We start from the raw sequence: 72,089 nt of genomic DNA, 5'->3' as shown, positions 1-72,089 counted from the left end.
GGCTGTCCTGTGTGTTGTAGGGTGTTTAGCAGCACCCCTGGCTAGATGTCACTCACTGGATGTCAGTAGCATTCCCCCAGTTGTGATAACCCAAAATGTCTCTAGATTGCCAACTCTCCTCTGGGGGCAAAATCATCCCAGTTGGGAAACACTGCTCCAGAGGCTGACCAATGCCACAGTGGACAAGGCTGCTTACCACCAACTGCAGTGACCACTCTGTTCCGCCTCTTTCGTCAGTGGAGCTTCTCTGGCACCCAGAACCCAAGAGCCTTGGGTTCTTGATATTCTATGCTGCTCAGGATTTCTGCAACCTTATCACACAAATAGGTAATTCCAAGAGCTCTCTGACGCCGGCTCACTCATGACATGAGGGTGTGTTTGTGGATTAGGGATAGGAAGAGAGAAAGGCAGCTGTTCATTGTCACTATAGCAAGAGTCTCATCCAGCACTTATTTAGATAGGTAATTGAGTTCACTACACTTGGGGAGATAATCAGGTATGATTGGTGGGGGACCTTTTTCCTTTATTCTATTTGTCCCCGTCCTCCATGTTACAACACTGCCTACGCTGAATTTGACTCACCTGGGTGTGTTCTGAGGCTGTGCGATCCAGCTCAGGAGCCCTAACAACTAGTCTTGAAGTTCCTAAAACCAATTGCAGACAGGGAGTATGCCCAGGAACCCCGTCACAAGGCAGGACTTAGCAGTGGTGGCTGCTGGCTCCAAGCTAAATTGGATTTTGAGGGCCCGGAGTGCCTGCATTCATCCACCACCATCTCTCCATGGATATTCACTGAACCTTACATATAAGAGCCTAGTTCAATATGCATTTCTAGAATGGTGGCTATTCTTCTAAGGTGAAGGCCACATAACTGAGTTGTTTTAGAGTCAAAACTGAATCTGGTATTTATATTAGGACATTGATTTTGAGGGGACACCCATATTTTTTATTTTTTTAATCAAATCTTACTTCTTTGTAAATTGCCCTTTGGAAGATGCGGGCATGCACAGCTCAAGGGACTCATTTCTTGCAAATTTTTAAAATGGTTTTCCAATTCAGCTGTATGTTGCTTAGTGCTGTCCTTAACAACTGCACTTCTTGATCCTGCTTCCAATGCTTCTGGTTCTTTTTAGTAACTCAGCCCATTTAAACAGACCTATCACAATATCATAGTAGGAGTGTGTGTATATATAGAGAGACAGACAGTGGAGAGTTTGTAAATTATGTGCCAGGGCTTGCTCTGAAGCCAGCTTGGTGCATGGTGGTAGCATTCTTGCTTGACTTGGTCATAGCTGTCGATGCCTTAGAGGAATAGTTTCACACCGAAACTCGTTTTCTCTTAAAAACCTCCCTCAGTTATCTCTCATTTTAGTTTGCTCTGAATCATACAGCTTAGCTAGTTGAAATGGGAACCCTGTGGAGGTGATTTGCTCAGGTTTACTCAAGTCAGTGTCTCAGAATAACTGAAAAGCTTTCTATCCTGGGAAATGTCATTCTTCAAGTCACCTGAGTGGGTCCTGAAGTCCTGTCATTGCTTTGCCAAGTTCTTTCTCCAGCCATTGGTAAACTTGACAGAGAATCAGGTAGAACTATTTTCCCCCTCCTTTCTCCGAACATTTATTGGCTTAGCGTATATGTTCTCCAGTATTGGTCCAGCCCAAAGCCCGGAGAGCTTAGGGAATGGGAATGATAGACAGTTGTTCGGAGGCTCTGTTCTCCCCCTTTCCCCAGAGAGCACTGCTCTTGGCTATGCTTTCTCAATAGCACCTTCCTTCTCCTGAAAACTTTCTGTTCAAACAACATGTATAAACCTGTGCAATCTCACTTCACAGTATCTGTCTGCATCACTCAGGGGTTTAAAAATAGTGCGCCCCAAGCAAGACTTATATTCTCATTGCCTCACATTATCAGACCAAATACAGAATTGGGTTCTGGGAGACACTCTGCAGCTTGGTATTTACTCCTTCAGCCTGAAATTCACAATGGCTATTTTCAAAATCCATTTAGTCAGACTTCTGGGAGGGCCTTTATGAGCAAAGTTATGGCAGAACAACTGAGCCTGAAAAGGAGCCAATAAATTCAGAATGAAATGAACAGTGGAGCTCAGGAAAATACGGTCTCATGAAGTTGAGGACAGAATAAAAACATGGTCTCAGAGTTGTCTCTAGAATAAGGATACTACTGGCTAATGATGACAGAGATAGAAAGTGGGCAATGTTTCCAAATAACTCAGCATGAGGGCCAGATCAGCCCAGCGTTCAGCTGACAAATTTCATGTGGCAGTGACTCCACCCTTTGCAGCTCAGCCCCACTCCTCCTTGCCCAGGCTCCTCCTTGGAATGGCTTCTCTCTGTCACATGTCACCTCGCAGCACCTCACCCAGGCTGGCTTTGGCCTTCTAAATACCCAGCCAAGTCCTAACTTTGCTCTTCATTGCTGTTTGCTTTTATTTGTGTTTTCAAATTAATTTTTCCATGGAGGTAGTTACTGAAGACACTTTATAGAAAAATAATATATAAAATCCCATATGCCACAGGATATTTTGGCGGGTGAGTGAGGGCCCTTCTTCCTTCTCCACTCCTTCTCCTTATCCCCATATCTGTTTTCAACCAGGTATACTTGTGAGACTCCATTCTGTAACTCAAGGCAGAGGAAAGAGATTTTCCGGAATTAGTGGTTGATTGGAAGAGATGGGAATAAGCTCTATGTTTTCTCTAATTCTGAGATGAAGCACAAATGACAGTACTATTTCCTTGTGAGACTTAAGATTCTAGCAATGGGCAACGGTCAGAATTGAGGAGACCTTGTTGGAGCCAGGCATAATAAGCGTAGCAGCCTTGGGGGCCGTGTAAGCCATGTGTCATAGAGTGAAGGATTTGGTGTGTGGCAGGGATTCCGGAACTGGGTGGAGAGTTGGCCTTGACAATTTTTAGGGTCCCTTCTAATTTTATCCCTTGATATTGAATTTTCTTAGTAATTTCATAATTCATGTGATTAAAAACACATTACCATAAGGTAATACTTCCATTACATGTGGGTGTTTTCTTGCAACATTGTCAAATAGATTTTAAATAACAGATCTAAAATGTGGATTGATTTAAGGCAGAATTTAAAAACAATCAATTTACCTGGGACTAGCAACAGAAATTTCTCTCATTTAGAATAACTTCTAGCAAATATGTAGGCAAGTTAGCAAAATGACAGCCAAGAAACTGGCCTGGCACAACAAACACTGACAATAACCATCCCAAGTAGGTGGCATGGTTTACACAGCATAGCTTCCTTTAGATTCCATGTGGTTGCAGTCTCCGTTCTGAGCAAAATGATGGCTTCTTACTGCTCATTGTCAGAGGGCTGGCGCAGCTCTCTAGGAATGGCCATGGAGAATGAGTAAAGAATGTTCTGGTGCCCACGACATGGAGCCTACCACTGCACAGGAAGCTCTGTGCAAATCCTCTGCTGAGATATGTGCTGCAGAGAAATGGTTTCCAAGGCATGACTACGGACTCCGGCAGAGCTAGTCTAACCCATTGACATTCATCTGGGGTAAAATGGCAGTGATATTATTTCTTAGAGTTAATCTGATTACTTTATAAAATTAATTTAATTTGTTCCAATTGCGTTCTTCCCATCTTTAGATGTTCATTGCCCTTTCATTTGAGAAACAATGTAAGAGGCCAGGCGTGGTGGCTCATGCCTGTAATCCCAGCACTCTGGGAGGCCAGGGTGGGCAGATCACGAGGTCAAGAGATTGAGACCATCCTGGCTAACATGGTGAAACCCCATCTCTACGAAAAATGCAAAAAGTAGCCGGGCATGGTGGCATGCGCCTGTAGTTCCAGCTACTTGGGAGGCTGAGGCAGGAGAATCGCTTGAACCCAGGAGGCGGAGGTGGCAGTGAGCTGAGATCGCGCTACTGCACTCCAGCCTGGTGAGAGAGCAAGACTCCGTCTAAAAAAAAAAAAAGAGAGAGAAACAATGTGAGAATAAATGACAGGGTCTGTTGTTCATTTGTTTGTAATGCCCATACTTGACAAAAGAAATCCTGTCATTCTCGAAAGTTTTTATTGTTTGTTTAACTTCCACTAGCCTGGGAATCATTGTAGAGGCAGATGCCAACCAGGCTTTTGGGAAACAAGTCTTAAGGCTCACCATCCTATTGGCCCCAAGCACTGCTGGTCCCTGACAACTTTATCAAGTCCTCCTAAGGCCTTTAATGCTTTGTTAAAAAAAGAAAAAAGAAAAAAATAATAATTGAGTTATGATCACATCTCCTTCTTGTCCCCCAAACATTATTTCTACTTCACTGCATTTTTCAGTGTTTTTCATCCTGGGAAACAAAAAGGCAGGGGGCTCCTCTTGGGCTTATGTAGGGAGCTAAGCTGATAAGAAAAGTGGAGGCCAAGAAACAATTGAAGCAGTGTTGCAGCCCAGAACCACATTCTCAGGGTCCACATAAAATAACTCATAGTTAGGCTGGGTGCAGTGGCTCATGCCTGCAATCCCAGCACTTTGGGAGGCTGAGGCAGGTGGATCACAAGGTCAGGAGTTTGAGACCAGCCTGGCCAACATACTGAAATCTCGTCTCTACTAAAAATACAAAAAATTAGATGGGAGTGGGGGCGGGTGCCTGTAATCCCAGCTACTCAAGAGACTGAGGCAGGAGAATCGCTTGAACCCAGGAGGCGGAGGTTGCAGTGAGCCGAGACCACGGCATTGTACTCCAGCCCTGGCGACAGTGTGAGACTCCATCTCAAAAAAAAAGAAAGAAAGAAAGAAGGAAAGAAAGAAAGAAAGAAAGAAAGACAGACAGACAGACAGACAGACAGAAAGAAAGAAAGAAGGAAGGAAGGAAGGAAGGAAGGAAAGAGAGAGAGAGACAGAGAAAGAAAGAAAGAAAAAGAAAGAAAGAAAGAAAACAAGTAAGTCATGAGTTGGAAGTGTCTGGCACTCATTCCAGATGAAACAAGGAGTGGCTCCTTGGGAGTGGGAACCTGCGGCATCATCTGATGGGCGAGTCGGGCTGAATGAGGTTGGCTCACTCGCCCCAGTGCTGGGAAGTACTGCGTGCACACTACAAGCTTTACCTGTCTGATGGCTCAGAGAGCCGTGGGCAATTGCTAAGGACCTGGGTGTAACCATTGGCACCAAGCCTGCTATGAAAAAACCTGAAAGAAGATCATGCAAAGCCAGAGCAGGAAGAATCAGAATATTACTTTTCTACCATGGTGTGGGAGACTGAGAAATTTAGGTTGCCTCTGTGGGGAGAGTTTTTGGACACTTTCTCTGCAACTTAAAAGGACTTGAGCACTAAAGGTTTTTTGCTTGACACTGCCTTGCCTGAAGGCTTTGGTGTGTGGGGAATATTGGAGTCTGTTAAGTGGCATTGTGTTCTAATGTAATTACCGTAATTATTTAGGCTCAAGGACAAGCCAATGAGGCTGGGTAGTGGTGATTGGCGGGGTGATATGACTTCCCCTTAAGTGAGTGGCATTCTCAATATCTACTGTTTGGAGTGGGTAGGGGTAGGAGGCAAATGGAGAAGAATTTATTCACTCAGCTCTTTTTCCCATTGGTTGCATATTGCTCCTGTGGGATTCATGACATTAATTCTCCAGAATTTTTGGGTTGTGATTACAGGAGTTCCCTGAGAAGTTCTCAGGTGATTTACACCTCAGCATCAACAGGGAAGCCAGGGTAGGTAGCAAAAAGTATGTGGCACTGGCATGAGACAGGTGCTATTGGGTGTGGCTGCAAGAAGTTCTTCAGAGTAAGTGGAAAAAGCCAAAGACCTCAGAGGGGTGAGGCCAAAATGATCTGATGTGGCGCCTAAGGAGTATTTGATGCAGCCCGCCCCTTGCGCCACTCAGATTCAGTTGCACTCTCTAGTGTTTCTAGCACCACAATGAAAATATGGAGCTGCCTTTAAAAATTTTATTTTTATTTTTTATTTTCTTAGAGACAGGGTTTCATTCGGTTGCCCTGGCTGGAGTGCAATGGTGTGATCATGGTTCACTGCAGCCTCAAACTCCTTAGCTCAAGCCATCCTTCCGCCTCACTTCCTGAGTAGCTAGGACTATGGGTGTGCACCACCACGCCCAGTTAATTTTTAAGCCTCCGTTTTTGCTAGAACAAGATAGTCTCACTTATTCCTTAAGAGAAAAAGTGTAAGTTCAATGTCATAGAGTTTATTGCAAGGTGTAGCCAGTCACATCTCTAAGAAGACTAAAGCAAGAAGATCAGTGAAGTAAATTGCAGTTCCTAAAGTTGTAGCTGGTCCTGTGACCGTAATTGATTTTCATCCTCTTTCTGCTACACCATCCATTCTAGAGTTCCCTTTTACTCAGCCATCACTGAACTGGCCTGGAGGATTTGCCTGATGGTTGACTCAAATTCTTATCCTTAAGGTATCCAGGCTTCTAGGTTGCCTTGCTTTTACTGGGCTCTGGTACTTGTTATTGCCCATTTATCATTCTCACTGGGCGTGGAATTCCCAAGAGATGCCCCAGTGTATCTCCTGGATTCTAAACATATTCTTTCCTGCCCCATTGTGTAGGAAAAAAAAAACCGTAGAACTTCATGTGAATCAGGGTGAATTACTTCCATGCTAATATAACTCCTTTCCAAGTTTGCTGGTCCACCGCAAACGACTTGGTAGTAGTTATAGCTCCAAGTTCAATGGAACCCTTATTGTGTCCTTTGGCTGAAGTTTTCCCCAAAGAACTGAGACTTCTAACCTGGCAGTGCCAAAGTTTGCTGGAAGGGAAGCATAGATTCTATAAACAGGACACTGAGAGGGATGGGGAGAAGGTCCATTTCTACTTGCACGACTGGGTTTCGGGTCCCAGGCATTCAAGCTATAGGGGATGTAGTACTCAATATCCATCCATGGTCCAATGTGTCTAGCAGATTCTAGAGGCAAGTATCCCAGAACCATGGGGTTTTGAGCCTAATCTGGCTCCTTACCTAACAGACCATCATTCTGTTAAACCAAATGCCTCTGAATAAGGGGGTGTGTGATAAGAACTGCAGATGCTCTGGTCATGTCATTTTTTGGTACCTCTGTTGCGTTAAAAAGGTTCCTTGATCTAAAGCAATTTTGTACAGGGTACCAAGTCAATAGTTCAGGCATTCTATGAGGCCTTGGTTCATGGTGCTTATAGAGCGGTACTACAGGTGGAGGAGGCAAGTGTATATCAGGAATTGATTGCAATTCTGGTAAAAACTGTTAGGTTTGGAATTAGATTTTACCTTACTTTTGAAGGTAATAAGTTAACCTGTTACTATTTTATGGATTCTGGCAGAAGATATAAGACTCTTAGATCAGAGACAAAGACTTTTACTCCAAGCACAGCAAGCAGCATGATATATGTCAGCTCCCCTGTCTCCAAGTCTCATGGGGGTATGATAGAGGGCACAGATAGATGTAGTAAGTTTGTATCACAACTGAGGAATATTCAGCTTGGGGAACCATTGTTTTATAGAAAGCAATAAACAAACCTTCTCTTTGTCTTGGAGGGAGATATTACTTCATCTCTCAAGGTTGATTACTGCAAACACAACCTTGATAAATGACCTGGCAAGAGCTGTGAGGGCCTTGCATTCTTGTCATACCCAGCAAGAACACGCAGGGAGGCTTAGAGTCTACAGCAGTTGCCTCTCCTAACAAGGACAAATCCTTGCTTCCTCCAGGGCAGAAGGGGCCAATGTTATCAACTTGCCACCAGGTGACTTTATGGTCTCCCTGAGGAATGATTCCATGTTGTGGGTTCAGCATCCATTACTGCTGCTGGAAGGTCAGGCGATGACCAGTATCAATAACTAGATTAGGCTTGGCAAGAGGGAGCCTAAACACTGAGGCAATGCAGTCTCTATCCACGGGCCCATTTTGCAAGCATAATGGTGGCCAAAGAGAGAGGCTGGCTGACATCCATAGGACAAGTCTTCTCCTCCTGCTGGCTGAGTGCCACTCTGCAGTGGATACTCTGTTGAGTGTTTAGGGGAGGGGCAAAGATCCTTGTGGTTTATGTCCATTCACATTGGTCCATCTATATGCCTTTTAGCAAACTGCCAATCTTGCTCCTTCAGAGAAGTTTACTCCTGGTTAAAAACCAATGTGTGAGCTTTCAGGCCTGTCCAGAGGCAATGACAAAGGCTCTAGCTGGCAGGCCTCAGGGGCAAAGCTGCCCTCCCCACCCCAGATGAGATACACAGTCCATGCATAGTGCACAGCCACAGCCTTTGCATGGCAGCCTCTGAAGGGAGATGCAACAGAGGAATGAGGCTCTTCACATGTTTGCATTCCCATACTAGTCCTTCATTCCAGGTCTCTCTATCTGAGGCCTTGGGCACAGACCCTCTTCAGATGCATTATGAGGGAAGAAGGAAAAAACCTTGAAAATGCATACCTTTCCCCGCTGACTCAGCGCCCAGTACTTTTCTACTCCTCACACTCCCCTTGACCCCAGGGTTCATAAACTGCTGAAGCCTTTTGTTCTGAGCTCCCTAGCACTGAGATGATGCTCATATCTGTGCTAATTCAGCTGACCCTTGACCTGCACACCATTCCTTGGCAGAAGATTGCTCAGGGTGGGCGGCACTTTCTCTTCTTGTACTATGGCAGTAAGTGATTAAAGGCCTAGCCCTTTCTGCCTCTCTTGACTCTTTTTGGATTGTTGCTTTAATTGGCTACTCCAATACCCGGTAGCTCAGCTCTTTCTTGGCTCAGCTGAGTCTCCTAACACCCTTGAAGTCAAGCAAGTTTTCCACTGTCCAGGAGGTCATATGTATCCTTACCTTAGGCTGTTTTTTAAATAATTGAAAGCTATAATCCCATAGCACCTACCATCTGTATCAGCAAAGCAAAGAAAACTACTCAAGGTATTTCAAATAGGAAGTTCAATGTCAAGAAAACAGTGGGAAGGGCAGGGGAGTCCAGTCACTCCTGGCTCTCAGGAAATCAGGAATTTCAGGAATTGTGGGCAATCACCACTGACTGTCTCAGGTGGCTGTAACACAAAGGGGGTGATTTCTAGGACTCTGAATAAATCGCAAAACTTCGTATCTGCCGTCTGTCAAAGGCCTGCCTGCCTACTGCAGTTGGAGCAATAATGACCTCCCTTTCTCTCCTACCTCTTGAAGCTCATATGAGTGCCTCTCAGTGGTGGGACTTAAACTGGAATGTTGTTGATAAGACATAATGGAAGTGCAGTTTTCAGGCTTCCGGATCTTGTGTACAGGACAAGTCTAGAAGGGAGCAGGGATGGTATTGTTATACCTAGACAATCTGGCGCAACATATCATATCACAATTGTGTGTCTTTCTCCTGTTAGGAACAGTTTCTCACATCTTTATATCCTTGGTGCCTTATGCATTGACTGGCATGATGTAGACGTTCAGTGGGCTTAGTCCACTAGCTTTCAAGGAGTCACAGCCCTGAAATGTAGCTTTCTCAAATGTTTTAGTAAATAATGAGTAGTTTTAAGACACATTTTTTCCTACTATCTTATTTCTAAGTCTTAAAGCTTAATAATGGTTTCTATAATAATAAAAACTTCCAGTCACTCTCAAACTATCATCCATGGCCCTCGCTTTGCTGCTATTTGTTTCTGTACTAGTCAATAGGAAGGGAATGAAACAGAGTATAGCTCTCTACTGGAAGAAAAAATTATTTGGTCTCATTTCATTCCCCCCAAAATGCATCAAACTATAGTAACTCAAAAGTTACAATAACAATAGGTAAATAAGTAATATTTGCATAATGCTCAAACACTTGTACAAAGACTTTCTCCTTTCTCTCAAACCAACCCTGTGGGGAAGACAATATCGTTTCCACCATTTTATTAACAAAAACTGCCTTAATAAGTTGAGATACCTCTTTCTCTCCTTACTTAACAACTTTTAAAACCATGTTTAAGCATTTCACGATGTTTCTGTCTTACATTAGCAGGTGCATAAACACTAGGTGATAGAAGTGCAAATTATTTACTATTTTTGGCCATGAAATTGAAAAATATTGAACAGATTGGCAATATCAGGTGTTGGGAAAGTGTGGGGAAAAGACTCTCTGGTATACTACTGGTGCTAATAGAAACAGAATTTTGGGTAGTCATTAAAACAAAAATAAAATAACCTTTTCTGTAACATTTGTTCTTTTATGAATCAATTATAGAGAAAACTCTCACTTGTCAGAATGAACATGGAAAAGAAGGTTTCCAGGTGCCCAGTGAAGGGCAGAGCAGCACTCACAGTCTCAGAGAATGGGAAAGTGTCTCTATGGAAAGCAACAGAAAAGTGAGTATTGAAATATGATATTAGCATACTATGTAACGATTAAAAAGAAGAGGTAGATCAATGCATTAATATGGCAAGTCTCGAAGACAAAATGCTGAGTGAAAAATAAGCAATTTGCTGGATAATAGGTAAAATGTTTTATATACATACATACATATATATTTAAAAATCTATAATTTTTCATATATATTTATATAGACATTTATATTTTTATTTAATATATTTACTATATAATACATATTTGTATTCATATATTTATATATTATATGATATATGTCATATATAAGTATATATTGTATGAGATATATAAAATATTATAATATAAATATTATCTGTAAATGTATAAACTATAGATTTGGAGGAATAGCCACACAACTGAAAAAAATGGTTAAATCTATGAAAAAGAATAAGATTAAGAAAGTCAGGAAGAAGGCATTTTATATAGTTTAAATTGTTTGCATTTATGTGTTGACATTTAAAAGTAATTCATATTCTTCACAATGATGCATATTTATATATTACTTGTGAACTTAAAATGACGAGAACTGCCAAGAGATTCTCTTCCTTCATTTGAGAGACTGGAGAGGAGGGATCATTTATGCTGCTCTCTTGGTAACTCTCATCAGTCCTGGTTCCACTGTGGTCAGGTCACCCTGACAGGGCGCTTTAATGTTGGCCCACCTGGCAATGTAACACTAGTTCTCTTGTGCTCCAGCCTCACATGACACTGTCCCCAGGATCTTGAACAGAGTGGCAGAAGTCAGCTTGCTCTTGCTACATACTTCTCAGTAAAGACTAACTTTTGTGGTTAAAAGTACATCCAGCATACGTTCCAGTCTATCCTGGAAACTCTCTCGGAGTCTGTTGATGCGGGTCTTGAAACATCAGGAATGCCAACAGAATTGGCTCCTGCTAGTGAAAGGTGCTGAGTCTCAGCCCTTCTCCTTTTGCCATCTCTTTGGGTTACCAGTGGCATGAGACTAGAGATGTATGACTGCAATAATTTGGATAAGGCTCTAACCCAAATTGTCTTAAATTCTCCTGCTGATGGCCGGGCGCGGTGGCTCATGCCTGTAATCCTAGCACTTTGGGAGGCTGAAGCGGATGGATCACGAGGTCAGGAGATCGAGACCATCCTGGCTAACACGGTGAAAACCCATCTCTACTAAAAATACAAAAAATTAGCCGGGCGTGGTGGCGGGCACCTGTAGTCCCAGCTATTCGGTAGGCTGAGGCAGGAGAATGGCGTGAACCCGGGAGGCGGAGCTTGCAGTGAGCCGAGATCCTGCCACTGCACTCCAGCCTGGGCGACAGAGCAAGACTCCATCTCAAAAAAAAAAAAAAAAAAAAAAAAAAAAAATTCTCCTGCCGATACACTCTCAGGAATCTGCCTGCTAAGTGGCTGGTTTGAAGCTGTGGTAGTTATTGGCAGAGTTTTGATACTATAAAGGTACCCTGAACCATTCTGGGGACTATAGCTCAGTCAAAATTTTCACACAGTTGTTCTTATAAAAATCATATTCATCCTTCAATAATGATGGTTTGTCATTTTTAATGAAAACAGTATCAGGTCTCCTGATAGTTTTACAGCCAATTCTTTTTTATGGGCCATGTCTAAGTGTATTATTGTTAAATGAATCCATGCTGTATAAAGTCAAAACAATGTAATAACTACCTTCTCTAATGATTTCATTTTCCTATAAAAGGCATTCTTTATTGATAAATAATTCATATTAATAGCTTATATTCCTTAGGCAGGTTTTCAAATTATTATTTAAGCATTTAGACACTGGTCAGTTTGGAACCATATAGTACAAATAACAACATTCCAAACTTAGAGTGGAGGTGGGACAATAAATTCCAGGTTATAATGTAGCTGATGGCTCAGTCCATCAGCATCCAATTTTATCTTTCCTGATAGTAGCCTACTCTGTACTTAGCAAAAGAATCTCTCATTGCCTGTGCGGCAACTGAGTCATGAGAAGGTTTGCAAATCCACAGCACATCGCTTGCCACCTCACCAGCTGGCGTCCATGGGGTCATTGCTAGTTGATCTTAGTGCTCTTTCTAACTGAGCTATATATGCCGTCAGAATCCTTCCCAAAAGATACTGTAAGGCAGCCACTAACCATTGGCGTCAGAACATGATGCTCATTTTGTAATAGGTTTATCTTATTATGGATAATATCCCATTGTCCTATTACGTTATGGGCTGAATTGTGTCTCTCACACAAAAATTCAAGTGTCAAAGTCCTAATCCCTAGTACTTTGGAATGTAACTGTATTTGGAAATAGGGCATTTAAGGAGTAATTAAATTAGAGTATGGGCCTTAATCCCATATGATTGGTGCCCTTATAAGAAGAAATCTGGATACAGGCATATAAAGGTGGAATGCTTTATGAAGACACAGGGAGAAGACAGATGTCTATCAGCCAAGGAGGGAGGCATAGAGCAGACCTTTCCTCCATAGCCCTCAGACACCTTGATCTCAGGTTTCCAGCCTCCAGGCTATGAGAAAATAAATTCCTGTTTTTTAAGCCACCCAATCCATGGCACTTTGTTACTACAGCCAAGCAAACTAATGTAAGTCTCATAAACTGGACAAAAGTAGAGGTAAAACTGAAAGTGATTCAGAAACTTCTTGATTTCTATGATAAAAGAAAGAAATCCTTTGCAATTTGTTTATAGGCACACTCTTAAGTTAATATTATTCCTTAGTATTGAACTGTAAGCTATTGGTGATACCCTACTGTTATCTGGCTTGTTGTAAGTTCCACTACCATAGAGTAAAGCTGCTGTAAAAAGGAACATAGTTTCATGCACATTATGGAATACTAGAACAGATCTGGAAGGCAGAAATTGAATTTGTATAGTGAGTCTAAAAATATGAAATGGCTGTGTGGTAGGCAGAATAATGACCTCCAAAGATGCCCATCCTAAACCTCAGAATCTGTGATTATATTACATTACATGGCAAAGAGGAATGAAGGTTGGAGTTGGAATTAAGGTTGCTAATCAGCTGAACTTAAAATAGGGAGATTAACCCAGATTATTGTGGGTGGTTCCAGTGTAATTACAGGGTCCTTTAAAAGTGGAGGAGGTAGGCAGATGAGGAAGTCGAAGTGCTGAACTATGAAAAAGCTCAACTCACTATTGCTGGCTTTAAAGATGGAGGAAGGGTCCATCAGCCACGGAATACAGGTGGCCTCTGGAAGATGGAAAAGGCAACGAAATGGATTTTTTTTCCAGACCCTCTTAATAGGCATGCAGTCCTGCCCAGACCTTGATTTCAGCCCAGTGGAGACCTGTGTCAGCCATCTGACCTAAGATAAAGTTATGCTGTTTTAAGCCACTAAGTTTGAAATAATTTGTTATGGCAACAATAGAAACTAATAAAAGCTCCCATAATTGATTTAATCTTATATTTGCAATGCTAAGGCTAATTTCAGAGAAATTGGGCAGAATCTGATTTGCTCGTGGAATAGTTGCAGCTGTTGTTTTGTTTTAAAAGTAGGTGTGTCCTGGATGATCCTTATTTTATTCTCACCTTTACTCTTCAAACTTTCCCCTTTGTCCTGTATTTCTCATTCTTTCACACCAAAACACCAGCAGAAACCCTTGGTTTCCTTATTTCTTTTTTTTTTTTTTTGAGACGGAGTCTCGCTCTGTCGCCCAGGCTGCAAGCTCCGCCTCCCGGGTTCACGCCATTCTCCTGCCTCAGCCTCCCGAGGAGCCGGGACTACAGGCGCCCGCCACCACGCCCGGCTAATTTTTTTTTGTATTTTTAGTGGAGACGGAGTTTCACCGTGTTAGCCAGGATGGTCTCGATCTCCTGACCTCGTGATCCTCCCGCCTCGGCGTCCCAAAGTGCTGGGATTACAGGCGTGAGCCACCGCGCCCGGCCCTGGTTTCCTTATTTGTTTTGACGATGTTACCTTTATCTAGTCACCTAGACTCAACTCTGAAGGCAACTTCGACTCCTCACTCTGAGAGGGAGTGAGAGAAATGGAGAAAGACACACAGACTGTGAAAACAAATAGGACCGGACTGAGGGGGTCCTGGTCCTGTTTGTTTTCACAGCCTGTGTGTCTTTCTCCATTTCTCTCACTCCTTCCTTTTCCCTGCCATCACCACAGCTCTGCTTTCGACCCTTGATTCCTTTCGCTTGTCCAGATTTCTTAACTGATCGTATGGCCTTCAGTGTCTACACATGCCAATTCCTTTCTCCCCATTTTGCCAGAAAAATCTTAATATACAGAACTAATGATCTCCTTCCACTCAAGGCTGTTTATCAAGGCTTTCTAAAGTGAGGCCCTAATCTCTCTCTCCAGCATCCACATACACATGCCTTAGGCTTTAGACTGGTGGATCTCAACTGTGGTACACAAGAGGTTCATGTGAGTAGCTTTTGAAAAACACTGATTCCCTGGCCCAGTGAATCAGATCTCTGGATGTGGGGCCCAGGAAATTGATACTTAAAAAAAATTTCCTATTTAATAATAATGTCTGACCAGGACTGAGACCCATTGCTCTAGCCAGGTGGTCACATACTGTAGTGTGCATCAGAATCCCCTGGAGGGGTATAGACATGCAGGCTGTAGGGCCCCAGCACCTGGGCTTCCAATTCATGAGAACTCAGGTGAGACATGATAGTTTTCCTTTCTTTTTTTATTTAATTGTGACATAATTCACATACCATAATGGTAACCCTCTCAAAAGGTACAATTTAGTAGTTTGTAGTATATTTACAAGGTTCTGCAACTATTACCACTATCTAATGCTAGAATATTTTCAGCACCCTAAAAGACACCCATAGTAGCCACTTCCCATATCTCCCTGTCCCCAGCCCCCAGAAGCCACTAATCTACTGTTTCTCTCTATATATTAACCTATTCTGACATTTCATATAAAATTAATTACATAATATGTGGTCCTTTGTGGCTGGCTTCTTTCACTTACTACTATGTTTTCAAATTTCATTCATGTTGTAACATGTATCATTATTTCATTCCTTTGTATAGTTGGATCATATTTCACTGTATGGATATACCACATTTTATTTATCCATTCATCAGTTGATGGACAGTTGGGTTGCTACTACTTTCTGACTATTATGAATAATGCTATTATAAAGATTCATGCACAAGTTTTTACACGGGCATAGGTTTTCATCTCTCTTGAAATACATGCCTAAGGGTGCAGTTACTGGGTCAGATGTTGAAACCTGAGAATTTGCATTTCTAACAAGTTCTCAGGTGATGCTGAAGTAGATGCTCTGGGAATCACACTCTGAAAACCACTACTATCCCCAAACTGGACTACTGACCCTGCCCTCAAATACCATGCATTTTTTACATCTGTGCTTTGTTGGTCAGTTGGCTTGAAGTGCTTTCCTTCTCATCTCCACCTTGTGACATCCTATTCATTTTTTAGGCTCATCCCCAAGGCTACCTTCACCATTAAGTCTATGCAACCATTATCTGTGTGTGTATTGTTCATGTTCCCTTGACTGAATTGTAAGCTCCTATGTGCACTGTTGTGTTTGAATCACTTTTATGTGAGAGCCCCGGCCAGGCATGGTGGCTCATGCCTGTAATCCCAGCACTTTGGGAGGCCAAGGCAGGTGGATCACGAGGTCAAGAGATGGAGACAATCCTGGCCAACATGTTGAAACCCTGTCTCCACTAAAACTCCAAAAATTAGCTGGGTGTGGTGGCATGTGCCTGTAGTCCCAGCTACTTGGGAGGCTGAGGCAGGAGAATTGCTTGAATCTGGGAGGCAGAGGTTGCAGTGAGTTGAGATCGTGCCACTGCACTCCAGTCTGGCAACAGAGCGAGACTGCATCTCAAAAGAAAGAAAGCCCTGAAACCTAGCAGAATGTTTGTTGTTGGCACTCATTAATCATATATGTTCAGTTGAACGGAATTCCAGGTCTGTTGACTTTGTAGTCTAACGAGATGACCCTAAAACATGTGACTTTACATTTTTCCATTTTTTAAAAATCGGGTAAATCCCAACAATTTTGTACTTCGAATTTTTTTTTTTTTTTTACAAGTTCCGCCCTAGCTTGTCTCATGATCAGGAACCAGAAGGTCAAATGACAAAGATCCCTTAAGTTTCTATTATTAAAGGTATTTTTATGACTATTTCTTGGACATCAAAGTTACTGTAATCCTACAGCCTAGGTCTCTGTGGAATGTTGGTTTATGACTGGGAAAGCAAAATTTGCCTTTCAATGGATTACTTCAAATGTAGGATGGCACATCTGTTTTGCACACACCTGCCATTTCAAAGTAGTGTGCAAAATGATAGTGCATACCCACTTATGTGTTTACCTTCCCAGTTCCCCAGGCATCCATGCTGTGAGCTGAATCTTTAAAGTGGCTAGGAATTGCCCTCAGTTAGATCAAAATTCCCCTCAGTTAGAGCCCCCTTGTTGGTGGAAATAGTTCCACTATCCTCTCTTGATGGTACTGGAAAGTCTCCATTGTCACATTTGACCTTCTGGAAAGTCAGGAACCACTCACATTTCCTGTTGCCTAATTTCCTCCTAAGGCACATAGCACTGAAGAAAGGCAGTGTGCTAATTTCACCCTCAACCATCATTGAAGACCTCTTCCAAGTCTTTCACTCCTTTTCTCTGCCTCCAGGAGTCACACTTTCTGCCTGCACAAGGGTTCTTGTGAACCTGCTCACTCTAGCCAGCTTCTATCACATCTACCTGTAACAGTCTTTTTCCAATAATATTTTGTTTATATTTATTAATGAGCTAGGAAAGATAGAATTTCATGCTTGATATGACTGTAGTACATCTTTAAAAGAGAGAAAATGAGGGAACATGTTGCTTTTTAAAAAATTAAGCTAAAAAAAGCTAGGCTGATTAAAATTCTAGAAGCCAACACTTAGAAATGGAGTAGAAAATGGTTTGATAATGACATATCCAAACATAAATAAGGTAGTTTAAAAATCAACCAGTGGGAGTGGGGGAGAAAAAATGGCTGACCTAAGTCACACTGGGAAATGGTGCTTTGACGGGAAACTACAAGACTAAGGACAAAAGGAATTGTACATAAATGTTGTATTCTAGTTGGCAAGGTTGTTTCTCATGAGGGTATGAGTTAATTCTGAAACTTCTGTACATGTGTACTGCAATTGAACAAACAAAAAATGGATGGCAGATTATGGGAGCCAGGGCTTTTCACTGTTGGAGAGAAAGGTTACAGCTGAGTGAGGAGAAAGGCCACAATGAACCATGTTGGATTAGATCTGGAGACATCAGAATGAACTAATATCTAGCTTAACATAGACACAGATGAATAGATATAGAACTAGTTACAGATATGCATATATATGTGGGTAGTGTGCATGTATTTTCTAGCTCTGTCTGCTGAGAGGGCCTATCCATGACACCCCAGCAACAGCAAGCACACCTAGCATCCAAATTCTGGTTTCTAATGCCGTTCTCCAATATAAGCAACTAGAGTTCTTGGGAGAAATGACTGATCCTAGGGCCAATGGAAAGAATATACAAGATAAGCCTGGAACATCTTGTCATGCCGGAGTGTAAGGCAGTGCTCAAAAAACAAAACAGCGGGGCTACGTCAAACAATGGGGATGTGCCAAAGAGACACAGGAGCCAACCAAAATAGCTCCCAATAGCCAAAGCCGAACAATTTTACCAACAAAATAAATAACAAAATACTGGATTATAAAGTATAAAATCCATGACCATACTGATAAAATACATGAATTAAGAAATAAATGCAGAAGACACAAATGAAAAAAATCAGTCAACTACAAGTTTCATTCCCATTCGCATATCACCTTGCAATTCCTCTCTTGGCCTCACTCAGTGTCACTCACCTTCCGACTTGTGCTCTCACCCAGTGCTGCCTCCAATACCTTGATCATGTCCCCAGTCTCCTACAACTCTCGAGTTTGTCACATGATGATTATCCTACCTCCTTGCCATAGAGAAAACTTGCTCCTTCTTTCCAGGATATGATGCTTCTTTGTGGTCCTCTCTGGTGTGGACTGTGTACTCACCATTACTCCTCTTACCATTAGGCAAGTCAGAATTTTTCTTGTTTTCCATTCCTGCTTCATGCAAAACCAGTTTCCCTTTGTCATTTTCATGTACCAAATATATGAGTTCCCAGCACAGTTACTGACAATATATTTCTTCATTTATCATATTTCTTTCTAGCTTGTCTCACCATCATTATCTCACCAAATCTACTCAGAGGTAAAGAGGACAAGCTCTCACCAAATCTATCCAGAGGAAAAGAAGTCGTTATATGAAAAAGATACTTGCACACACATGTTTATAGCAGCACAATTCGCAATTGCAAAAATATGGAACCAGCCCAAACACCATCAATCAACAAGTAGATAAAGAAATTGTGGTACATATATACCATGGAATACTGCTCAGCCATAAAAAGGAATAAATTAATGGCATTTGCACCAACCTGGATGGTATTGGAGACTATGATTCTAAGTGAAGTAACTCAGGAATGGAAAACCAAACATCACATGTTCTCACTCATAAATGGGAGCTAAGTTATGAGGATGCAAAAGGCGGTAAGGATGATAAATGGACTTTGGGGACTTGAGGGGAAAAGGGTGGTAAGGGGATGAGGGATAAAAGACTACAAATTGGGTTCAGTGTACACTGCTCAGGTGATGGGTGCACCAAAATCTTACACATCACCACTAAAGAACTTATTCATGTAACCAAATACCACTTGTTCCCCAATAGCCTATGGAAATTAAAAAAAAAAACTACTAGAAAAAGTCTATACCTCATATTTTAAAGACTAGAGTAAGGTGTAAATAAATAAATAAATGTATAAGTATTCAACTCATTTTATATACTAGTTCAATTATTTGTGCTTTTAAAGTCTAACTACATTAACCTTTACTTCATTTTGGTAATGCTGAACCTGATGATTTTTCAGAATTGATCCCTATGTAAAATCTGTAACTACAATTTCCTATTCTTTGACCATAACTTTATCAGTCTCATATTATTTCAGTTTTTTGACTCTCTGAATCCCAAATTCCCAAATACTTGCCTCTTCGACATCATGTCAAACTCCACTTCTATGACCCTTTCATTTTATTTTGACCTATTGTCTATAGGCTTTATGCTCCCCTTTCCAGCCTAGATCCCATAAGCCTCTCTCTTGATTATACTTTTGCCCAAATTCTCAACTTTTTTGCCCCTCTGTCCTTCCATGACACACTGTAGAATATCAGCCCCGAATCAGTCCAGTCCTCTTCCTCCCTTGTTCCTCTGCCCCAGTTCCATCACACAGTTGGATAAAATCACTCAGTCCTTAGACTGGTGTCTCTGCAAATTTTTGGTGTTTATTTCCTTCTCAAACACCAAGAAATCATTCTCTGCTGCTCTAGTTGCCATTTCCTTCCATTCCCCTTGTTGGCACTTACTAGTTGGGTGACATGAATAAATGTCTTAGTTCCATTTTCCTCATATGTAAAATCTCACTAAGAATACTTCAGAAGGCTGTGTCAGGGGCTCAATAAGATAACACACATAAAGGACACATCCACATATTCAGTGCACAACATGTGGTTCTGTGTTTAGCAGCAGTGGTAGTAACAATGGCCTCAACTTTTACTGCTGGCAGATTTTGTTTGCAATTTACCGAGAAAACAAAGCCATCACACAGAACTTTATTTTGTCCCATTTACAAACATGTCTGCACCTGCACCTAATCCGTTCATTTCTCCTCTGTCCCAGAAGGTGACCTGTTCATGCCTGTGCCCAGAGCCACACCCTTTCTACCTATTCAACAACTTGGCTCCATTAATCTTCCATTCTTTCCCCTTCTGGCAGGGGAGCCAAGACTGGCATTAAGCATTCCTCCCTGTGGAAACTAAGGAGAATCCTTGCCAAAGTTTGAGTTCTTTTTTAGTATCTTGTCTCAAAATTTCTCTGGTGTAACTAAGAGATTATAATACTGTGCCTTATTGAAGCCATGCAGAAAGAAATCTTAAAAGCTCTAAAAGTTAAGAATATCTTTTATTCTTCTTTATAAGTCTGACCTTTGAGAATTAATGTTTGCCTTGGGAGATGTGTGAACCTGGGCTCACAGATGTGGGAAAGCCAATCAGGAGATCTGATATGGAGAAGGTTCAGGCCCAATCCTGGCCATGCCTGCTCCCGCTCTTCCCAGACCACACACTTGAGCACAGCTTTTTGTTTCCTTCTATACAGTACAATTTCCACTTTATTTCTCCAGTCTTTCAAGATAGAATGGCATATACATCCACGTCGTCAGGTGTGGAGCTGCCAGAAGGAAGGAAGAAAGGAAGAAAGGAAAGGAGGGAGGGGAAATTCTGGAATAAGGAATGGTGAGTTTAGGGTCATCCAGGCCTGGGGATCTGTTATGCAGCTGGGGAAAGAGATCATAAGCATACATTCTGGAAGAACAAATATCACTAGTACTATTTGAATCTATGGCTTTTACAAAGAAAAGAAGGCTGAGATCTTAATTCTCCTTTGGAAGACCAAAGAGGCAGGGTGGAAGTTGTGGTTCCCCTCTAGTCTTGCAGAAGGAGGAGATGGGCAGAAGAGGCTGTGTCTAGGAGCTACTGGCAGGGGCTCATGATGGACTCTGGAGGAATGGGGAGGAGCCCAGGACATAGAGGAGCAGTTCCATGAGGATGCTCAGTTAGATGTGAGAGTTAAAGTCATGCTCAAAAGGGTGGAGACCTGCAGATGGGCCCCATAAATGAGTTCTATTAATTCTTGACTGTGCATCTCCTCTGTCTCTCTCCTTTCCTATGGAGTCTGGCTTACTGAAGGGATAATCCACACATGATCATCAGCTCATTACTGTCTGACATCCTCTGACTAAGCTTTCTCATCTACATCACCAATACCTTTCTTCTATACTACAAACATAGCAAGCATTTCGGCCTATATTTTTCTCTTTGTACTCTTTGGCTTCTATGACATATTACTTCCTGGTTCTTCTCTTGCTACTTGGATCACACCTACTTGGCCCCCTTCCAGGAAATCTCATTCTCTGGCCTCCACTTAAATGTTGGTGTTGCCCAGAACTCTGTTCTCAGCCTTCTTTTCTTTGTAAAAGCCATAGATGCAAATAGTACTAGTGATATTTATTGTTCTGAAATGTATGTTTACAATCTCTTTCCTCAGCTGCATATAATGGACACCCCAGCCTGGATGTCCTTAAACTCAGCATTCCTTATTCCAGAATTTCTTCCTTCTTTCTTTTTTTGAGATATGGTGTCAATCTGTCACCCAGGCTGAAGTGCAGTGGTGCAATCTCAGCCCACTGCAACCTCTGCTTCCCAGGGGCTTAAGGAATCCTCCCACCTCAACCTCCCAAGTAGCTGAGACTACAGGTGTGTGCCACCACATCTAATTTATTTTTTATTTTTTATTTTCATTTTTGTAGAGATGGGGTTTTGCCATGTTTCCCAGGCTGGTCTGGAACTCCTGGACCCAAGCAATCTGCCTGCCTCAGCCTCACAAAGTGCTGGAGTTACAAGCGTGAGCCACTGCACCCAGCCCCAGAATTCTTTATTTCTGAGAATGACATTGTCATTCTCTAAATGACCCAGGCAAAGCCTGAAGCATAATCTTAAATTTCTCCTCCTGCTCCCTCCTTATATTCTCTTCACCCACCCCCATATTCAATTGTACCCATTCTATCCTTCTAAATGTCACTCATATTTTTCTCTCTATCACCATCATAAGGGCTAATACTGAATAATCATTAAGGGCAGGTATTGTACCATATATCATCTTGTTCCTAGTGCATAGAATATTGGCACAATTTCACTATATTTTATAGAATATATGAAAGAATGAATAAGGGAATACACAAGTAAATAGATGGACCAATCAATTCAAGTTCAGTCTTTCTGACTTTAAGAAACAGAGACGTTTGTAACCTAGGTTAACGGAAGTACGAAGGGAGGTTGGGTATCTTAGTTTAAGGAAACACATAGCATACAGGGAGATGAACCAAAACGCAAAATAAGAAACAGTAGACCAGCCAGTATTCTGTCAAGGCAGCGGTCTCTAAGAACCTCAACTCCTGGAGTTTCTGAAACTTCACTCTAATTCTCCTCCATTTATAGGAGTCTGCTATTTTCCGGGGGGGGGGGGGTCTGCTCTGTTTGCCTCTCAGTACATCTCATTTACCCCTTTACTCAGCATATGTTTTTCCTGCATACATCACTGAATCTGCCTACTCATAGTTTCTGCCTTCTCATGGCTGCTTGGCCATGACTTGCTGTGATCACAACATGACCTCCTACCTTCATCTAAACATCACTCCAACTTTAGCTCCTACTGTCTGGTTCTCTCTGTACTTCCCAATTGAAGTCCCCAAGGGCAAGAAATGGATGGACCTGGCTCAGTTTGAAAATGCCACTCCACTGAATAACTGCTCTTGAGCAATTGTCCAACCCAGTCCACCATGTTTGGTAATGAAGAGTCCCATGACCCAAACCATGGCTGGAACAGTAGTCGTGGCAGGGATTGTGACAGACGTGGAACACAAACACTCATCATGTTGCTCCTGGGGTTATCAAAAATATATGAATTCTTACCCCCAAGGAGGGTGGAAAGGGGCTCACCCAAGGTAGTGGGAAATGCTGGGCTAAAGAAGCCAGCAGAGTCAAAACCCACCGAGGAATGTTAAGGCTACGAATGCCAGGGTGGGACTCCAGAGAATCAACACATGCTTTATGGGGGAACATAGCACCATAGCTATGCTTTTATTTTTTTTTTTTGAGATGGAGTCTTGCTCTGTTGCCCAGGCTTGGGTGCAGTGGTACGATCTCCGCTCATTCTAACTTTCGCCTCCTGGGTTCAAGCAATTCTCCTGCCTCAGCCTCCTGAGTAGCTGGGCTTATAGGCACCCACTACCATGCTGGCTAATTTTTGTATTTTTAGTAGAGACAGAGTTTCACCGGGTTGGCCAGGCTGGTCTCGAACTCCTGACCTCAAGTGATCTGTCTGCCTCGGCCTCCCAAAGTGCTGGGATTACAGGCATGAGCCACCATGCCAGGCCCATAGCAATGCTTTTGGTGGGAAGGAAGAGCAAGATTTGAGAATGTCCTAAGAATATTACTTTCCAACTCTAATTTACATAGCACAAAGGCCCAGAAGCAAAACAGACAGTTTTTGGGAGCTGATTTCTTTGCTTCTAGGCTAGCCCCCACTGTGGCTGCCATTTTTAGATTTTAAGTAACATTTTCCCTGATGATAAAAATGCTTACTTAAAAATCTGGAAAATAATTAATTAAAAAATAAAAATTAGTGGTATTTTCCCTACCTAGCAAGAACCACAGTCACAATTTCATAAAATTTTGTAGTCTTTTTCTCTATGCATTTTTTTTTCCTAAAAGGTTGAGGTTTTATATTGTATTTTTTTTCTTTTTTTGAGATGGAGTCTCGCTCTGTCACCCAGGCTGGAGTGCTGTAGTGCGATCTCGGCTCACTGCAAGCTCCACCTCCTGGGTTCACGCCATTCTCCTGCCTTAGCCTCCCGAGTAGCTGGGACTACAGGCGCTGGCCACCATGCCCAGCTAACATTTTTTTTGTATATTTAGTAGAGACGGGGTTTCACCGTGTTAGCCAAGATGGTCTCGATCTCCTGACCTCGTGATCCACCTGCCTTGGCCTCCCAAAGTGCTGGGATTACAGGCGTGAGCCACCGTGCTGGGCTGACTTTTTTCTTTAGTTATTACACCACTAGTAAAATAATATATTCTCTAAAAATATGGTTGTAAAAATATTCCATTATAGGGCGGTCCCATAATTTATTTCACCATGTCCTATTGGTAAGGCTTAGATTGTTTCTGGTTTTTCACTTTTATAAACTAAGTAGTTCAATAGAAAATTCTTAGAAGTGGCCAGGTGCAGTGGCTCATGCCTGTAATCCCACTACTTTGGGAGGCTGAGGCAGGAGGATCGCTTGAGCTCGGGAGGTTGAGGCTGCAATGAGCTGTGATCATGTCACTGCACTTCAGCCCGGCAACAGGGATCCTTCCTGTCTCAAAAAAAAAAAAAAAAAAAAAAGCAAAAGAAAATTCTTAGAAGCAATAGACCACATTAGAGGGTAATATTTTTTTAAAACACATATTTGGTCATATAGTTTCTCAATCTAAAATTTTTCAAAATTTAACCTTTGCCTTTAGGATCAAGTTTCAATTCCTGTAGTTAGCAAAAATAGGATGCTTCACGGTCTATAGACGTTGGCTCATATTACTCTTTTGCTTAGAACCCTTTTCTCCCCATGTTTCTCCATTACTAACTTGTCTCATCTTCTAAGATTCAGCTTGTTCGTTTTCCCTGTGAGGAAGCATTCTATCCCCACCTTCCAGTTTGGATTCCATACCTGTACCAGTTTGCATTCCATACCTATACCAGTTTGCCAGTTTTGATTGCATTCAGCTGCAAGTCAGATAAATCCTGACCTACACACCTGCAGACAAACAGAGGCCGCTTCTGGTATTGCTTCAACGACTAAAAGATGCTAGTGCTAGTGTATCAGTGATTCTTTTGGCTTTTACCTCATGGTTATACGATGGCTGCATCAGCTCCAGGCAGTTGCCTTGAGCTCCAGGGACAGAGGTTTTACCACCTTTGCATATGCTTTCATTTTTTTCTTTGTTAAACATTAAAAGCAAAAACTTCTTTGGAGGCTCCCAGCTGATTTTAGCTTTCCTCTCTCCTTGAGTAAAACTGTTTTCTTGTCAGGCCTAGCTTTAAGGGGAGCTGGGGAACACAGCACTTGATTTTCTAGTTGTTATCTTGGAGATGACAAAGGGTTTGAGAAAGTGCTGGGTTAGCTGATAAACAGTGTCTGCAACAATGCATGCTCTCTGGGCTCCTCCCCCATGCTCCCTTGATACTGCTAACTCTTTCTCTCTTTCCAGACTATAAGCCCCTTGAAGTTACAAAGAGTATTTTTCAGTCCTGTTTCCTGAGCGCCTAGCATGTGCCTCAAACGCGTTATTTAAGACATATTTTTTAATAAATGAACTACCTTTAGAGAGCATCCACACTGCACCCTCAATGAGCAACTTAGCATGTCAGGGGAAGAAGAGAAGCACCTTCCCCTAAGCACATTTTCCAAAAGTGGCAACAGCATTATAAAGGGAATATACTGACCTGGGAGTTGTGGAGTTGACGATGGAAGGGCGCCAGCGGCAGCAGCCTGGAAGAAAGCTACACAGAGAGGTCAGTGGTTCTCAAAGTTGGCTGCACAGTGGAATCACCTGAGGGAGGTTTTAAATCTCCCCATGCTCAGGCCTCACTCCTTAAGCCCAGTCTTTTCAATGATGTGCAGGAGCTGGCTCATTCTGGTTGCAATTCTCTTTCCAACTCTGTATTCAGTGACATCCTTCTGGTAGCTTAAAATTGGCCACGGTGTGACCGGGCGCGGCGTGGTGGCTCACGCCTGTAATCCCAGCACTCTGGGGGGCTGAGGTGGGCAGATCACGAGGTCAGGAGTTCGAGACCAGCCTGGCCAACATGGTGAAACCCTGTCTCTACTAAAAATAAAAAATCAGCCTGGTGTGGTGGCGGGTGCCTGTAATCCCAGCTATTATGGAGGCTGAGGCAGGAGAATTTCTTGAAACCAGAAGGCAGAGTTTGCAGTGAGCAGAGATCGCACCATTGCACTCCAGCCTGGTGACAGAGCGAGACTCCAGCTCAAAAAAAAAAAAAAAAAAAAAAAATTGGCGACAATGTGATATTTGTATTACAGCAATTGACAAATAAGACAAATCACAAATCAGCCCCCACTCCCACTTCCTCGCCTGAGAGCCAGGTCAACGGTGCACTGCTCTTGGTATTCTTAGACACTCCCCAGATGTTTCCAATGGACAGCCAACTTTGAGAGCTCCAGGTCAAGGTCAGCTCTCTTTTGGCCTGTAGTGTCCCACCAAATAGTATCTTGGGTTCTTCCTTTTCCCCAGTCCTGCCTTTGGGTTAGCATCGTTGCATGGGGTAACTGAGCTTGCCTCTAGGGAGCCCAAGAGTGCAACGTAGAAGAGAGAGAAGAACTGTGGCTTCATTTGTAGCTGTTATTGAGTTTCTCTGAATACAACTTGATTTTCTTTTAGAGCTAGCCAAATCTCTTTCAGTATACCTTTAGGGTTGGATCTATGGGAGGCATGATATTTCACTGAAGGAGGTGGGAGAAACTTTCAATAATGTTGTGCAATTAGGAACCCTAATTACCCACTCTTGAGATTGCAGTTTCTCATTCGGAGGCATAATTTTCTATGGTGTAATTTGCTAGGTCTGACTCCCCTGGCTGGATCTGATTTGAGTAAAGTGGGCACCGCCCCATCCTAGGGTAGTCTCACTATGGCTACCACACATCAAACTGACTTTCCTGCATCACAGAATCACACTATACAATGCCCAGCTTTATTCCTCTCTCATAGGCCAGATTAGTCATCTTTTGCCTGGTGAAGCAGACTGAAGCATTAGCTCAAAGTAAGCTACCGCCACCACCACGTGCTGTGCAAATCTGGCTGGACAAACTTTGACTCAGCAAATTTGCAATGCCCCATGGGACACCTAAAAATCCCAGGGACAGAGAGGACCCTTGAAAAGCCAGAAACTGCTCTTTTTAAAAGTGGTGCTGGGCCCTAGAGAACATTCAAAGTTAGAGGGCAACTTTGGTCTCTGCCACGAGGGGGCAGAAGGAAGCTGGAAGGAGGTGGGAGTACAATTGGGATTTATTTTAGGGAGATGACAAGGGCAACTGAATGGTCGCAGTTAGGTGTATGCACCGTGGGGCTCCTTGGGAAAGATGGGCTGCCAAGGGCAGCTGATTTCAAATGCTTTAAAACCTGATTTCTATAATAGCTTTGTTGCTCAAACACCATCCTGAATAACTTAACAGGAAATTGTTCTCAAAATGCTTTTCTTATCTGAACACTTTTTTGTGATTAGGAAGAATAGAAAATTATAAAGTTAAGAATTAAGGTGTACTGTGCAGGAAAAAAATTAAAGTAGAAACTTCTAAAGAATGTCTAAGTATCAATAAATGAAATAGATGTAGACATTGACTAGATTATAGAAGTGAGGGAAGTTTATAATACTAGCTAGTGCCTTATAAACAGTATCACACCCCTCTCATCAGCTCCCAGGCAGAGGGTGGAGAACTCACCTCGTAATTCAGGTCTGCTGCAAGATTGGCCCTCAGGGAAAGGGTCCCTTCTCTTCTGTCTTACCTACCGTCAAAGGATCAGGAGTTTATGATTGTATTTCTTTATTGTTTCTTGACTATTGTTTCTATTTCTTTTTTTCTAGCTTTTCTGTTCTTCATAATAAAATGAAAATACCACTCAGGTTATTAACTCTTGGTGTTTTTTTTTTTGGCAAATCTTTTTATAGTGTTACTGTCTCTGCTGAATTTCTTTAAGAGGGTATCTTACATTGGTTAAATATTGTGAGCTAATTTTCTCTGCAGAGTCAGCTGGATAAAGTATTCATTTCTTTTGCTCCAACCTGGTGGCTAGAGTGGATTGCTGAAATAGACTCTTGGAGAAGGCAATACTACAAAAAAAGGAATATGATCATTTTCTTGTTTGTTGGGGTTTGCTTGACATTATCCCTGGCAGGAAGTGATGTGCCTGAATCTTCTCATGCCTCTGCCTACTGTAGGAAAGCCTTGTTTCTGAGAACACTTCCCCCTCCCCCACCACTCTGTCATAGACAATCATGAAAGACTTAAATTACGTTTGTGAAGTTTCTTTTCATATGGGTGTTTCACCGTCAATATCCTTTTTACCAATCCCTAGGCCCCTCCCTACTCTATCAGTGGCAGGTGTTGAAATCTGTTTACTCTTTCTGAAAACTTTCGAGTGAGCCACACCTGTGTCTTTCAATGGCGCTCACAACGATGAAGTCAACCTAAACAAAACTGTGAATCTGGGAAATTTTGATTTTAACATTTTCAAACTCTGTTTTCTTTTTTCTTTAATGATTTACCTTCCAAACAACTTTCTATTTTCCTAATTATTCCCCTTGTCAAAAATAAAATGTTGTGACAAAATCATTTGCACTCTGGTTTTAAATTTACCCATATCATTGGGTGAGGGAGAACATGATGGTTAAAAGCTCTTTTATATCGGGAGGAAGGTGGTCACATGAGAAGAGAAAATCTAAAGATGTGATTTCTGTAAAATCAATATTAATTATGACAATTATGCGGCCGGCTCAGCAGTTATACCTAATTACTGTGTCATATACATTATTGATGATACATTGTTAATGACAGCTAATTTTGCTGTACAGTTGATTTCATTAGAATCGTGTACTGCATATGCATGCTCAACCTTCAGAGTTTATTGCTCAAACCAGCACATTCACAATTTTAAAAACCATAAGAGGGAGACCACTTTCCAGTGTTACATTCTAAGAGGGCACAGATTTCCTGCCCTTGCTACTCAAAATGTGGTGCAGGACCGACAGCAGCAGCAGTACCACCTGCGAGCTTGTTAGAAATGTAGAAGACAGGCCCCACCGCAGACTCACCGCATCAAAATCAATGATGTGATTCACAACAAAATTTGAGAAGCCCTCTGTCAATAACTGACCTTAAATAATTTCCTAAGGGAGTTGCCAGAGGAAGGGAGAGTACACAGAAGTCAGTCACTGCTGTAGGACTCACACAACAGAAGTGAGCCTGTGGCTTATTTCAAACAGGACTTCTCAGCTTGGTGCCTACAGCATCCCATTCTATAGGTGTAAGGTGGGCTCAGTAATCAGCTTCTTTAACAGGTTCCCTCAATGGCTGGGATGCCTGCAAGTTTGAGATCCACGGTCTGTGCCTACTTCTTGACAAAGAAGAAAGAAGGATGGGATGGCACTGCAGCTGGAGGGTGGAAAGGACGTTCAAAGCAACACATGAGGCTACAGGGTGCAGAAAATGTGGTTAGTTCCTGTGCACTCTGGGAATGTCCACATTTACAATTGAATTCAAATGATCAATTTAAAAAATTACTCAGGTCAAGAATGTATGTTTAGATTTTTAAAGTAATCTGGCCTTCAGCGACCCTGAGTCTTCAATGAAAACCATGTATTACAGAGAAACACCCACAACGTGCACCCCTCACTCCTATGGAAGAAGCTGTGCTATAATTCACCACCTAAATCACCTCCGCCACTGGGTGTCAGTCTTTAGCTAACATTTTCTGGACTATATTCTTATATTGTTTGTAATATCCTTGCTTAGGGAGGACCAAGATAATTTGTGGAAGATGCGTCTTTGGGAAAATCCTGCGAAGCTGTCTTCATTTTGAGCAGGACTTAGTAACACCAGGATTTTTTTTTCCTTCAAAGTCAAGGCTATGTATCTGGTACATATGTATATAATGTGATAACTATTTTTATGTATAAATGAAAACTATAATTAATATCAAAATATCAGTTTAAACAGGGAGAAAGTTTGGTTGGAGAATATATTTTACAGATTCTTTTATATGATTCTATCTAATTGGAGTACATTATTAAGTAATTTGCTGAAAAAAGTCAAAAAGCATCGTTGCTAAATTTAAAGGCAAAATGGCTCAAAAAATCTCTTCCTTTCTCTCATTTTTGATGCATTGCTCTCCAGGGGAAATCAATGCCTTCCCAGTGGCCCCACTCAATGGAATTTTATGTAGAAAGGATTTCATTCTTACATTCCCACCCCAAATTTCAGAACAAATTCACTCATTCATTTTTGAACCCTTGTGACGATGAGGCACGGTTGGTCACCTGTGTTTCTGAAAGTTCTGAAGGATAAATACTTAATATTTGAAGGTATCTGGGTCCGTATTTGCTGAATACAGCATAAATCTGAAGTTATAGAAAGAACAGCTCGGCTACTGGTGAGCCCAGAATCTGATTCATAGTTTTTAAGTGATTAACCCCACACCCTTCCCTGCCCTAGCTGGCCAGGAGCAAACCATCCTTTAGGGAGGTATAATTTAAGGGAACATGCTTCATATTAAGGAATATGCCATAGATTCATCTAAATGCCCTTGGTGAGATATAATGTGTTTAAATACTGTTTTAAATGCAGTCTGATTTATACGTTTGCATGATTTGTAAAACTCTGAAATTTTGCTAATACCCTCTAATAAACAGTAAAGATCATTGTAAAAAGTAGGTCTGAATTCTTCCAAAGTCTCATTAATTATATGACCCTTTGAGAAGACATGAACCACCTGGGAGCAGAGTGCAACTTTTGTGTAGATGTGATCTATGGAAATAGCTACATTATGAAATGTCTGAAAATTTTTTGGAAATATAAATAGGTTGGTATGGCTTTCCTTCAGTATCCATGGGGGATTGGTTCTGGGCCAATCCACACCAACTTTGCATCCAGGCTACCTCCTCCATACCAAAATCCTCAGATGCTCAAGTCCCTGATATAAAATGGCACCGTGTAGCACTGCGTGGCACATTGTATCTCAATTTTGCGCTCTCAGTAGGAAAGTAGGCTCCCAGAAGTGCTGGAGAACACTATTGCTATAAAGTAGCTTAAAAAAAAAAAGATTTTAAAAAAATTTTTGAGACAGGCTCCCACTCTGTAGCTCAGGCTAGAGTAGCAATGGCATGATCACGGCTCACTGCAGCCTTGAACTCCTGGGCTCAAGTGATCCTCCTGCCTCCTAAAATAGCATTTTAAAGTGAAATAAGGTTGGGATTGGTGGCTCATGCCTATAATCCCAGCACTTTAGGACACTGAGGTGGGAGGATACCTGGAGCCCTGGGGTTCCAGACCAGCCTGGGCAACATAGCAAAAAAAAAAAAAAAAAAAAAAAAAAAAAAAATTAGCTGGGTATGAGCGTGGGCACCTGTAGTCCCAGCTACTGGGGAGGTCTAGGTGACACTCTTGAGGTGTCAAGGGTGATTGCGCCACTGTAATCTAGCATGGGCAACAGAGCAAGACTCTGTCTCAACATAAATAAAAAGATAAAAATAAAAAAGCAAGGAAATGGAACAATTACCATCACATCAAGGACATTTTAAGATAGCCAATGCCATTTACATGTTTCAGATCCACTAAGTAACTTCACATCTGTATTTCACTCTGCTGTACTCTCAGCAGTCACCAGAGCCCCTTGGCTCTTCAGTTTTACACTGTGCTGCTCTTCTCTGCACCATTCTTAAATTAAAAATTTATTTGGCATGGGGCCAGGCGCGGTGGCTCACACCTATAAATCCCAGCATTTTGGGAGGCCTAGGCGGGAAGGTCACATGAGGTCAGGAGTTCAAGGCCAGCCTGGCCAACACGGTGAAACTCCGTCTCTACTAAAAATAAAAAAATTAGCCAAGCGTGGTGGTGGGCGCCTGTAATCTCAGCTACTTGGGAGACTGAGGCAGGAGAATCGCTTGAACCCCAGGGTGGGAGGAGGCAGTGAGCCGAGATGGCACCACTCCACTCCAGTCTGGGCGACAGGTTGAGACCCTGTCTCAAAAAAAAAAAAAAAAAAAAAAAAAAAAAAAAAAAAAAAATTATTGGACACTACTATATGTAGCTAGGAGCTGGAGAAATATGCAAAGAGGAATGGAATCTACCCTCAAGGAGCTATAGTTTAGCTTGGACTATAAGACATTTGTAGGTGAGTAGCTAGCTGTCACAGGACGTTATTGTCAGGAAGAGATCACCATTGAGAATTGCTTCCTCTTAAAATTTGAATAAAAGGACCAGATTATGGAATATAAAAAAGGCATTTTTAAAAGATGATGAAAATAGTGCACAGGTGAACACATTACAACGTACTTTTCTCTTTAGCAACTGCACTCTACCCACAGCCTATTTTATGTCCTGAAAACTTACTTTGATTCAACTAGCTTTACGCATTGATAGAAATCTGCTGTATTCTGGTGCCCCCTGGAGGCAGTCTACCGCTAGGCCGACGAGAAAAAACAAATCCAGAGAAAGCCTTTCAACTACAACTGGAGCAACTATACTTTTGTTCAACAAATCCCCACCCTTTTTTTTTCAATATGGAATTCTGATCTGGGTTTGTTAAACTAGAATTTGTCTAAAGTACAGATTTTCCAAGAGAGTAGGGTTGAGCAGAAGAGAACATGCTCGGCATTAAAGAATATGTTGTGTCTTCTTCTAAATGCACTTGGGCGAATACTATATGCTTAAATACAGTTTCACACACAATATAATTGTTTACATTTGTATAATTTGTGAAATTGAAATATTTATGATACATTCTAAAATATAACAAAATTTACTTGTTAAATGAATGAATGAATTGCCATGATTTAGTGTTCAATTAGATAAATTGATCTTACTTTCTCTCTCTCTTTTTTTATTCCCTTCTCGGAAGCCCGTCCATCACAGAGACTTTTAATGCAGTTGTTGAACTTAGTCAATGTTCATAGAGGGATAGAGAGGAAACGGGATCGTGGTATAATTTTTCTCTAGGAAAATGTGTACAGTCCTTTGCAAACGACTATTAACTTGTAAATCAGGTTGAAAGCTACTCTTGCCCTCAGAGACTTCCTTTAATGGAATAATACATAATGCTCACATTAATTTTAAACAAAGTGATTTTATTTTCTGGAATAAACACAGAGCCTCAAATTCATTAGCTGGTTTGAAATTTCAGGATCCCAAATGTACTCTGCTTTAAAGCAAGAAAACCCCTCAGGCTTCTTTCTGGAGAGGAAGTGGAGCTTAACAAATACCTATGGCACAATAATGTCATCAACTTCAACTTTGTTATGTATTGAAGACATTAAATTTGGTTTTCCAAGATGGTGGGAAAATCAATGTTTTGGCTTATTAAATATTCTGGTTAGTAGAAAGCTATTACATTAAACACATATGGTTTACCAATTATTTTCAAAGAATCAGAACACAACAAATAAAATCAGTAGTATATTAAGTATAATTAATTTTTTTTGATGACTGTAGAATTCACTTCAGCATCTTTTATTGCCTTGGTAATCATGGTGAACATTAAAATGCAAGTCTAGGAGGTTGTACTGAAGGCTCAGTTGGGAGTTATGGTGATATGAGATTTAGCAATTGAAGTCAGCTATTCTACAAAGGGAAAAATTATAAATAAAGGTATTTATAAGAGTTGTTGTATCAGCCATAATTACTACTATAAAGCTATACCTAAGAAATACTTAAAATAAGATATTTTTCACTGCTCCCTACTGTGTTTGTATGCGTGTGTGTGTGTATTCGTTTAAAGCTGTTATCTAAATTTTGATGGTAAATGTCTAACCCTGGGAAGAGGAAGGACAACTTTTTTTTTTTCTTTAAAAAGAGGGGTAGAGTCTGGGTGCGCGGTGGCTCATGCTTGTAATCCCAGCACTTTGGGAGGCTGAGATAGGCAGATCACGTGAGGTCAGGAGTTCAAGACCAGCCTGGCCAACATGGTGAAACCCCGTCTCTACTAAAATACAAAAATTAGCCAGGCGTGGTGGCGTGAGCCTGTAGTCCCAATTACTCTGGAGGCTGAGGCAGGAGAGTTGCTTGAGCCCGGGAGGCAGAGGTTGCAGCGAGCACCGAGATCGCACCACTGCACTGCAGCCTGGGCAACAGTGTAAGACTCCGTCTCAAAAAAAAAAAAAAGGGTTAGAAAGAGGGATAACTAAACTGATATGGTTTGAATATATGTCCCCGTGAAATCTCATGTTGAATTGTGATCCCTAGTGTTGGAGGCGGGGCCTGGTGGGAGGTGTTTGGGTAATGGGGGCAGATCCATCATGTCTTGTTGCTATGAGTGGGTTCTCAGGAAATCTGATTGTTTAGAAATGTGTTCATACTTTCTCTCTCGCACTCTCTGTCTTTCTCTCCCTCTCCCCTACACTCCCTCTCACCACGTGGGATGCCAGCCCCTCCTTCGCCTTCTGCCATAATTGTAAGCTACCTGAGGTTTCCCCAGAAGCCAAATAGATGCCAGAACCATGCTTCCTGTACAGCTTGCAGAATCGTGAGCCAATTAAACCTCTTTTCTTTATAAATTACCCAGTCTCAGATATTTCTTCATAGCAATGCAAGAATGGCCTATTGTATATACCTAATCAGACAGTACTCATTTTTTAACAACATGCCTTTATCGAGTATTTGCAAAGTATTCATCCTTAGTTCATATAGAAGCTTTTGCCACTCATTATTTTGATTACATAATATTTAATTAAAATACAAAATTACAGTAACAAATACAAATGTCATAAACATATTTGAGACCAGACACAAGTGATTCTTAGTAAAAATCCCAGGGAACTTGAGGGAGCAGCAGGGCTGGTGCTCCCTGGAGGCCTCCTGCAGGGAGTTTGCAGCGTGGCCAGTCTACAGGATTCTGGAGAAAATAAGGATCAGCGGGTTAGCAAGATTCTACCGTAAAAATGGCTGTAAGCCCCAAATGCCCATAGGCAACCACTCTTAATACTTTGGTAGGCACGTCTGTATGTTTTTATGATTTTTTGTTTGCTTGTTTGTTTTTGTTTTTGAGAAGGAGTCTCGCTCTGTCGCCCAGGCTAGAGTGCAGTGGCACAATCTTGGCTCACTGCAACCTCTGCCTCTTGGGTTCAAGCAATTCTCCAGCCTCAGCCTCCCGAGTAGCTGGGACTACAGGCATGCACCACGCGTCTTGCTAATTTTTGTATTTTTAGTAGAGATGGGGTTTCACCATGTTGGACAGGCTGGTCTCAAACTCCTCACCTCAGGTAATTGGCCCGCCTCCGCCTCCCAAAGTGCTGGGATTACAGGCATGAACCACCGCACCTGTATTTATGCATCTTTTTATACATGTCATTACAGTACATCTTTTTTTGGTAGTCTGCCAACTCACCTAAAAATATGTAGTAGAAAAATTTCCATGCCATTGAATAAATATGCAAATCATTTTCCTCATCCGCTGCTAAAAAGGACAGAGAGAGGAAGAAGGAATGAAGAGGAGAGGAAGGGGGGTACAGAAAAGAGGAAAAGAGAACAAAGAAAAATGGTGAAGGAAAAGGAAAGAACTGCCTAAACTGAGCAACTTCATAAGATTCAGTGGAAGATTTTTCAGATCCACTCTCTGCCAGATCACATAATCCACACAGGAACTCACAGAGAGAGATGAGAGTGCACACCCCTGCTGATTTTGGCTCTCCCGAGCTCAGAAATGAGTGCAGCCAACTCAGCAATCGGCACTCTCTGAGCAAGGTGCTTTTTCCCTCTCCTGCCCTACCCTTCCCACCCTCTCTTCTCTGCCCCTATTCTCCTCCTCTTTCCCTCCCTTCCTTCATCTCCCTCCCTCCCTTCTTTCCTTGCATACTCCTTCCTTCCTTCTTCCCTCCCTGCTTCTTTCTTACTCGTGCCTCTCTCTCTCTGCCATTTAAAATGGATGTATAATCAATATTCACAGTAAAATGCACAGATCTTAGGTGTGTGGTTCAGTGAGACTGAAAAACGTGCATACACTAGGACCCTCATTGCCATCATTGCATAATGTTTCCCCACGCACAGTTAGTTGGTCTCCTACCCACTGCCCCCTGCCCCTTGCCCCCTGCTATCCCATCCAGGCACCTTCCCCCCAACCCCCACCCCTGTTGCCCAGGCTGGAGTGAGTGGCTCCATCTCGGCGCTCACTGCAACCTCCACCTCCCAGGCTCAAGCCAGTCTTGTGCCTCAGCCTCCTGAGTAGCTGGGACTACAGGTGTGCACCACCATGCCTGGGTAATTTTTGTATTTTTTGTAGAGAAGGGGTTTCACTATGTTGCCCAGCCTGGTCTCAAACTCCTGGCCTCAAGTGATTTGCTTGCTTCTACCTCTCAGAGTACTGGGATTACAGGTATGAGCCACTGCTTGGAGGCCTCCCAGGCACCTTTCTATCACCAGAGACTAGTTTTGCCTATTCTTGTACTTCATACACATAGGATTACAAGGTAGGTACACTTTTGAGCAAGGCTTCTTTAGCTCAATGTGATGTTTTTAAGATTCATCTGCACTGTTGCATGTATCCATACTTCTTTCCTTTTCATTGCTGAGTAGTATCCACTGTATGAATGTACAATTTGTCTATTCATTTTCCTGTTGATGGACATTGGGTTGTCTATATTTTTTCTCTGTTGTATATAAAGTTGTTATGAACATTCATCTATAGGGCTTTTTGTGGACATACATTGTTTATTTCTCTTAGGTTTACGTATACCTAGAGTTGAATTGTTAGGCCACAGGGTAGGCGTATCTGTAACATAGGAAATAGACAGTTTTTCAAAGTGGTTGTATGATTTCATATCCTCATTAGCAATGTATAAGAGTTCCAGTTGTTCCACAACCTCAGTAACATTTGATGTTGTCAATTTTTAAATTTTAATTGTGTTGATGGGTGTGAAATGGAATCTCATTGTGATTTATTTAGCATTTCACTAGTGACTAATGATGTTAGTACTTTTTTTTCAAGTGCTTTTTGGATACATATAAATATTGCAAGTGTTTTGGCCATTTAAAAATTGGGTTATCTTTTTATTATTGAGTGGAAGAAGATATACATATATATATATATATATTCTATAATATGTAGATCTATATAAACCCTGCCCCCACACACAATTTTATCCCAGTCATATATATATATATTCTATAATATGTAGATCTATATAAACCCTGCCCCGCACACAATTTTATCCCAGTCAGGCTGACCCATTCATTTCTTGATGAGTAGAAGTTTTAAATTCTCATGAAAACCAATTTATCTTTTTTCTTTTATGGTGTCCTAAGAAATCTTTTCCTAACTCAGTATTCAGCACTCTCTGGGCAAGGCACTTATTCCCTTCCCCTTCCCCTACCCCTCCCATCCCCTCTTCTTCTCTCCCCTCCCTTCCCCTGTGTTTTCTTCTGGAAGCTTAAAGTTTTGGCTTTTATGTTTAGGTCTATGGTCTTTGCCAAATTAATTTTTGTGTATGCTGTGAGGTAGATGTCAAGTTTCTTTATTTTCCATATAGACATACAGTTATTCCAGTACAATTTTATGAAAACAACATTTTTCCCCATTGAATTTTTCATGGCCAATGCTGAAAATCAAATGACTGCATATGTGTAGGTCTGTTTCTGAACTCTCTATTCTTTTGACTGCTCAATGTGTCTCTTCTTATGCCAGTTCTACACTGTCTTTATTACTGTAGCTTTAGAGTAAGTCTCAAAATCAAGTAGTGTTACTCCTCCAACTTTGATTTTTTTAAAAAAGATTTTGTTTTCCTGGCTAAATTCTAGGTCATTTGTGTTCCCGTGAAAATTTTAGAATCAGTTTTTGTTTCTGTTTTTTTTTTTTTTAAGCCTACTGGGATCTTGATTAAAATGGCAGTGAATCTATAGATTAATTTGGGGAGAACTGATATCTTAGCAATATTGAAGCTTCTAAATCAGGGATGTGGTATGTCTTATTATTTATTTCAGTCTTCTTTAATTTCCTTCAGTAAGGTTTTATAATTTTTAGTGTAGAGGTCTTACACATCTTTTGTTAAAGTTTTTGATAATATTTTTGATGTCACTATATATGATATTTTCAACGTTGATTTCCAATCATTGCTACTCTATAAACATACAATTCAATTTTGCATATGCATCTTATATTCTGTGACTTTGCTAACATAGCTAAGTTTTTTTGTATAATATATTGACTGAGATTTTTCTCTATAAACAATCATGTCTTCTTTTGAGTCATTCTTATTTATTTATTTACAAACTAATGTTTATTTTCCATCAACCTTATTTCTATTTTGCTTAAGAGTCTGTGGAAGAACAGCTTAGGAACACTCAGTGGTTGTTCCTACCCATTCAGCAGCCAGAGCAGTGAGAGCTGCAGACCAGTCTTCTGTGGCAGGCTGAATGCTTCAGTCTTAGTAGGGACCTGCTGAATAGGCACAGAGAGCACCTGCACGTCTTTAGACTAGTCAGCCTGAGTAGCGGTGCACTCATGAGGTGCAGCAGTCCATTCTCCCTGAAATTCATCCTTGGCCGCAGCTTTTTCAGCAGCAGCCTGCCTCTTCCTTTTCAATCTGCTCAGGATCTCTGTAGAAGTAAATATCGGGCATGACCTCCTCCCATGAGTGCTTATGGGAGATGGTGACACTAATGTGTAGACCTTCCTGGGTCAGTCTCCACCACATCAGACCCACTGAGTGAGAGCCCTTGTTGTTGCATGGGATTGCAATGTCCACACAGTGCAGAGGAGAATCTGTGTCACACAGAGCAATGGTTGGTAGGCAGGTTAACATAAGACGACTCTGTCAGCAGCTGGTGGTCAGCCCTGGGGCCAGTAACCACCAGAAGATGCAGTTCTTGGAAGGCTGCCTAGATCTGGTTAGTGAAGTTTCCAGGAGTGAAGTGGCCAGCAATAGGAGTGACTCCAGTGGCAGCAGCAACTTCAGCACAGCCTGCTGGCCAACATTCCTATATGATATGATATTGACATTGGCAGGGTATTCAATGGCAACAACAGCATGAGATGCCAGCAGATGCTTCTCCCAGGTCCTCTTCAGATTTGTGATGTAGAAGCCATCACTTTTCCTTTTTGTAGATGTACTGTTCCATTTGGAAGTCAAGGTTGGTGCAATAAGTCAGTTACTGCTGCAAGATAGTTGAGGACATACTTCTTCACTTGCAGGACATCAAGGGCTCTGGATGTTGTGTGAGTTTCCCTTTAAGTTATGAAGGGAATCTAGAACAGGACCGTATGGATGCCTCTCTACTTAGTGCAGAAAGCCTTGATCCTTTATTTTTAATCTTTATGTCTTTGTTTGTTTCATGGTCTTGCCTCATTGCACTAAGACCTCCAGCACAATATTGAATAAAAATGGTGTGCAGTGGACATTGTGCCTTCCCAATCTTAGCATGACTTAAGAACTTTGTCATTGTGATGATACCTTTAGGGTTTTAGATCTTTGTCAAAATGAGGAAATTTCCTTATATTTTAATATGCTGTGTTGTGTTTTATGATGAATAGGTGTTGAATTTGGCAAATGCTTCTTCTGTAACTATTAAGATGTTTATATGCTTCCCCCCTGTTTTGTTAAGTAGTGAATTACATTGATCTATTAATTTTCCATTGTTAAATCAACCTTGCATTCCTGGGGGAAAAATCCTACCTGGTCATGATATATTATTATTTCTGTATATTTATGAATTTGCTAATATTTTGTTAAGGATTTTTGCATTTATTTTTATGAGGGATATTGGTCTGAAGTTTTCTTTTTTAGTAATGTATTTATCTGGTTTTATGAGACATGCTGGTCTCAAAAAGCAAGTTGGGAAATGTTCTCTCCTCTATATTCTGAAAAGACTGTGTATGATTGGTAATATTTCTTCCTTAAATGTTTGATAAAATTCACCTGAGGTTGAAGTTTTCTTTTTCTTTTTTTTGAGATGGAGTCTCACTCTGTCGCTCAGGCTGGAGTGCAGTGGCGCAATCTCGGCTCACTGCAAGCTCTGCCTCCCAGGTTCATGATATTCACCTGCCTCAGCCTCCCGAGTAGCTGGGACTACAGGCACCCGCCACCACACCTGGCTAATTTTTTGTATTTTTAGTAGAGATGGGGTTTCACCGTGTGAGCCAGGATGGTCTCTATCTCCTGACCTCATGGTCTGCCTGCCTCAGCCTCCCAAAGTGCTGGGATTACAGGCGTGAGCCACCATGCCCGGCCAAGGTTGAAGTTTTCTTTGTGGGGAAGATTTTAACTATGAATTAATTTTCCTGAACAGATATAGGGTTCTTCAGACTTTCTATTTCTTATTGTATTAGTTTTGTTAATTTGTATTTGTCAAATAATTTAATCTGTTTATATAAAGTTTCAAATTTACTGGCATATATTTCTTTATGTATTTCTTTATTGTCCTTTAGTGTCTATAGGCTCTATGTTCCCTCTTTCATTCCTAATATTGATGGCTTGTATTTTCCTTTTTTTCTTGAATGGTATTGCTAGGAGATTATTCATTTTATTTAACTTTTCAAAGAAACAATTTCTGACTTGGTTGATGTTTCTCTTTTGATTGTCTGTTTTCTATTTCATTGATTTCCACTCTTTATTGCTTCCTTCTTTCTACTTACTTGGGGTTTAATTTGTTCTTATATTTTTGGCTGCTTGAAGAAGGGTAGATAATGGATTTTCGACCTTCATTCTTTTCTAATTAAGCACTTACAGGCCCAAACTTCTAAGTAAAGAGCTGAATTCCACAAATTTTAAAATGTTGTGATTACCATTTAATTCTAATATTTTCTAATACCGCTTGCGATTTTTTTCTTTGAGCCATGGGATATTTGTAATGGTATTGCTTACTTTCCAAATATTTGGGGATTTGAAAAAAAACTGGTTTTTAAAAAAGTTTTATTTTAGAATAGTTGTAGATTTACAAAAAAGCTGCAGAAATATAACTGATAGTTTCTGCATGCCTGTCACTCAGTTTCCCCAGAGATAACATTTTACATTACCATGCTACATTCGTCAATACTAAAAAAAAATCAACATTGGTATATTGCTATTTCTAGATTCAGATTTTATCAGTTTTTCCACTAAGGTCTTTACTCCAGGATCAGTCTAGGATACCACATTGTACTTAGTAGATATCTTTTTTTTTTTAAATTCTAACTTAATTCTTTTTGTTTTCAGAAAATGTGTTTCATATGATGTCACATCTGTTAAATTTGTTGAAACTTATTTTATTGACCAGTATATGGTCTATCTTGGTATAATTCTATGTGCCTGTGAAAAGAACCTCTATTCTGGACTTTTTATAGGAAATATTCTAGAAATATCAGTTAGTTAAATGTTCTGATGGCATTATTCAGATCTTCCATATCCTTAATGATGTTACTAACTTTTCCTATCAGTTAGAAAGGAGGGCTCAGATCACCAACTATAATTGTGGGTTTGTTTTTCCCTGTAGTACTGTCAGTTTTTGCTTCATATATTTTGAAGTTTTGTCATTAGGTATACATAATGACCTTTTTATTATTATAAAATATCCTTCTTTGTCTCTAATATTGCCATATGTCTCGGTGTTTATTTTGTCTGATATTAATATAGCCACTGTAATGTTCTTATAATTAGTACTTTCTTGGCATATTTTTTCCCCATCCTTTTTCTTTTAATTTGCATCTTTAATCTCACCCAGCAAGCTGTTGGGGATTGCTTTTTAATGTACTCTGACAATATCTGCCTTTTAATTTCAGTGTTAATTATATTTACATTTAATGTGATTATTGATATGGCTGAGTACACGCTATTTGTTTTCTATTTTTTCCATCAGTTCTATTTTTACTTTTTCTTTTTTCTACTTTCTTTTTGGTCAATAAAATAATTTTAAGCATTCTATTTTATTTCTACAATTGACTTTTTTTAATTAGCAAAAAAGCCAATGGTAGAAATAGAGTACTTAAAAGTATGCTTTTTATAAAGTGGGTGGACTTAAGAATTACGATATGCATTCTTAACTTACTAGTCTACTTTTGATGAATATTAAATCATTTTATACATAATGCAAAAAGATTTAAGTTGCATAATTCCATTTAATATTTGACATTAAAAAAGACATTAATGTTTTTAATATCTCTCCTGTCCCACATATCCTGTAAGCGGTTTTTGTCATACATTTTATTTCTACATATAATTCCCACAAAACATTGCTATTATTTTTTGCTTTAAACTATCTATTGTCTTTTAAGTAAATTAAGAAACATGAAAAAGTCTTATACTTGCTCACGCTCACCATTTTCAGCAAAGTTTAGTCCTTCATGCAGGTTTGAGTTTTCATAGCACTGTTTCCTCTCAACCTGAAATGCTTCCTTTACCATTTTTGTTGTCTATTGACAATAAATTCTCTCACATTTTATCTAAAACTTTTACATTTGGCTTTAATTTCTGATGAATATTTTTACTGAATATTAAATTTTAGATAGACAGTCTTTTTCCTTCCTATATTTTAAAGATGTTTCATTTTCATCTTGCTTGTGTTATTTCTGAGGAAAAGCCAACTTATCGGTTTCTCTGCATGTTCTCTGTTTATGTGTGCTAGTCTTTCCTTCTGCAGTATCTAATCTGCTGTAAAGCTCTTATGTAAATTTTAAATTTTATTTATAGTATTTTTAGCTTTAAAAGTCATATTTGTTTCTTTAAAAATGTTTTCTTTATTACAGTGTTTATGTTTTTCCCTAGATCCTTATACATGTTTATAAAAGTTGTTTTAAAATCTCTAACTGCCAGGCCAGGCACAGTGGCTCAGGCCTGTTATCCCAGCAGTTTGGGAGGCTGAGGCGGGCAGATCACCTGAGGTCAGGAGTTCAAGACCAGCCTGGCCAACATGGTGAAACCCTGTCTCTACCAAAAATACAAAAATTAGCTGGGTGTGGTGGCATGCACCTGTAATCCGAGCTACTTGGGAGGCTGAGGCAGGAGAATCTCTTGAACCCAGGAGGTGGAGGTTGCGGTGAGCTGAGATTGTACCACTGCACTCCAACCTGGGTGACAAAGCAAGACTCTGTCTCAAAATATATACATAAATATGTTCAATTTACCATTTTTTCTTCTGATTTTGGATCACATTTTTCTTCTTCTTTACATGTCTAGTGATTTGTTTTTCATTGTTTGTTGGAGATTGTGAATGCAACATCATTGAAAGTCAGGATATTTTTTCCATTTAAGATAGTTTACTTGTGTCCGGGAAGGCAATAATTTCTTGGTAGACTGCGTTGATCCTGATGAGATTAGATTATTGGCTCTGCTTGGGCAGTTCTAGAATAGCCCTTACTCTAGAGCATGATCCCTAGTTCTACCATGGCCTTTCTGAGACTCATCTGAATGACTGGGGTGATCATGAGGTTTTCTTATTTTGGCTGTTGAAATTCCGATGCCTCCTAACATTGTGCAGTCTCTAAAATCTGGATTCACCTCTCAATCTTCATGAAGCTGTTTGCTAGGCCTTCAGGTGTCTACTGTGCCTAAACACAGCTTAGTATTTGGCAAAGACTTGAGAAAATCCTATGCATATTTCTGGGGCTCCTTCCCCGTCCAGCTCCCTTCTGTCTGTTACCCTGTCCACAAATTCCACCTGCATCAGCAGCACAGACCCCGATCTCAGTCTCCTCTGCCTGGAAAGAATGATATCTGTTTAGGCCACTTCTTTGGAAGAAGTTTAGTAGTCCTCCCAAGCAGAAATCAGGGGTGAATATGGGCTTGCTGTATGCATTTTCCTTCTCTCAAGGATGACAGCCTTATGCACACTGAAGGTGATTAATAAATATTTGCTGAACCAGACAGAGCTGTTAAACTAGATTTCCATTTCTTTTTTCTATCTGTGATGCATAATTCCTCCAGTTCTTTCCATCCCTGAACCTCCCTTTCCACCAAAATCTATCCTTAAACTCATATTTGTGTTATAGTTATGACTCCGTATTTCTGAAACAAAAATTTAGAACCTTAACTAAAAAATATGAGGATATTGGGATAGAATATTTGAAATCTGTGTTACTCATATAAATCCTTGACCTTAACTAAAATATAAGCTAGACTTGCCAAGGGGAGACTACCTTAAGAGAACAAAGTTAGCTTCAGAATTTCTGGCATTAGCATCAGGTACCTACATAAAGCTGTACTGCAATAATTTCAGTATCTTTTTTCTTTTTGAGGCAGAGTCTCACTCTGTCACCCAGGCTGGAGTGCGGTGGCATGATCTCAGTTCACTGCAACCTCTGCTTCCCAGGCTCAAGAAATTCTCGTAACTCAGCCTCTTCAGTAGCTGGGACTAAGGTGTGTGCCACCACGCTCAGCTAATTTTTGTATTTTTTAGTACACACAAGGTTTAATCATGTTAGCCAGGTTGGTCTCGAACTCCTGGCCTCGAGTGATCCACCCACCTCAGCCTCCCAAAGTGCTGGGATTATAGACATGAGCTACCGCACCTGGCCAATTTCAGGATATTTTAAAACTCTTAGCTGCCAACTCCATTTTCAGAAATATGTAAGATTCTGTGTACAGTCATTCTCCAAGAATGTCTATTTTACTCCAGCCTTTTCACTTATTTCCTACCCAGTTTTGGGCACTAAATGCTTAGGAATGAATTTGTGACTAAGAGATCAATTTGAAATGGGAATTTAGTTGTGGACTTGTGAGGGCTTGAACATTCATTCATTTATTCATGCATGCAATAAAAACCTTCTGAGTGGAACAAAAGGCAGCAGAAACTTCTGCACACTTAAACGTCCCTGTCTGACAGCTTTGAAGAGAGTAGTGGTTCTCCCAGCATGGAGTTTGAGGTCTGAGAACGGACAGACTGTCTCCTCAAGTGGGTCCCTGACCCTTGAGTAGCCTAACTGGGAGACACCTCCCAGTAGGGGCCAACTGACACCTCATACAGCTGGGTGCCCCTCTAAGATGAAGCTTTCAGAGGAAGGATCAGGCAGCAACATTTGCTGTTCTGCAGCCTCTGCTGGTGATACCAAGGCAAACAGGGTCTGGAATGGACCTCCAGCAAACTCCAACAGACCTGCAGCTGAGGGTCCTGACTGTTAGAAGGAAAAATAACAAACAGAAAGGACGTCCACACCGAAACCCCATCTGTATGTCACCATCATCAAAGACCAAAGGTAGATAAAATCTCAAAGATGGGGAGAAACCAGAGCAGAAAAGCTGAAAATTCTAAAAATCAGAGTGCCTCTTCTCCTCCAAAGGAATGCTTTTCCTCACCAGCAATGGAACAAAGCTGGATGGAGAATGACTTTGACGAGTTGAGACAAGAAGGCTTCAGACGATCAGTAATAATGAACTTCTCTGAGCTGAAGGAGGATGTTCAAACCCATCGCAAAGAAGCTAAAAACCTTGAAAAAAGATTAGATGAATGGCTAACCAGAATAAACAGCGTAGAGAAGACCTTAAATGACCTGATGGAGCTGAAAACCATGGCACGAGAACTACGTGACACATGCACAAGCTTCAGTAGCCGATTCAATCAAGTGGAAGAAAGGGTATCAGTGATTGAAGATCAAATGAATGAAATGAAGTGAGAAGAGAAGTTTAGAGAAAAAAGAGTAAAAAGGAATGAACAAAGCAGTCAAGAAATATGGGACTATGTGAAAAGACCAAATCTACGTCTGATTGGTGTACCTGAAAATGATGGGGAGAATGGAACCAAGTTGGAAAACACTCCGCAGGATATTATCCAGGAGAACTTCCCCAATCTAGCAAAGCAGGCCAACATTCAAATTCAGGAAATATGGAGAATGCCACAAAGATACTCCTCGAGAAGAGCAACTCCAAGGCACATAATTGTCAGATTCACCAAAGTTGAAATGAAGGAAAAAATATTAAGGGCAGCCAGAGAGAAAGGTTGGGTTACCCACAAAGGGAAGCCCATCAGACTAATAGCAGATCTTTCAGCAGAAGCTCTACAAGCCAGAAGAGAGTGGGGGCCAATATTCAACATTCTTAAAGAAAAGAATTTTCAACCCAGAATTTAATATCCAGCCAAACTAAGCTTCGTAAGTGAAGGAGAAATAAAATCCTTTACAGACAAGCAAATGCTGACAGAGTTTGTCACCACCAGGCCTGCCTTACAAGAGCTCCTGAAGGAAGCACTAAACATCGAAAGGAACAACCAGTACCGCCACTGCAAAAACATGCCAAATTGTAAAGACCATTGATGCTAGGAAGAAACTGCATCAACTAACGAGCAAAATAACCAGCTAACATCATAATGACAGGATCACATTCACACATAACAATATTAACCTTAAATGTAAATGGGTTAAATGCTCCAATTAAAAGACACAGACTGGCAAATTGGGGTAGAGTCAAGACCCATCAGTGTGCTGTATTCAGGAGACCCATCTCACGTGCAGAGACACAAAAAGGCTCAAAATAAAGGGATGGAGGAAGATCTACCAAGCAAATGGAAAACAAAAAAAAGCAGGGGTTGCAATCCTAGTCTCTGATAAAACAGACTTTAAACCAACAAAGATCAAAAGAGACAAAGAAGGCCATTACATAATGGTAAAGGGATCAATTCAACAAGAAGAACTAACTATCCTAAATATATATGCACCCAATTCAGGAGCACCCAGATTCATAAACCAAGTCCTTAGAGACCTACAAAGAGACTGAGACTCCCACACAATAAAAATGGGAGACTTTAACACCCCACTGTCAACAATAGACAGATCAACAAGACAAAAAGTTAACAAGAATATCCAGGAATTGAACTCAGTTCTGCACCAAGCAGACCTAATAGATATCTACAGAACTCTCCACCCCAAATCAATAGAATATACATTCTTCTCAACACCACATCGCACTTATTCCAAAATTGACCACATAGTTGGAAGTAAAGCACTCCTTAGCAAATGTAAAAGAACAGAAATTATAACAAACTGTCTCTCAGACCACAGTGCAATCAAACTAGAACTCAGGATTAAGAAACTCACTCAAAACCGCTCAACTACATGGAAACTGAACAACCTGCTCCTAAATGACTACTGGGTACATAACGAAATGAAGGCAGAAATAAAGATATTCTTTGAAACCAATGAGAACAAAGACACAACATACCAGAATCTCTGGGACACATTTAAAGCAGTGTGTAGGGGGAAATGTATAGCACTAAATGCCCACAAGAGAAAGCAGGAAAGATCTAAACTGACACCCTAACATCACAATTAAAAGAACTAGAGAAGCAAGAGCAAACAAAGTCAAAAGCTAGCAGAAGGCAAGAAATAACTAAGATCAGAGCAGAACTGAAGGAGATAGAGACACAAAAACCCCTTCAAAAAAATCAATGAATCCAGGAGCTGGTTTTTTGAAAAGATCAACAAAATTGATAGACCGCTAGCAAGACTAATAAACAAGAAAAGAGATAAGAATCAAATAGACACAATAAAACATGATAAAGGGGATATCGCCACCAATCCCACAGAAATACAAACTACCATCAGAGAATAGTATAAACACCTCTATGCAAATAAACTAGAAAATCTAGAAGAAATGGATAAATTCCTTGACACATACACCCTCCCAAGACTAAACCAGGAAGAAGTTGAATCCCCGAATAGACCAGTAACAGGCTCTGAAATTGAGACAATAATTAATAGCCTACCAATAAAAAAAAGTCCAAGACCAGACAGATTCACAGCTGAATTCTACCAGAGGTACAAAGAGGAACTGGTACCATTCCTTCTGAAACTATTCCAATCAATAGAAAAAGACGGAATCCTCCCTAACTCATTTTATGAGACCAGAATCATCCTGATACCAAAGCCTGGCAGAGACACAACAAAAAAAGAGAATTTTAGACCAATATCCCTGATGAACATTGATGCAGAAATCCTCAATAAAATACTGGTAAACCGAATCCAGCAGCACATTAAAAAGCTTATTCACCATGATCAAGTCAGCTTCATCCCTGGGATGCAAGGCTGGTTCAGCATACGCAAATCAATAAATGTAATCCATCATATAAACAGAACCAAAGACGAAAACCACATGATTATCTCAATAGCTGCAGAAAAGGCCTTTGACAAAATTAAACAGCCCTTCATGCTGAAAACTCCCAACAAATTAGGTATTGATGGGACATATCTCAAAATAATAAGAGCTATCTATGACAAACCCACAGCCAATATCATACTGAATGGGCAAAAACTGGAAGCATTCCCTTTGAAAACTGACACAAGACAGGGATGCCCTCTCTCACCACTCCTATTCAACGTAGTGTTGGAAGTTCTGGCCAGGGCAATCATGCAGGAGAAAGAAATAAAGGGTATTCAATTAGAAAAAGAGGAAGTCAAATTGTCCCTGTTTGCAGACGACATGATTGTATATTTAGAAAACCCATCATCTCAGCCCAAAATCTCCTTAAGCTGATAAGCAACTTCAGCAAAGTCTCAGGATACAAAATCAATGTGCAAAAATCACAAACATTCCTATACACCAATAACAGACAAACAGAGAGCCAAATAATGAGTGAACTCCCATTCATAATTGCTTCAAAGGGAATAAAATACCTAGGAATCCAACTTACAAGGGATGTGAAGGACTTCTTCAAGGAGAACTACAAACCACTGCTCAGCAAAATAAAAGAGGACACAAACAAATGGAAGAACATTCCATGCTCATGGATAGGAAGAATCAATATCATGAAAATGGCCATACTGCCCAAGGTAATTTATAGATTCAATGCCATCCCCATCAAGCTACCAATGACTTTCTTCACAGAATTGGAAAAAACTACTTTAAAGTTCATATGGAACCAAAAAACAGCCCTCATTGCCAAGTCAATCCTAAGCCAAAAGAACAAAGCTGGAGGCATCACGCTACCTGACTTCAAACTATACTACAAGGCTACAATAACCAAAACAGCATGGTACTGGTACCAAAACAGAGATATAGACCAATGGAACAGAACAGAGCCCTCGGAAATAATGCTGCATATGTCCAACTATTGGATCTTTGACAAACCTGACAAAAACAAGAAATGAGGAAAGGATTCCCTATTTAATAAATGGTGCTTGGAAAACGGGCTAGCCATATGTAGAAAGCTGAAACTGGATCCCTTCCTTACACGTTATACAAAAATTAATTCAAGATGGATTAAAGACTTAAATGTTAGACCTAAAACCATAAAAACCCTAGAAGAAAACCTAGGCAATACCATTCAGGACATAGGCATGGGCAAGGACTTCATGTCTAAAACACCAAAAGCAATGGCAACAAAAGCCAAAATTGACAAATGGGATCTAATTAAACTAAAGAGCTTCTGCAAGCAAAAGAAACTACCATCAGAGTGAACAGGCAACCTACAGAATGGGAGAAAATTTTTGCAATCTACTCATCTGACAAAGAGCTAATATTCACAATCTACAATGAACTCCAACAAATTTACAAGAAAAAAACAAACAACCCCATCAAAAAGTGGGCAAAGGATATGAACAGCAACTTCTCAAAAGAAGGCATTTATGCAGCCAAAAGACACATGAAAAAATGCTCATCATCACTGGCCATCAGAGAAATGCAAATCAAAACCACAATGAGATACCGTCTCACACCAGTTAGAATGGTGATCATTAAAAAGTCAGGAAATAACAGGTGCTGGAGAGGATGTTGAGAAATAGGAACACTTTTACACTGTGGGTGGGACTGTAAACTAGTTCAACCATTGTGGAAGTCAGTGTGGCGATTCCTCAGGGATCTAGAACTGGAAATACTGTTTGAGCCAGCAATCCCATTACTGGGTATATACCCAAAGTATTATAAATCATGCTGCTATAAAGACACATGCACACGTATGTTTATTGCGGCACTATTCACAATAGCAAAGACTTGGAACCAACCCAAATGTCCATCAATGATAGACTGGATTAAGAAAATGTGGCACATATACACCACGGAATACTATGCAGCCATAAAAATGGTGAGTTCATGTCCTTTGTAGGGACATGGATGAAGCTGAAAACCATCATTCTCAGCAAACTATTGCAAGGACAAAAAACCCAAACACTGCATGTTCTCCCTCATATGTGGGAATTGAACAATGAGAACACATGGACACAGGGAGGGGAACATCACACACCGGGGCCTGTTTTGGGGTGGGGTGAGGGGGGAGGGATAGCGTTAGGAGATATACCTAATGTAAATGACAAGTTAATGGGTGCAGCACACCAACATGGCACATGTATACATATGTAACTAACCTGCACGTTGTGCACATGTACCCTAGAACTTAAAGTATAATTTAAAAAAATGTGGCACATTTAACCATGGAATACTATGCAGCCATGAAAAAGGATGAGTTCATGTCCTTTGTAGGGACATGGATGAAGCTGGGAACAATCATTCTGAGCAAACTATCGCAAGGACAGAAAACCAAACACCTCATGTTCTCACTCATAGGTGGGAATTGAACAATGAGAACACTTTGACACAGGGTGCGGAACATCACACACTGAGGCCGGTCATGAGGTAGGGGGCAATGAGGAGGGATAGCATTAGGAGATATACCTAATGCAAATGACGAGTTAATGGGTGCAGCACACCAACACGGCACATGTATACATATGTAACAAACCTGCATGTTGTGCACATGTACTCTAGAACTTAAAGTATATTAAAAAAAAAAACCTTCTGAGCACCTGTAACAGACCTAGACCTCTTCTGAGTACTGCAGATGAAACAAACAAAGCAGACCAAGTTCCTCTCCTCCTGGGGCTGACATCCTAGTGAGGAAAAGCGACAACAAACACATAAACAAGTAAACATGTAGCATATCAGATGTGATAAGTGCTGTGGAGAAAAATAAAGCAGAGTGAAACGAATCAGAAGGGTTGAGCACAGACCTTAAGAAGCAAGGGAGCCAGCGTGTGGGTATTGAGGAAGACCAGGTGGAGTGTACAGCCAGAACAGGGAACAGAGGCAGCCACAGGCCTGGTGTGTGTGAGGACGAGCCTGGGCTACAGCAGAGAGAGCAAGAGGGAAGGTAGCTGGAGATGCAGTCAGGAGGAAGCCGAGCTGTGCAGGGGCATGTGGGCCTCTAAGACCTCTGGCTTTCCCTCAGAATAAGGTGGGGAGCCTTTGCATGGTTTCAAGCAAGGAGTGACATGTTCTGACTTATGGTTTAAAAGGATCACTGGCTGCTATGTTGAGCATACATCGGAGTGGGGAGGAGGGAGGGTAAGAATCAGGGAGACCCGCCAGGGCTGGTACAAAATTATCTTGATTTATTACTCAAAATGCTATATTGTAAACATACACCTCAGTAGCTGTTTCCTTCTTCAGATAAGATCACCCTGACGTTCTGTAAACAAGGAGATCCACAGGTGTTGGCCCCTGTCTTCCTATCCCCATTTCCCAGTCTCCCCTTACTGATCACAAAGGGCTGAAGCGCTCTCACAAAGACTGATTTCAGAGCCCAGATTCTGCGCACTGAGCTACCACGGACAGGGAAGAGGGAAGCCAGGGTAAGGGGAACTTCATGAATTGATTTTCCTTATTTGAGAGGCAGGAACAAATGACATATTCACAGTTTCCCTGGAAAATAAGTTTTGAATCTGCTTGGGCAGTACTAACCTGCTCCCCCAATCACAGATGGGCATCAAGGAGGGGTGGAGTTACAAATGTTTACACAGAGAAGGGAGAAGATGGGTCGTGTAGATTGTGACAGGCCTGGCCTTGGCCAAGAAGACAAGACAGACCTGGAGAAAGACCTGACAGAGATAAGTAGGGCACAGCGATGCGAACTTCATGATGATTAATGAGCCTCACTTCCTTGTTGTGAATGTGTGTGTCTGAGAAATGACCTAGAAGTCTAGTCTAGAATTTCCTGAAGTCTGGAAGAAGCTGTCTGGTATCTATAAGTGGTGTCTGGCAGGTGGCTCCTGTGGCGAAGTAGCAAAACCCATGATAGTCGCTGTTTGAGATACTGATTTTTCTCAGCAACATTGTGCCTTTATAGAGCGTTGCACAAAGCAGCCTTCACAAACGCTTGCTAAGTGAAGACGTAGGCTGAGAAAGGTGGACGTTTCAAACAACTGTCTCTACCCTTCATCAAGCCCTTGTGGAATAAAAATGTTATAGATAATAGTCAATAAAATGCCCTGTAATTATATTCTAGCTGATTTTTGTCAGGTATTTATGTGACTATTCAGGAAAACAAACTGACTGATGTACTTCTAATCACTTTTTTCTATAGATAAACCAATACATGGCTTACAGAGTTGAATCATCCCAGGTAGATGAACGTATTCGTGTTAGTCCGTTTGCATTACTATAAAGAAATACCTGAGACTGGATAATTTATTTTAATAAAAGAGGTTTAATTGGCTCATGGTTCTGAGGTTGTACAGGCAGCATGGTGAAAGCATCTGCTTCTGTTGGGGCCTCAGGAAGCTTACAATCATGGCAGACGGTGAAGGGGGAGTAGGTGTGTCAGATGGCAGGAGTGGGAGCAGGTCCCAGGCTTTTAAACAACAAGACATCGTGTGAACTAACTGAGCATAAACTCATTTATCACCAAAAAGACAGTGCTTAGCCATTCATGAAGGATCCACCCACATGATTCAATCATCTCCCACCAGGCTCCACCTCCAACACTGGGAATCACAATTCAACATGAGATTTGGAGGGGACGGACATCCAAAAAATATTAGTGTTTAAATGTAGAACCCCAAGTAGCTTAAATGGTTGACAGACGACAAAAGTGTAACTTCCATAGTAAGACAGGGAAATTCAGGTTCTTACCCAAGCTCCTGTGTTATCTAACAAATGTTCTTGAACATTTGTGTTTGAGATAATGTAATATTTATTGGGTATTTACTCCGGGCCAGGCACAGTTCTAAATTCTTTACATATATTAACTCATTTAATCCTTACAACAGCTTAGTTGGGTGCGATTATTATTCCGACTTTACAGATGAGGAAACCAAGGCACAGAAAGCTGCAGTGACCTGCTCAGATGTGTTTGGCATCCCTGAGGCCACCCCCAGATTCATGATTTGCTAGGAGGACTTGCAGGACTCAGCACACAGTTATACTTATGGCTATGATTTATTACGGCGACAGATACAAAGCAAAATAAGCAAAGGGAAAAGGTGCAGGGGGAGCAGTTCAGGAGAAAGCAGGCATGTGCTTCCGAGGGCACTCACGCAGGGCACATTTAATTACCCCAGTAATGAGTGGTGACAACGTGTGAAAAGGTGGCTATCAGGGGAGCTCACTAGAGACTCAGCACCCTGGGTTTTCAATTGGGGCTGGTCATGTAGGCACCCTCTGCCCAAATGTCAAAATTTCACACTCCCAGAAGGAAAGTTGTTGAGCATAAGTCATGTTGTTCGCACACTTTAGGCATAGTGATCAACTCTTATTTCTGAAAGTGGAGAGGTCCTTCCTGGAATCCAAGTTCCCAGATGCCAGCCAGAGGTTAATCTTGTAGGGAGGCCTTTCTAAAGCTAGAAGTCAGACCTTATATGGCAAGTCTTTTCTGCACATATGTCTGCTGAGTGGAAGAGCTGGGCTTCACTCACAGGTAGCTTTTGGTGGCCAAACACAGAACAACTTGTGATACATGGCCCATCAGAGATGTCCAGCAGGCAGAGTCAGGAGTATGGAATTCAGTGGAGATGTGCAGGTTGGAGAGAGCATTGTGGGAGTTGCATGCCTGTAGTGACACTGAAAACTGTGAGATCTGCTAAGTTCATATTGGAAGTGAATGTAGTTTGAGAATGACAGAGGTCAGAGGATGGTGCCCTGGGCCCCTCCCACCTCCAGAAGTCAGCTCTATGAGGATGAATCCCAATGAATACCAAGAAGGAGAGGCCGGTAAGTTCAGAGAAGAGCTAAAAGGAAGTTATAACCTATAAGCCAAGTGAAATAAGTATTTCATGCAGGCAGAGATGAACAGCAGATGATGCTGGTAGGTCCAACATGAAGGAAACCATGAACTGGCCATTGAGCATAGCAACGTGCAGGTTGCTGACTTTGACAAGAACTGTTTCAGTGGATTGGTCTGGAAAAAACTCGACTGTAGTGGGTTCAAGAGAGCATGAGAAGAGGGGAAGTGGAGATCACAGAGTGTTAAAAACCCATTTGGAGAGTTTTGCTGTAAAAGGAAGAAGGGAAATGGGGTAACAGCTGGAGGCAAAAGTGGGTTTCAGAAGGGGGTGTGTGTGTGTGACTTGGGAGATTGTACAACGTGTGTGTATGCTGATGGGACTGATCCAGGAGGTGTGGGGCATTAATAATAGATGTGATAAAAAGATCATGGTATTCTCCAGCAGGTGAAAAGGGAGGGACAGGTACGAGTTGGCTTTAGATTCATTGGCTCATGCCGGGAACAGTGGCTTGTGCCTATAATCCCAGCTACTTGGGAGTCTCAGGTCGGGGGATCACTTGAGCTCAGGCTGGGCAACATAGTGAGACCCTGTCTCAAAAACCAAATTATTAGCTCATGCACTATTCATCCAGAGTAATGGAGGAAAGGCAAGTTATTTGGGCACAGATGCAGGTGGAGGGGGAAGTGTGTGAAATTTCTGGCAACTTCTTTCTTAGCGGAATGACAAGCAATATGCTCAGCTGAGGGTAAGGAAGGGGAGAATGTGATGGAAGACTGGAGAGAGAGGAGGAGCTGTAGGAGCGTCATTTAAAAGGGCAGAAAAGTGAGCTGACCAGGGAAATAAGTTAGAACTGCCTGAGGTCCTCCAGGGGCCTAAGAGAACCTTAGGCATTGGCTCCCAAGAATTTAAAATAAGTCCAGCTGCCCATGGTTGGGTGGTTTTTCCAGCCATGTGCAGCTGCAGAGATGCAGGCACAGAGTGACAGAAGGTTGATTTAACCAGGATTGGGTTTTGCCAGGCAAGCATGAGGAAGGGAGAAAGCGGTGTAGACATTGAGGGTGGATGCAAGGGAGTTTATCTAAAGTGGAGAGGCAGAGTGGTGTTGGCCAAAGCTTTGATTTTTCTTGGAAGGTGGTGTGGTAGAAAGGTTGATACTGGGCTGGGTGTGGTGGCTCACGCCTGTAATCTCAACACTTTAGGAGGCCGAAGTGCGTGGATCACGAGGTCAGGAGTTCAAGACCAGCCTGGCCAAGATGGTGAAACCCCGTCTCTACTAAAAATACAAAAATTAGCTGGGTGTGGTGGTGCACACCTGTAGACCCAGCTACTTGGGAGGCTGAGGCAGAAGAATAGCTTGAATTGGGCAGGTGGAGGTTGCAGTGAGCCAAGATTGTGCCACTGCACTCCAGCCTGGGTGACAGAGCGAGACTCCATCTCACAACAAAACAAAACAAAAACAAAAATTAGCCAGGCGTGGTGGCACATACCTGTAATCTCAGCTACACAGGAGGCTGAGGCAGAGAACTGCTTGAACCCGGGAGGTGGAGGTTGCAGTGAGCCGAGATCGCACTACTGCACTCCAGCCTGGGCCACAGAGCGAGACTTCATCTCAGAAAAAAAAAAAAAAAGAAAGGTTAATACTGGGGTGCCTCAAAAATGACTTCCCTTAAATGTATGGTGCATGATAAATGCAACACAGCGGGTAAAAGATTAATGTGCGGAATACAGCCTACGGCTTTTGGTGACTGTGACTCACCTTTGTACCAGTTGCCCAGACTGGTGGCTATTAGTCCTCGGTTTTAGAGGAGAAGAATGAGTGAAGAATAAGTGACATGTTCCTGCACATTTATCAGATGCCTCGGACCACTGTCCAGGTGGCCCTGAACAGGAACAGTCATGCTCTCAGATGACCCTGGCCCTTTTCAGTCAGCATGCCATTCATATAGCAAACTTGGCATCCACCTACTCTTCTTTTATGGGAAGAAGGTTTTGAGAGGTATATTAGTTGTTCCCACCCAGGTGTGAACCACAGTGACTCCCTCATCAGCCCTGCACCTGTCAGAGAACTTCATACAGCTTTTCTGCTTCTTACTCAGCCCAGGGCCTCTTTTCAAGCACATACCTCTAGGCTCTTTCGTTCTTCCTTTACAGCAGGCTCCAGTGACTCAGTCCTCCTTATCTTTACTGTCCCCTGAGGGCCAGGTCCCCTCCTTCCCCACGTTCCCTCCCTTCCTAGTCATCTCAGAAGATAAGTCATTAGGTCCTTTTGATTTTAAAGGAATTATTGCTTATCACAAATATGTAAGACAAGTAACAAATATAATACAGATAACAAAAATTAGCATAGTACAGAGTTTCTAGAATCCTAACAAAAGTTTGTATAATTTTGGTCCAACTTCTGGTTTGTGCTTCTGCCTGTGATGGGGAATGGAAAATTCTGCTTTTAGCTAATTCCCAAGACCAAATTCAACAGCAAAAATCAGATAGTCTCCCACTCCCCGCAATGTCTCCTAAGAGCCCCTCATTCCATCTCTGAGGTCTGACACACACTCCCTGGAGATCAAGATTGATATCTAAAAACATCTGTTGCTCTCCCCAGTCCAAGATGAGGATATTTTGGTCCAGAGAAGTAAGAAATTTCCTCATCTTTGGACTGCGGAGAGTAACAAATGTTTTAGAATGGCTGTGAACTCTGGGAATATCAACATTAGTTTTCCTTCTCTTTCCTTTCTCTGGAGCATATCAAAACCACTCTGTAATGGTCACCCTAAAATGACACAATCATAGAATCGAACTGTTTAGGGTTTCTAAACAAAGAGTGCCACAGAACTCAGAGTTAAAAAGCCAAGCAAGCCGGGCGCGGTGGCTCGCACCTGTAATCCTCCCAGCACTTTGGGAGGGTGGATCGCCTGAGGTCAAGAATTTGAGACCAGCCTGGCCAACATGGGTGAAACCCCATCTCTACTAAAAATACAAAAATTAGCTGGGCATGGTGGTGGGCGCCTGTAATCCCAGCTACTTGGGAGGCTGAGGCAGGGGAATCGTTTGAACCAAGGCGGCAGAGGTTGCAGTGAGCCTGCACTCCAGTCTGGCAACAGAGTGAGACTCTGTCTCACACACACACACACACACAAAAAGCAAGCAGAGGGAAACAGCAGGTGATTCAGGCTAATGAAAGTACTGAGAACCAGACTTGCACCCAATTCCCCAACCCTTATTCACTTCAACATGTGCGCCAAAGGAAGCACCCGTCCTACCCCTCCTTATACCACAGAGAGTGCTCAGAGTTGGTTGTTGGAATAACTGGACTTTAATTCCAGGTCTGCCATTAGACCAGCTAAGGGACGTTCAGCAAGTGCCCCTGGCTCGCTGGGTCTGGTGCTTACCTGGAACCTGGGGCAGTGAGCCAATTGTCTTCCTCATGCTAATATTCTATTCTATCTCACGTTTGCTCAAAGCTATGTGTAGAGGTAGGTTAAGTCAATGCATTAACTATGTAGCAAACACAATGTCCATAACGTCTACCTTCTCGTAACAGGGAAAATAGAGATTGCTTTAAATAACCAAATATAGACGGGGCAAAAGGGGCTGGGGAGGCAGACAGGGATTCAGGGCCAGGGTAGGGGTTTTGGACTTTAATCTGAGGACAAGGGAGGCTCTTGAAGGACTTAAAGACAGTAATGTGGTCAGATCTGTATTTTAAAGAGATCTTCTGGCTGCAGTGTGGAGACTATGTTGTGTGTGTGTGTGTGTGTGTATATGCATATGTTTGTGTCTGTGTGTGTAGGGAGGCAGGATGGGAAAGGAGGCTTCTAAACTAGGCCAAAGATGTTGGTCGCTTGGACTAGGGTTACAGCAATGAGGATGGGATGAAGGGGACAGGAGGGAGGAGATTAAGAGGCAAAGTTAAAGGGACTTAGTCCTGGATTGTGGGGTGGGTGGGGGGTGGTTTCAGGGAGGCCACCTAGAGTTTTGCTTTGAGGAGCTGGGTGGTGGTAATGCCATTTCCTGACATAGGGTGTGTGTGTGAGTGTGAGTGCACACTTGTGAGTGTGGTGATATGTGGGGGCTGGTAATGAGAAAGTGGATGAATGAATTCCATCTTGGACCTGCTGGGTTTGAGGTCTAGCATCATTTGAGGAATCCAAATGGTTGAGAACTTTTATTAAATATCAACTGTGCATTTTGTGAGGATACACACCCCCGCTACAAGAATGGAATAGACATTTGCTTTGTTTATTGAGCAAATACTATTTTGATCTTTAAAAATAATCACCCTAACTTTTTTGTGTTGTGTTCTGTCTTTCCCAAAGTATTTGACTTTTGGCTACTCATCTAGGTTGACATCAATGCCACGACTGACCTGGGCAGTTCCCTCATGTTAATATAGCAGATCTGGAATCTGCATCAGCGACTTGAGAGAAAATCACTCTAAACACTCAAAACCACAGAAGTTCCTTCTCAGGACCTCAAACATGCCATAGGCCTATGTACCAAATTTGTTCTATACTTGGATTTTTCTATACTCAGTTTGGAAATAAAGTATGCCTCCTTCCTGGGAGAAATCACAGCCTTCAGGGAAAAGAGAAATATAGCTTTGGGTCTTGGGATTTAAATCACAATGTTAGATGGCATCCAATCTTGGTCGACTGAGGCTCCAACTGCATGGTTGTGTATTTTCAGGTATTTAAGTGATTTTCGAATGCTGCATTTCTTTGACTAGCTGAATATTTAAATTTGCCACAGGATGGCAGCATGATGTTATAAAAGAGAAGAGAAAAAAAACCTCTTTCGAAGCCCAGGTATTAATGAATAGAGGCCTGGAAAGCAAACATAACTGAGAATTTTTCTTCTTGTTCCTACAACTGTAAAGAAAGGAAGGAATAAAGTATGAGAGAAAGCAATGAAGTAAAAGATGAAAAAATGGGCTGGAGAAATTGAGGGAGGGAAAGCAATTTAAAAAGAAAGTAAAAGAAAAAAGAAAAACACTTCACCTCCAACTAGATCATATTTAACTAAAGAAAAGAACCAAGCTGCTGATGTAGGAAGTTTCCGAGGGAGGAAACCAGTGCTATAACCACATTTATTCACAGCCTCGATGTGTGAGTGCAAGACAGACATTTGACCTTCTTATGAAAGCAGTTGTCTCTTTGGGAAACTATGAGAATGAATTTACATTTACAAAGTTTTCTAGTCCCTTTAAGTAAGTCTTACATTAGCATAATTCCCAGCTTGCATTCAAAACTGATTTTTTTCAATATCCTTCAAAGAGGTCATTAATGTTGGTTTCCATGTTTACATTGTGTAGGGAAATAAGTGAAATTACTCAAGAAGGGAATAAACGGTATTCAGACACACATTGACAGCAATGGCTTCCTGTGATGGAAACGAGAAGGCTGCCTCCAGTTCAGTGCTTCCAGAAGTCTGCAAGCCGGGAAGAGATCTTCCAGAGCTGGCTGCTTGACTCTGCACTGACCAGCCACCACTTACGTGGGCTATTCTTCAGGTCCATCACCAACTTGCTCTCTCCTCAGTCTAATTAATTTGACTTAGCAGGGAGTTCTGGGATGGGAGAGATCTTAGGAATGGTGATCGGTTTTTCAGCCTTGGCGATAATGACATCTTGGGCCAAATAATTCTTTTTTTAGGGGGCAGGGAGCTGTTCTTCTTATGGTAGGATATTTAGCAGAATCCCTGGCCTCTCTCTATCCGCTCAGTGCTAGTAACGTCCTTCAGTTTTGTGACATCCAAAAATGTGTCCAGACATTGCTGAATGTCCTCTGGGGAGCAAACTCCCCTCTTCCTCCATTTGAGAACCAGTGTTTTAGATAAACTCTAATTACAAGAATGAAGGAAATTCTGAAAGTTTTCTCTCTTACTGTCCTGTTTATGGGCAAAATTGTTATTAAATCATCAGAGATATGTGTGCTCTTCAAATCTATGTTGGAGATTTCCAAACATTAAATCCAGGCATAAAATGCCCTTATTGTAGCAAAGACAACATTCTCTTATATGAATCAGAAAACAACATATGCTTACTATAAATATTCTGTTGGGCAAAAGCTTATACAAAGCATCACAGGGGATGAAAAGCAGTAAGAATTTTTACAGAAATAAAAACAATTACATTGTTAATTGCCAGGCACTTTTCCTATTCATCAAGATGTCCATGTTCTATTCATTTCATTTAAAGTTTGCAACATCTCTATGGAGAAATATTATTTGCATTTTATAGAGAAAAAAACTGAGGCTGAGAGAAGTTTAATCACTAACTCAATGTTACATTAATAGATAGCAAAAGCCAGATTAAAACCCAATCTTTCTAACACCAACAACTGTATGTGCTCTAGTACTGGCCACTAACCCTTGAAAATCTTACAATCTAGTTGGGGAAACAATACACGTACATAGGAAAGTTGTCCAATGTCATAAGGCAATAGATGATTTAATCCAAAAGCCATAAAAATTGTAAGATGCATTGCTGTAGATAAGGGTGGTCTGAGAAATTATGAGAATATGATGGGTCTTGATCTGTGTGTATTTAAAGAACCGAGGATTGGAGAGATGGGATGAGATGGGTTCTGTTGCATAAAGCGGCAATCTTCAATGGAACACTGGCTGCACAAGGGTGCTGCCAGAATAGGGTTGTATTATGAACTGCATGTTTGTCCCCCCCAAAATTTATATTTGAAACTGTAGCCCTAATGTAATGGTATTGGGGGAGGGAGCATTTGTGAAGTAATTATGTCAGGAGGTTGGAGCCTTCATTATGGGATTAGTGTTCTTATAAGAAGAGCTAGCACCATCCTCCACCCCCTGCTCCAACTCTTTGCCATGTGAGGATACAATGAGAAGACCGCCATCTGCAAACCAGGATGCAAGCCCTCACCTGACAACAGATCCTCTAGCATATTGATCTTGGACTTCCCACCCTCTAGAACTGCAATAAATAAATGTTTGTTTTGAAGCCACCAGTCTGCAATCATTTGTTATAGAAGCCTGAACTGACTAATCAGATAAAGATGGCTACAAGGAGAGGAAGACCTGTGTTGAGAAAGGAGAGTGATGCAGGCTAAAAAAGGAAGCTGACAACAGAGGGCAGGGGCCTTGAATACAACCCAGGGGTCATCAACTGGAAGGCCAAAATAATGTATTTTGTTTGGCTCAAGTTTTAAAAATTGGAAAGTTTGTGGGGGGAAGAATTTGGATTTCTGAACATTCTTGAACAAAAAGATGTGGCAACATCAGGCCTACATTCCTGAGTCTCGACTCTTGGCTGAAGCCAAGGAGGAGCTATTGTCATGAACGGGGTCTGGATTTTCCAGTTCACCAGTATCCACATCATGCCCTATTCTTTTACCCTCTTCTTTCTTCTCTTAATTATTTGCTTAGCCCCTATAAGCAGTGGAATTTGCAATCTTCAGTTTAGAAAAGAATGTTTATTAGAAATTAATCTGATAACACCAATTAAAAATCTATTTTTTATAAGTCTGCTAGAAATGAGAGACAAGAAACATTAAACATTTTTACCATATGTCCAAAGATTGTTATTAGGGTTTCCTTTTATTCCTTTCTTTTGTACTGAAATTACCCATGGTTTGTTCCACCTTTCCTGGGGCTAGGCAGTGTAAACTTTTCATCACTGTTGTTGCTTGGCGTTGGAGTTGATGTTGATTTTCCCATCTTCATAAACTGTGAGCACCTCATCACTATGTCATTTCCTTCACTCAGGGCTGGTGTATGACACCACCACAACAAATATTTTTGAGCGCCTACTGTGTTCCAGGCACTGTTCAAGAAATGTAGGCTATCATCGAATAAAACAGACAAACCTGAAGAGTTTATCTCAGGATAAGCTCTGGGAGTTTTATTCGGTGATAGCCCACATTCCCAGAACAGTGCCTGGAACACTGTGGGTGCTCAGAAATATTTGTTGTGGTGTTGTCACACACCAGGCCTGAGTGAAGGAAATAATAGTATGGTGCTGAGGTGTTCACAGTTTACAAAGGTGGGAAAATCAACATCAGCTCCAACATCAACATCAGCAGACAATAAGCAATGACTGTAATACACAAGTAAATTATATATGTTGGAAAATAATTTGAAAAAGGAAAAATAACACAGTGGGCTAAGAGGGCTGGCAGTGGAAAACTGCCATTTTTAAGCAGGGCATTCAGCATCAGCCTCATTGAGAAGATGACATTTAGGCAAAGACTTGAAGGAGGTTGTCGTGGGAAATTACCTCAACACGATGGGAATCTCCAAGTACCAGGCAAGCTGTTCTGTCATGGAACAGAGGCTCACAGACCAAATTAGGATGTTCAAATCATGCAGATTATCAAATCAACCTAAAACACATGATGAGAAGCAAGAGGAAAGAAATGCTGTAAGTTAACATATGAAATACTTGCAATGAGGTAGAAGCAGGCAGAACCCACAGTATATGAATGCTGGCTTACACATTGTTAATGTACTCTTCCTATTTCTTTTTGTCCCCCTCCTGTGTTCCCTTCTCTCCCCTAGCCTTCCCCCCGATGGTGAGGATATAAGGACCAGACTTGGAGCTCAGCAGACAGAGGTGCCTATGGCCAATGCACACTTGCTTTATTAGAGAGACTCAGCACCAAGCACTCCTGGTCAATAGCTGTGGCTCATATTATTAGCCTGTTGAGCAGCTGGGAGCTTTTTCTGATTCTGTTGGGCGGAACACATGTGGAGTCAGAGGAAGGACCACAATACATATCATCCATGGGCAAGCAGTTTGGGGTGACACAGCTGTCAGCCTGGAGGTGGTATGATCCATACCTTACCATTGGTTCTTCTATCCCTTTCTTTATAGAGATAGCACTCTTGATTATTTCGTGGTTTACAAATCCTATATCTCATTCATTATATCTCTCTTTAACATGTCTTATAAGGTACATACTATATTTAACAAATCTTAGAAATTTCATTCACCCCATTGTTTTTCTCATCTTTTAGAGCAGAATTCAATATTCTCAAGTAGTGAATAATAGTAAACACACTTTACAGAAGGGAAAGAGTCAGCTATGAGAATATCAAGGCTAAGAGTGCACCAGTCAGAAGAATTAGCAAAGGCAAGAGTATACCTGGTGCATCTCCAGGACAGCAAGAAAGGCAATATGGCTGGAGTGGAGTCAGTGGGTGAGTGGAGATTAGTAAGAGAGATGGTCAGATTTTTCTGGACCTTATGGCCATTGTAAGACCTGTGTAATAACAAATTTATCCTTCACTGGGTTATATAGTTGACCTTTGAACAACACGAGTTGGACTGTGTGAATCCACTTATATGCAGATTTTCTTCCACTTCTGCCACCCCTGAGACAGCAAGACCAACACCTCCTTTTCCTCCCCCACCCCCCAGCCTCCTCAATGTGAAGAAGATGAGAATGAAGACCTTTATGATGACCCACTTCCACTTAATGAATAGTGGATATATTATCCCTTCTGTATGATTTTCTTAATAACATTTTCTTTTCTGTAGCTTACTTTATGGTAAGAATGCAGTACAGAACACATACAGTACACAAAATATGTGTTAATCAACTATGAATGTTATTGGTAAGGTTTCCAGTCTATAGTAGGCTATTAATAATTAAGTTTTGGGGGAGCCAAAAGTTTTACTCCAATTTTCAACTATGTGGTGGGTTAGTGCCTCTAACCCCCAAGTTGCTCAAGGATCAACTGTACTACCAATTTTATTTTTCCATCCTCTAGGAATTACCCTTTACTCGTGAGTAGGAGGAAAATCACAGTAATGCAGTGTCGTGGAAGCTCGGGGAAGAGAGAGAGTTTCAAAAAGAGGTCAGCGGTGTCCCTGAAATGACTTTGGTAAAGAAGAGGTTATGGGAGATGATGAGAACAAGGTGGAAGAAAAGGCCCTTTGAATTAGCAATAAATATGTCATCAGTGACCTTCAAGGGATAAGTTTCGACGAAGCAGCTGGGGCAGAGGGCTGAGTGCTAGGTTACAGAGGAAGCCTGTGGGGAGGAAATGGATGTATTGCTTCCTCAAGCCCGGGTGACTTTTCACAGATCACTGTGCCTCATGGCTGCTGATATGAGAATGCCCCCTCCCCTGGAGGACTGCGGCACATGCTGTCAAGCACTTCCCAGCAGAGCCCCACACACCCCGTTCCCATGTCTCAGGCTGCTGATTAAATTGTTTCCAGCAAAGTCTACCAGATTCTTTGAAAGGCCTTTGAGGTTGCTCATTCAAGTGAATACTTTTACTCACTGTTTTTTCTTCTTTTGTTGTATGAGTGGAGGGAAAGATGAGACTAATAATTCAATTTGCTAATGATACTTTCTTGTACAGTTCCTATCATTCTGGTTCCAAAGATTATCTGCATTTCTATCTATCTATCCATGCATCCATCCATCTATCTGTCCATTTATCTGTTCATCCCTCAATCCATTCCTTCATTTTCCATCCCTCCATCTATCCTTCCTTCCATCCATCCTTCCATCCATTCATCTCTCCATCTATCCCTCCATCAATTTATCCACCATCTAGCCATTCATCCATCCACCTATCCCTCCATCCCTCATCTTCTTCTTGATGGTTATCTCTATGACAGACAATCTTTCCTTATCTCCAAGGCTAATTTGTCCAACTGTCCTTTAAATTCCACCTTCTACCCCCTACTCCACTATTCCCTTTTCTCTTTCTTTGCTCCTCCTGGGGAGCCTGAAGATCAGTGAATCCCCCCACAACTTTTTTTTGAGATGGGATTACAGGCCCCCACCACCATGCCCAGCTAATTTTTTGTATTTTTAGTAGAGACGGGGTTTCACCATGTTGGCCAGGCTGGTCTCAAACTCCTGACCTCAGGCGATACACCCACCTCGGCCTCCCAAAGTGCTGGGATTACAGGCATGAGCCACTGCACCCAGCCCAGTGAATCCCTGTTTATCTCTGATCTTTACTCCCATCCTTTTCTGGATAAATCCAAGTTGTTTCTGTCTTTAAAAATAACACCTCTCCCCACCTCCCTGTCTGTCTGTATTTATCATCCTAGGTCTTTTATTTGCTCAAAGCAAAGTTCCTTGAATGCAACATTTGCACAAGTTTGTATCTGCCCTCTTCAACCCCCCAAAACTGCTGTCCCTAAGGCCTGGTCACACTCCCATGTCAGCTCATAACACCCTCAATTTACTTATTACATTTTCTATTGTAATTGCCTATTTTCTGTCTCACTCAAACTAAATTCACCGAGAACAAGATTCTTTTATATTTACCTCTGTCCCCAGCATCTAGAACAGTCTCTGGCACATAGTAGACAATCTATGTCTGTTCAGTGAATGAAAGCATAACTGGCTGAATGAACAGATCCTATTTATGACCTCTTTTACATTTGACTCAGTTAACTATGTCCTCTTTTTTCTTAAAAAAAATTCTTCCATTAGTTACTCAGACAATAGTGTCTCTGGTTTTCATTCTAACCCTCTGTCGGTTCTTTTGTGGTTTCTTATCTCTAAATGATGCAATTTCCTAAGGGTCTTTTTTTGTTCTTTTCTCAACACTATCTACTCTACCTGGGCAAGCTTATCTATGGCCATAGCTTTAAGGACAGCTTTATCTATCCCTCCAGCTCTGATCTTTCTCCTGCTCCCCTCCTGATCATATATCTAGCTGCCTACTAAACATCTTCATTTAACTATCTCATAGGGCCTTCAAGTATAAAAGTTAAAGAACTGAACTCATAACTCCTGTCACAGTGAATGCCATAGCAATCTATTTAGTTGCCAAAGCTAGAAATATGGGCATTTTCCTGGATATCCTTTTCCTTTATCTGTTATTTAATCAGTTATTGATTCCTTTAGATCAAACTCCTGCGACATATTTGAAACGTGTTCTTTCCTGCTCCACTTGCTTGTCATCGTCTGGGTGTCATGAGTGAGAGAATTCAGTTTGCTGCAGGAGGGATGATGAGTTCTGCGCATCTCCCTCCTTCCCCCTCTCCCTACACTCACACAGAGACACAAACACCTGTGTCTGAGCACACACACAGAAAGCTGCACTCAGAGTCAGGCCATTGCAAACACTAGGTTCCAGGCCTTCTGGCCACCTTTGAGGGAAGCAGTCAGCCCCCTTCCACGAGAGAGGGGAGATCAGGAGGCAGCATTGAGAAATAGGATGAAGCTAACGGCAATGGCTGTGCCTCCAGTCTCCCATCCCCACCAAAAACTTCTCCCTTAAATAGTATTGTAAAATACCATAGAAAAGAAAGCAATAAAAAAAACCAAATTATATTTTGACCGAGCAATTCCAACCACATATTTCACAATCATGTGTTAACTTCCCTGTCTGTATTTCATTTACTGCACTGACTTTGACTCAAAAACAATTGTCATTACAGAACTGGAGAGTGTTGATTCTCTTCTGCATCATTTTAAAACAAGTCGTCAAGTGTCTGGCAATATAAGGCACAAGCTGCACCGCAGGGATATTGGACTGGGACATCAGAGTGTGGTGGGGACAGGATGAGGCTGGGAGGTCAAAGTGATGGTGGGGGACAAGCTGAGACTGGATCATCAGAGTGATGGTGGGGACAGGCTGGGACAGCAGAGTGATCGTGGGGACAGGCTGGGGCTGGGACAGCAGATTAATGATGGGACAGGCTGGGGCTGGAGCATCAGTGATGATGGGGACAGGCTGGGACAGCAGAGTGATGGTGGGGACAGGCTGGGACTGGAGCATCAGTGATGATGGGGACAGACTGGGGCTAGGACAGCAGAGTGATGGTGGGACAGGCTGGGGGTGGGGCATCAGAGTGATGGTGGGGCTGGGATGGCAGAGTGATGGTGGGGGCCAGTTGGGTGCAGGGATGATTTTCTTGGCTTCTGCTGAACTTAGAGGGGGCCTTTTAGTGTAACATTCTCCATGGCAGTTGACTTGCTCATGGTGATAATCCTTTATTAATTCTTTCATTTTAATTTTGGAGAACAAAATTGTGGATGGTGCCCCTAAAACATAGCTGAGGAGGGCTTCAGATAACCTTAGCAAATTTGGATTCTTATATTCAGGGCAAAAGAGAACACTAAGAATTTTAATCAGGGGGATGATAGGATCAGGTTTAAGTACTAGAAATGATAACAAAATTATTTGTATCTAGTATATGCTAGGCCCTTTGCATGGACTATCTTATTTAAATTTTAAAACAGCTCTCTGAGGAAGTACTCTTCATTTTCTTCTTTTTATAGATGGTGAAGTCAAGGCTTAGAGAGAGAATCTGTCCAACTTCTCACAGTTAATAGAAGGGCAGCTGAGTTTCAATCCCAGATTTGTTTGACTCAAGTTCATAGTGAGCCACCACATTGAGCCCAGAATCACTACAAAGGAGGTTAATAAAATGTCATTGCCAGGGTAAGCTGTTTTTTTTCCCCCCATATGAGTCTCTATCATCCTTCCTTGGCTTATTGTTCATCATTTCCCTGTGTTTAAGCTGTATGACAATGCTCTCCAAACACATCAGCCTCTCTGCTGCCCCTGGGTACATGCTGGTTCCCCTTAGGAAAGTTCTCCTCTCCACCACAGTGGCCGTCCCCAGTCCTTCAAGACTGTTCTGTCACCACCATCTCCAGTCCACCCTCTGCCTTCTCCTTCCCATTCCCTCGTCCAATCCTGGTGCTTAATGTACGCAACCATCATCTTTCAGCACTGATCTTCAAACAAACTTTACAGCCACTAAAAGCACTTTTTTTGAGACTGAGTCTTGCTCTGTCACCCAGGCTGGAGTGCAGTGGTGCAATCTCGGCTCATTGCAACCTCCACCTCCCAGGTTCAAGCAATTCTCATGCCTCAGCCTCCCGAGTAGCTGGGATTACAGGCGTGCACCACCACGCCCGGCTAATTTTTGTATGTTTAGTAGAGACGGGATTTCACCATGTTGGCCGGGCTGGTCTCCAACTCCTGACCTCAGATGATCCGCCTGCCTTGGCCTCCAAAAATGCTGGTATTACAGGTATGAGCCACGGCTCCCAACCCACTGAAAGCATTTTTAAGACCATGTGATGTGTCATGCATTTTTAATTATATTCAGATATTTAAAAACATTTTTTATTATAGCTTAAATAGTCACAAAGGATATCATTTCTGATGTAAACAATAGACTTTCTATTTATTTTTAATTTTTGGAAAAATGGTCTCATTCTGTCACTCACGTTGGAGTGCAGTGGTATGATCATAGCTCACTGTGGTCTTGACTTCCTGGGCTCAAGCAATTCTTCTGCCTTAGCTTCCCAAGTATCTAGGACTACAGGTGTGCACCATCACACTTGGCTAATTTTTAATTTTTTTTTTTTTTGTATAGTCAGGGCCTCACAATGTTGCCCAGGTTGGTCTCAAACTCCTGGCTTCAAGTGATCCTCCCACCTTGACCTCCCAAAGCACTAGAATTACAGGTACAATAGACTTTTAGTAAAACATTACATCACTTTCTAAAATATCTTCAGAAATTAAATACCATATCATTTGATATCCGTAATTGTTCTTGGAGAAAAGGTATACAGGCAAGCTCTTTTTGACAACTGGGAATTTCATACCACTTCTTTTCTTCCTTTACATTGTATTCCCATTTTGGTATCTGCACAGATTTTTTTCACAATGTGAGATATTTTTCATTTTTGAAAAGAAATACAATATGATACTTCTGCCAAATGCAAGTTCTCAAGCAGATCAACTCTAGGAAGGAGGACTACTAATGCTGAGGATCTGGACTGTCCATACCCACATACCCTTAGAAAGTCTCGCTCCACCTCTGGGACATACACGCTCAAATGTAAAGACTGCTGCTTCATTCTGTGTTGCTCTTTCTGCTTTTCAACCACATTTTGTCTCATTAATTCACAATTATTACTTTACCTGTCTTCGTATCCCCTGGACAACGCAAGTGTGCAAAATTTTGTTTCTCTCTCTCTCTAGCACAAAGCAGACATTTCATACTGGTTTGCTGATCCAAGGAGCTAATTAGTGTTCTGTCCTGTTCTTTAATTTCTTGTTGTAGTTTCTTTCTTTTTCTCTCTTTTTCTTCCCTCCCTCCCTCCTTTCCTCCCTTACTCCCTCCCTCCTTTCCTCCCTTACTCCTTTCTTTCTTTTCTTTCTTTCTTTCTTTCTTTCTTCTTTCTTTCTTCCTTTCTTTCTTTCTTCCTTCCTTTCTCTCTCTCTCTCTCTCCCTCCCCTCCCCTCCCTTCCTCCCTCCTTCCCTCCCTCCCTTCTTTCCTTCCTTCCTTCCTTCCTTCCTCTCTCTTCTCCCTTTCTCTCTTTCTTTTCTTTCTTTTTTTTCTTTCTTTGTTGCCCAGGCTGGTCTCGAACCCCTGGGCTCAAGTGATTCTCCCACCTTGGCCTCCCAAAGTGCTGGGATTACAGGCATGAGCCACTGCACCCAGCCATAGTTTCTTTTTCAGACTGTGTTATTTTGAGCACTCCAGGTGAGGTCCATTTAGCAGTAAAACATAAGGGGAATTTTTAGCAGGTGGGTACAAAGAGTTCACTTCCTCACTTATAGAAGAGAAAGAAATATATTAATAGCATAGCCCAGGCCATGCCTTTGAAGCCTAGAAGCTCCAGCTGCCCAGGATGTGATCCTTGCTCCAAAGGAGCTAACCAGTCAGCACAGGGTGCATAGACATGGAAAACATATGCTAATAAAACGTTATGGGGCAGGAAAGGCAGGAGTAGCCATTGCCATTTTTATTGTAGAGCAGGGCCTGCTACAGAGTTGGGCAAGATTGCAATAAAATATTGTATTCATTAGACAAGAACGCCATGCTTTGGTCCCTTATCATAGACATAGAAGAAGTGCATGTGTCATTAAGTATTTGAGGTGGAGAAAGAGCCCAACTACTTCTTGGGTGTGGCTAAAACTATCCTTTTCAAGAGGCAACAGATGGGACAGGGGCTTTGGAGTCTGACAGATTTGAGTTCGAGATCTACCCTTTACTAACTGTGGCAACTTGAGGTGCTGAATCTTTCTGAGTTTTGGTTTCCTCATCTATAGAATGAGAATAATATTATGTGCCTCAATGTGTTGAGTAAACACATAATGTGATTATATGTGTAGAGTGCCTGACATCTGGCAGATATCCAATAAATATTAATTTCTTTCTTTTCTTCCTGTGTGGCTCATAATACTTTGCACATACTTTGATGTTATTTCTCACTAGTTTGATTTATTGTGAATTTCTTTTTCTCTCCCTTACTAGAGTCTTCAGAGGTCCCATTTAATCCATCTTTGTTTCACTGAACATGTCATAGTGCCTTCTCCATGAAGAGTAATCAGGAATGTTAAATTCAATTAAATAGGCGAAGAACATCTATCATAGATAGGAAAAAGAACATCTTTTTCCAGCCCTAAATCTTGATTGGCTTTGAAATTCTCTTTATTTAATGTTCTTTGGGCAATGCAATAGAAATAGACTCTGGTTAAGTGGTTAACTTAAGCTAAAAAGGACTTATAGGAAGGGCTCTTCAATAGTCTTTAAAAAAAGACTTTTTTTTTGAGATGATGTCTCGATCTGTCACCCAGGCTGGAGTGCAGTGGTGTGATCTTGGCTCACTGCAACCTCAGCCTCCCGGGTTCAAGTGATTCTCCTTTCTCAGCCTCCACAGTAGCAGGGACTACAGGCATGCACCAGCACATCCAGCTAATTTTTTTTATTTTTAGTAGAGACAGGGTTTCGCCATGTTGGCCAGGCTGGTCTTGAACTCCTGGCCTCATGTGATTCACCCACTTTGGCCTCCCAAAGTGCTGGGATTACAGGTGTGAGCCACTGCGCCCAGCCTCAGCAGTCTTATAGGAGAACTCAACAAGCAGCCCTCGGGAGCATGGAAGCAGGGGAGCTCCAGCACCTGCAATGCGGGAGCCTTGCTCTAGGTGCCACCATCAGAGCTGCAGCTCCAAATTTATCCATTACTGGGATTACCTCTAGAAGTTCAAATTCCCAGAAGAAAGCCCAACGTGTATTAGGTGCCCTTATTATAGCTAGAGCACCAAGATTGCAGAGGGAAGCAATAGTTGCTCCACATCGCAGATCCTGGGACCCTTCTAGGCATGCCTCATTGCCAGCTTCTGGTCAAGCATGAGAACTTTAAGCTGCCACCTATTTATACCATCTGTGTCAGGTGTCATCTCACATCTAATTCCCTCCCACCCAGCCATAAAATGAAAGCAAGTCAAGGGAAGCCTCAAGCAAAGAACAACTGGCCGGGTGTGGGGGCTCATGCCTGTAATCTCAGCACTTTGGGAGGCTGAGGCAGGTGGATCACTTGAGGTCAGAAGTTCGGGACCAGCCTGGCCTACATGGCAAAACCTCGTCTCTATTAAAAATACAAAAATTAACTGGGTGTGGTGGCACACACCTGTAATCCCAGCTACTCGGGAGGCTGAGGCAGAAGAGTTGCTTGAACCCGGGACGCAGAGGTTGCAGTGAGCTGAGATCGTGCCACTGCACTCCAGCCTGGGTAACAGACGAGACTCTGTCTAAAAAAAAAAAAAAAAAAAAAAAAGAAAAGGCAAAAAGAAAAACTCACTGAAGAGAAGAGCAAGTCCTAAAGCTAGCAAAAAGCCCCTCTCTCCTTCCCTCCCTTCCATCCTCCGTTCCATCCTCCGCACCTTCCATCACAAAGATCTCTTTGGTGTCTATTATGTAGCAGCCCCTAGGGACCACTAAGAAACACACCACATGATCCTTTCTCTAAAGGAAGTGACTTCCTATCAGAGGTACACAGACACAGAAAAATAATTTGTTAAAATGTAATGAAATGAAAGTGGGGGGATGGAGTGTCCAGTTGAAGAGGACAGTATGATGCTGGGGAAAAAGCACAGATTAGATCATGACGAAGCTAGGATCCAATTCAGGAAGGCTGATGAAGTGTCATTACCATCCATGTGGGGATGGACATTTGTTTCCAGGTGTCTTCCCCCTGCCTTAAGGCACAACAAATGCCCAGGTAGTCCTTTAGCAATTATTCTAGGCTAGTCTTATTTATAGACAGATGTTCACTGTGCATTTGAAGAGTGTCAAATAGCCCCTTGCCCTAGCATCTTTTTCTTAACTCACTGCTCTGATACCTGAAGTTTCCAGATTGATTAGAATGATTGCCATGGGTAAGGCAGTATGTGTCCAGAAGGCCCCATTAGAATGCTAAGAAGTAACATCCACAGTTACAAATATATTATCAAGGACTAGCTCATCTATCATACAGGCTGGCTTTCAATTAGCTATGAGTTGGATCCACTGAGAACTAGTCTCAAGACAAGTACGATTTATTTGAAATGAGGGGCAAGACAACATTGAGGCTTGAAACACTGAGTACTTCACAAGAAAGGCTAGATCACAGAAGGAAAAATGTGAGGGCCAAGAGATGGAAGGGAGGGGCAGAGAAAGAAGGAGAGGCAGTGGCCTGGAGGGAGACAGACTCTTCT

General features: G+C 41.6%; 1 long non-coding RNA gene and 1 pseudogene across 1 annotated transcript; both read right to left on the bottom strand.

Annotated features, from left to right (window-relative positions):
• Window positions 1-32,873: 32,873 nt before the first annotated feature.
• Window positions 32,874-64,996, bottom strand: LOC134810379 (uncharacterized). Its single transcript, XR_010158213.1, has 3 exons — window positions 64,903-64,996; window positions 61,884-61,989; window positions 32,874-34,654 (listed from the first exon to the last, which is right to left on the bottom strand). It is a non-coding gene; the product is annotated as an uncharacterized LOC134810379 (long non-coding RNA).
• On the bottom strand, window positions 38,307-39,433 carry LOC134810247 (small ribosomal subunit protein uS2-like; annotated as a pseudogene).
• Window positions 64,997-72,089: the final 7,093 nt, after the last annotated feature.

The sequence above is a fragment of the Pan troglodytes genome, chromosome 5 (genome assembly GCF_028858775.2).
Source record: "Pan troglodytes isolate AG18354 chromosome 5, NHGRI_mPanTro3-v2.0_pri, whole genome shotgun sequence".
NCBI classification, from domain to species: domain Eukaryota; kingdom Metazoa; phylum Chordata; class Mammalia; order Primates; family Hominidae; genus Pan; species Pan troglodytes.
The sequence above is the reverse complement of the archived record's forward strand: the minus strand, read 5'-3'. Positions and strand labels throughout refer to the sequence as shown.